A 72,089-nucleotide genomic window follows, 5' to 3' on the forward strand; every position below is an offset into this window, starting at 1 on the left:
ATGATGCAGCCACCACCATGCTTGAAAATATGTAGTCAGTGATGTGTTGAATTTTGCCCCAAACATAACGCTTTTGTATTCAGGATATAAAGTTAATTTCTTTGCCACATTGTTTTTCAGTATTACTTTAGTGCCTCATTGCAAACAGAATGAATGTTTTGGAATATTTGTATTCTGTACAGGCTTCCTTCTTTTCACTCTGTCATTTAGGTTAGTATTGTGGAGTAACTACAATGTTGTTGATCCATCCTCAGTTTTCTCCTATCACAACCATTAAACACTAACTATTTTAAAGTCACCATTGGCCTCATGGTGAAATCCCTGAGCGGTTTCCTTCCTCTCCAGCAACTGAGTTAGTGACTGGGTATATTGATACACCATCTAAAGTGTAATTAATAACTTCACCATGCTCAAAGGGATATTCAATGTCTGCTTTTTTTTACCCATTTACCAACACATGCACTTCTTTGTGAGGCGTTGGAAAACCTCCCTGGTCTTTGTGGTTGAATCTGTGTTTGAAATTCACTGCTCGACTGAGAGCCATTACAGCTGGGGGGCTAGGGTCAGTTGGTTATATCTGGAGTACTTATCCTGTCTTATCCAGTGTCCTGTGTGAATTTAAGTATGCTCTCTCTAATTCTCTCCTTCTCTCTTTCTTTCTCTCGGAGGACCTGAGCCCTAGGACCATATGTCAGGACTATCGGGCATGATGACTCCTTGCTGTCCCCAGTCCACCTGGCCTTGCTGCTGTTCCAGTTTCAACTGTTCTGCCTGCGGTTATGGAACCCCTACCTGTCCCAGACCTGCTGTTTTCAACTCTTAATGTTCGGCTATGAAAAGCCAACTGACATTTATTCGTGATTATTATTTGACTATGCTTGTCATTTATGAACATTTTGAACATCTTGGCTCTCTCTAATTCTCTCCTTCTCTCTTTCTTTCTCTCTCTCGGAGGACCTGAGCCCTAGGACCATACGTCAGGACTACCGGGCATGATGACTCCTTGCTGTCCCTAGTCCACCTGGCCTTGCTGCTGTTCCAGTTTCAACTGTTCTGCCTGCGGTTATGGAACCCCTACCTGTCCCAGACCTGCTGTTTTCAACTCTTAATGATCGGCTATGAAAAGCCAACTGACATTTATTCCTGATTATTATTTGACCATGCTTGTCATTTATGAACATTTTGAACATCTTGGCCATGTTCTGTTATAATCTCCACCCGGCACAGCCAGAAGAGGACTGGCCACCCCTCATAGCCTGGTTCCTCTCTAGGTTTCTTCCTAGGTTTTGGCCTTTCTAGGGAGTTTTTCCTAGCCACCGTGCTTCTACACCTGCATTGCTTGCTGTTTGGGGTTTTAGGCTGGGTTTCTGTACAGCACTTCGAGATATTAGCTGATGTACGAAGGGCTATATAAAATAAACTTGATTTGATTTGATACAGCTAATTGTATGTGTGGGGTACAGAGACGAGGTAGTCATTCAAAAATCATGTTAAACACTATTATTGCACACAGAGTGAGTCCCTGCAACTTATTATGTGACTTGTTAAGCAACATCTTTACTCCTGAACTTATTTAGGCTTTTAATTACATTTGTAAACATTTCCAAAAACATAATTCCACTTTGACATTGTGGAGTATTGAATCAATTTAACCCCAGTATCTCTACTTGCACATTCATCTTCTGCTATTCACATTCACATTCCCTACCATTCCAGTGTTTAATTGCTATATTGTAATTACTTCGCCACCATGGTCTATTTATTGCCTAACCTCTCTTATCCTACCTTATTTGCACATGCTGTATATAGATTTTTCTACTGTATAAATGATTGTATTTTTGTTTATTCCATGTGTAACTCTGTGTTGTTGTATGTGTCATTGCAAATGAGAACTTCTTCTCAACTAGTCTACCTGGTTAAATAAAGTTGAAATAGAAATACATTTTAAATTCAGGATGTAACACAACAACATGTGGGACCAGTCAAGGGGTGTGAATACTTTCTGAAGTCTCTGTATATATAAAACTCCCCCCACCCAGCAATCTAATAGCATCAGTAAAATCTGTTGAAATAAAACCACAGATAAATATACCTAACATAGTACAATCTAATAGCATCAGTCAAATCTGTTGAAATAAAACCACAGATAAATATACCTAACATAGTACAATCTAATAGCATCAGTCAAATCTGTTGAAATAAAACCACAGATAAATATACCTAACATAGTACATCTATTAAACAATACATCACAATACATCAGAAATAGTTACACATTATAGATCCATTCATGGATGTACAGGTCTGTTGGATAAACCTTCAGAAATAGTTACACATTATAGAGATCCATTCATGGATGTACAGGTCTGTTGGATAAACCTTCAGAAATGTCCGCTGCTGATTTCTTCCAGGTGTCCATAGCGGACACCCTGGTCCTGTGAATCCTGGCCGTGGACAAATTCTCAGTCAGAAACACAAGTCAGAACACAGCCTCTCTATTCTCTCATGTGTTTTCAGGTCCTCTGACTGGGAAAATGTCTTTTCACAATGAGAGCAGTGGTATGTCTTCTCCTCCTGTGTATTAGTATGTTGGAAAGGCTTCTCTCCTGTGTGTGTTCTCTCATGCGTTTTCAGACTCCCTGACCACCTAAAACTCATTTCACACTGGGAACAGTGGTAGGGCATTTCTCCTGTGTGTATTCTCTCATGCATTTTCAGACTCCCTGACAACCTAAAACTCTTTCCACAGTGAGAACAGTGGTAGGGCTTTTCTCCTGTATGTATTCTCTCATGCGTTTTCAGACTCCCTGACCACCTAAAACTCTTTCCACAGTGGGAGCAGTGGTGTTGGTTAGGCGTCTCTGGGTCTGTTTCCTCTGAGGAACTCTTCCCGCTGTCAGAGTCTGGTCTCTCTCCTGCCAAAAGACAAACAGATTATTTAGTTAAACAGAGAGACCTGAATGAAGCCTGTATTAAATAAAATTGTCTTCCTATGAGGTTTAATCTAGGCTAAATCCCTCAATAACCTGAGGTCAGTCTTCACAACATTACATCATTAAAAATAAACTTGGTGACGGTGAGATTTAAAAACGAATGATGTAGAGCTCCAAATCTAATCTATCAGGGAATGTCATGATGTCATAATAAGAGCTCTATAATAATAGATAATGTCATGGTTACAGGCTGAGCAGAGCTCTATAATAATAGATAATGTCATGGTTACAGGCTGAACAGAGCTCTGTAATAATAGATAATGTCATGTTTATAGGCTGAACAGAGCTCTATAATAATAGATAATGTCATGTTTATAGGCTGAGCAGAGCTCTATAATAATAGATAATGTCATGTTTATAGGCTGAACAGAGATTTATAATAATAGATAATGTCATGTTTACAGGCTGAGCAGAGCTCTATAATAAATAGATAATGTCATGTTTATAGGCTGAGCAGAGCTCTATAATAATAGATAATGTCATGTTTATAGGCTGAGCAGAGCTCTGTAATAATAGATAATGTCATGTTTATAGGCTGAACAGAGCTCTATAATAATAGATAATGTCATGTTTATAGGCTGAGCAGAGCTCTATAATAATAGATAATGTCATGTTTATAGGCTGAACAGAGATCTATAATAATAGATAATGTCATGTTTATAGGCTGAACAGAGCTCTATAATAATAGATAATGTCATGTTTTAGGCTGAACAGAGATCTATAATAATAGATGATGTCATGTTTTAGGCTGAACAGAGATGGTTGTTTGCCATTCTGTGAGACAATTAAGTTGTGATTTTGTGGTGGGGGGGGGGGACTCTGATGGTATACACATGTTACAGTTAAGCAATAAGACCCGAGGAAGTGTGGTATATGGCCAATATAGCATGGTTAAAGACTGTCCTTAAGCACGACGCAACGCAGAGTGCCTGGATACAGCCCTTAGCCGTGGTATATTGGCCATATATCACAAACCCCTGGGGTGGATTATTGCAATTATAAACTGGTTACCAACGTAATTAGAACAGTAAAAATACATGTTTTGTCATACCCATGGTATACGCCCTGATATACCACGGCTGTCAGCCAATCAGCATTCAGGGCTTTAATCACCCATTTTAAAATGTAGCTTTAACATTATATTATCACATAAATTCCTATAGTACAGAACAACATTTTCAAGTATAGAATTTCAGTAGCATGCTGCTTAAAAACCACACATTCATTAAAAACCTTTAGAGAGTTAGAGCCCGTTTTTAAGACAGTACTTACTGGTGGTAATCAGATCTCCTGACTCCTCTGTCAATATGACCGTTATCTCTCCCTCTTTCTCCTTCTTCACTCCAAAAACTGCATCCTCCTCTTTCTCTTCCTCCTCCTCTTCTTTTACTGTAACATCCTCCTCCTCTTTCACTCTGAACGAGTCTTCCTCTTCCTTCACTGTAACGTCTTTCTCTTCTTCTTTCACTGTAACAGCCTCACCCTCTACTTCTTGTTTTACTGTGACATCCTCTTCTTCCTTCTCCTCTTTCACGACAATGTTCAGCCCCAGAGCTTCTTTCTCCGTCCAGCAGACCTCTTCTTTAACAAGAGTGGGGATGTTTAGGGAGCTCATGGTCGGAGATGTTAGCTAGCTAGTTAGCATTAGCGACTAGCCTAGCGCTAGGCAAATTTAAGACGTCTGCCTGACTAACAACGTAAATATGAAAATAAATGGGGCAACTCGCTATAAAACAGAAGTATGTCTAAAATACATAGGCAAATATGCACTGAAACAGTCTAAAAAGCTTGAATGTTTAGGCCATGTCGCCTAGCAAGCTACTGAAGTGACTGACTCGCTGTTGTTGTTGAAGTGTCCCGTCCACTAGATTATACGTCACACTGGCAGCATCGTCATCAGCTGACTGGAGTGGGTAACGCAGTATAAGGAAATATTTATTTTATTTCCTGACAAACAATTGTATTTTAAAATGTATTTCATTAAATAATATTATATTGATACGTCCAAAGGAAAGCATGTGTTGATTGATTAGTGAAGATGTGTAATGAATGAGAATTTAAACTTTACATCTAACGCTGCATTTAAGGCATTTAATTTAATTTTTCTATCTATTCAATCTAATAGTATCAGTAAAATCTGTTGAAATAAAACCATTGATAAATATACCTAACATAGTACAATCTAATAGCATCAGTAAAATCTGTTGAAATAAAACCACAGATAAATATACCTAACATAGTACATCTATTAAACAATACATCACAATACAGCAGAAATAGTTACACATTATAGAGATCCATTCCTGGATGTACAGGTCTGTTGGATAAACCTTCAGAAATAGTTACACATTATAGAGATCCATTCCTGGATGTACAGGTCTGTTGGATAAACCTTCAGAAATAGTTACACATTATAGAGATCCATTCATGAATGTACAGGTCTGTTGGATAAACCTTCAGAAATAGTTACACATTATAGAGATCCATTCATGGATGTACAGGTCTGTTGGATAAACCATCAGAAATAGTTACACATTATAGATCCATTCATGGATGTACAGGTCTGTTGGATAAACCATCAGAAATAGTTACAGATTATAGAGATCCATTCATGGATGTACAGGTCTGTTGGATAAACCATCAGAAATAGTTACAGATTATAGAGATCCATTCATGGATGTACAGGTCTGTTGGATAAACCTTCAGAAATGTCCGCTGCTGATTTCTTCCAGGTGTCCATAGCGGACACCCTGGTCCTGTGAATCCTGGCCGTGGACAAATTCTCAGTCAGAAACACAAGTCAGAACACAGCCTCTCTATTCTCTCATGTGTTTTCAGGTCCTCTGACTGGGAAAATATCTTTTCACAATGAGAGCAGTGGTATGTCTTCTCCTCCTGTGTATTAGTATGTTGGAAAGGCTTTTCTCCTGTGTGTGTTCTCTCATGCGTTTTCAGACTCACTAACCACCTAAAACTCCTTCCACAGTGAGAACAGTGGTAGGGCTTTTCTCCTGTATGTATTCTCTCATGCGTTTTCAGGTTCCCTAACTACATAACACCTGTCCAGACCCACTAGAACACACCCCCATCGTCATTAACTACATCACACCTGCCCAGATCCACTAGAACACACCTCCAGCTCCATTAACTACATCACACCTGCCCAGACCCACTAGAACACACCTCCATCTCCATTAACTACATCACACCTGCCCAGACCCACTAGAACACACCTCCATCTCCATCAACTACATCACACCTGCCCAGACCCACTGGAACACACCTCCATCTCCATTAACTACATCACACCTGCCCAGACCCACTAGAACACACCTCCATCTCCATTAACTACATCACACCTGCCCAGACCCACTAGAACACACCTCCATCTCCATTAACTACATCCCACCTGCCCAGACCCACTAGAACACACCTCCATCTCCATTAACTACATCCCACCTGCCCAGACCCACTAGAACACACCTCCATCTCAATTAACTACATCACACCTCCATCTCCATTAACTACATCACACCTGCCCAGACCCACTAGAACACACCTCCATCTCCATTAACTACATCACACCTGTCCAGACCCACTAGAACACACCTCCATCTCCATTAACTACATCACACCTGTCGTCATTAACTACATCACACCTGCCCAGACCCACTAGAACACACCTCCATCTCCATTAACTACATCACACCTGCCCAGACCCACTAGAACACACCTCCATCTCCATTAACTACATCACACCTGCCCAGACCCACTAGAACACACCTCCATCTCCATTAACTACATCACACCTGCCCAGACCCACTAGAACACACCTCCATCTCCATTAACTACATCACACCTGCCCAGACCCACTAGAACACACCTCCATCTCCATTAACTACATCAAACCTGTCCAGACCCACTAGAACACACCTCCATCTCCATTAACTACATCACACCTGCCCAGACCCACTAGAACACACCTCCATTAACTACATCACACCTGCCAAGACCCACTAGAACACACCTCCATCTCCATTAACTACATCACACCTGCCCAGACCCACTTGAACACAACCCCATCTCCATTAACTACATCACACCTGCCCAGACCCACTAGAACACACCTCCATCTCCATTAACTACATCACACCTGCCCAGACCCACTAGAACACATCTCCATTAACTACATTACACCTGCCCAGACCCACTAGAACACACCATCTCCATTGACTACATCACACCTGCCCAGACCCACACCTCCATCTCCATTAACTACATCACACCTGCCCAGACCCACTAGAACACACCTCCATCTACATTAACTACATCACACCTGCCCAGACCCACTAGAACACAGCCAGCGCATTCATCAGCACCATTTATTTTCTCTCTGTCACTTTCAACTTTTAGATAATAAAGCATTTGACCTTTCTATTGAATTAACAACAGAGGATTGGTTGATTTCCAGGTTTAATTAAGTATAATATTTAAGATGAGTTATGAGAAAAGTATCGTCCAACTCTGAGGTATCTCACTTCACCCTCAAATGTCATGTTTGAAATATACAGACAGACAGATTAAAAGTAATTTTACATTGTATAACTGTACTTCTGACAGCCAACTTTCTAACTCCGCCCATAACTTTATGACATCATAACATTCCCAGAAGGATTATTGAGTCATTGTTAGTTTTACACTGAAGACATGACTCTGCCGTTGTGCTGTAGAATTTGTGAATTTTGTCTCGTGTATAATAAGGGACTATCATTTGTCCCAACATCACAGGCCACAGACTTTGATGCAGTTAAAGACTTCCAAAAGTGTCTCCACAATTTAAGATCAACTGAGTTTTTTTAATGGGGTTTCTCCCTGTGCACCTGCCAATGTGAATCCTTTGAACGAGACAAGTTACCAGACAGGACATATTGCTAATGTTCTTCCCATTAATAACCTCAATGACAATTAACTTGTGGGCGGTGGTGGTGATGACGTCCTATTCGATGACGTCGTCCATCGGGGTTCCCCAAAAAAGAAGACGCTCTGGATTGATCACTGTAGTCAGATGTGAAGGAGGAGGTTGATCATCAGGAGTAAGATGTGAAAGAGGAGGTTGATCATCAGGAGTCAGATGTGAAGGAGGAGGTTGACCATCAGGAGTCAGATGTGAAGGAGGAGGTTGATCATCAGGAGTCAGATGTGAAGGAGGAGGTTGATCATCAGGAGTCAGATGTGAAGGAGGAGGTTGATCATCAGGAGATGAGAAGGAGGAGGTTGATCATCAGGAGTCAGATGTGAAGGAGGTTGATCATCAGTAGTCAGATGTGAAGGAGGAGGTTGATCATCAGGAGTCAGATGTGAAGGAGGAGGTTGATCATCAGGAGTCAGATGTGAAGGAGGAGGTTGATCATCAGTGAACCTCTAGGATTATGGCTGGGCTGGCGTTTCCACTTCCAGCTTGGTCATATATTTTGACACATTGAATGTTGATATTGTGAACCTATGTTATATATTTGTACCTCCTGTTTCATGAAGTGATGTCACTAAGTACTGCCCCTGCCTTATTCTAAAATTGATTCAATCATTTTTTCCCCTCATCAATCTACACAATAACCAATAATGACATCACAATACCCCATAAGACATCACATTGCCCCATAATGACATCACAATACCACATAACTACAAAGCAAAAACAGGTAAATAAATGAAAAAAATTGATTTTCTTTAAAAAACAAGGACATTTCTAAGTGACCCCAAACTTTTGAATGGTAGTGTACATCTACATGATGTATTGTTACACCATGTAGGAGCAGTATAGACCTAGTCTGTTCATTATATACATCTATATGATGTATTGTTACACCATGTAGGAGCAGTATAGACCTAGTCTGTTCATTATGTACATCTACATGATGTATTGTTACACCGTGTAGGAGCAGTATAGACCTAGTCTGTTCATTATATACATCTACATGATGTATTGTTACACCATGTAGGAGCAGTATAGACCTAGTCTGTTCATTATATACATCTACATGATGTATTGTTACACCACGTAGGAGCAGTATAGACCTAGTCTGTTCATTATATACATCTACATGATGTATTGTTACACCATGTAGGAGCAGTATGGACCTAGTCTGTTCATTATATACATCTACATGATGTATTGTTACACCATGTAGGAGCAGTATAGACCTAGTCTGTTCATTATATACATCTACATGATGTATTGTTACTCCATGTAGGAGCAGTATAGACCTAGTCTGTTCATTATGTACATCTACATGATGTATTGTTACACCGTGTAGGAGCAGTATAGACCTAGTCTGTTCATTATATACATCTACATGATGTATTGTTACACCATGTAGGAGCAGTATAGACCTAGTCTGTTCATTATATACATCTACATGATGTATTGTTACACCATGTAGGAGCAGTATAGACCTAGTCTGTTCATTATATACATCTACATGATGTATTGTTACACCATGTAGGAGCAGTATAGACCTAGTCTGTTCATTATATACATCTACATGATGTATTGTTACACCATGTAGGAGCAGTATAGACCTAGTCTGTTCATTATATACATCTACATGATGTATTGTTACACCATGTAGGAGCAGTATAGACCAAGTCTGTTCATTATATACATCTACATGATGTATTGTTACACCATGTAGGAGCAGTATAGACCTAGTCTGTTCATTATATACATCTACATGATGTATTGTTACACCATGTAGGAGCAGTATAGACCTAGTCTGTTCATTATATACATCTACATGATGTATTGTTACACCATGTAGGAGCAGTATGGACCTAGTCTGTTCATTATATACATCTACATGATGTATTGTTACACCATGTAGGAGCAGTATAGACCTAGTCTGTTCATTATATACATCTACATGATGTATTGTTACACCATGTAGGAGCAGTATAGACCTAGTCTGTTCATTATATACATCTACATGATGTATTGTTACACCATGTAGGAGCAGTATAGACCTAGTCTGTTCATTATATACATCTACATGATGTATTGTTACACCATGTAGGAGCAGTATGGACCTAGTCTGTTCATTATATACATCTACATGATGTATTGTTACACCATGTAGGAGCAGTATAGACCTAGTCTGTTCATTATATACATCTACATGATGTATTGTTACACCATGTAGGAGCAGTATGGACCTAGTCTGTTCATTATATACATCTACATGATGTATTGTTACACCATGTAGGAGCAGTATAGACCTAGTCTGTTCATTATATACATCTACATGATGTATTGTTACACCACGTTGGAGCAGTATAGACCTAGTCTGTTCATTATATACATCTACATGATGTATTGTTACACCATGTAGGAGCAGTATAGACCTAGTCTGTTCATTATATACATCTACATGATATATTGTTACACCATGTAGGAGCAGTATAGATCTACAGTAGCTAGCTGCTAATTTAGATGTAGTATAACTTGATGAAACTGCCTTAAATGTGCTGTGGTAAACATTTTTTATTCGCACTAATCAATCAACACATTCCTGTCTTTGTATGTCTCAATATAATGGTATTATTTAATTAAATCCATTTACAATAATCTTTGTCTGAAAATAAAATATGATCCTCAACTGCGTTTCCCCTCCAGTCAGCAGACGGCGATGTGCGTCTTTCAGGCGACGCTGCCAGCGTGACGTATAATCTAGTGGACGGTTCTTCATAAACAGCGCGTCAACCACCTCGGTAGCTTGCTAGCCAACATAGCCGAAAGATTCAAGCTATTTATACGCTTTCGGTGTATATTACCTGCTGTGTTTTAGACACACTTTTGTCGTATCTAATATCATTTAATATTACGTTATTTTGTATTAGTCAGCTATAGTAGCTGACTGGTTAAATTAGCTCTAGCCTAGTCGCTAATGATAGCTAGCTAACATCCCCGAACATGAGCTCCCTAAACTACTCCCCTCTCGTTAAAGAAGAGCGGGTCTGCTGGACGGAGAAAGAAGCTCTGGGGCTAAACATTGTCGTGAAAGAGGAGAAGGAAGAAGAGGATATCACAGTAAAAATAGAAGTAGAGGATGAGGCTGTTACAGTGAAAGAAGAAGAGAAAGACGTTTCAGTGAAAGAAGAGGAAGACTCGTTCAGAGTGAAAGAGGAGGAGGATGTTTCAGTAAAAGACGAGGAGGAAGAGGAAGAGGAGGATGCCGTTTTTGAAGTGAAGAAGGAAGGGGAGATTACTGTCACATTGAAAGATGAAGAGGAGGAGATAGGAGATCTGAGTAACACCAGTAAGTACCGCCTTAAATTCGTTTTTTACTTTCGATATTCGGAGTTGGCTCGTCAATACCTCTTCAACGGAGGGCCCAGGATGATGACATATGTCTAGACTCAGACGACGTAGAGAACAAGCTACCCCTTGTTTTCTCTGTTCCGTTTCCAAAAAGTTACTTAACATATATATTTGAGAAGGGTCTATCTGCTGACCGCAGACTGGGGGGCACGGTAGCGATTTTAATGTAGTGATGTTTTACTACACACCGTGCCCCCCAATAGTGCCATGTGAGAGTTGGGTTGGCTACACCAAAGATTATGGATATACTGACAAGATGTCTCTCCGCCCTAACAAGGGGAGTTGTTGTCCACAAAGCGGCACTGCGGGTTGTCTAGCTCCCGCCTATCCTTTCTTTGGATTGGTGGATACATCTTATTATTGTAATCTATTGTTTATATTCTATGAGGGTTTTTGTCGTCAACCGCCTGTATTCAATGGAGAGAGATGCTAAGCTACTAGCATGAATATGCACCGCCTGTATTCAATGGAGAGAGATGCTAAGCTACTAGCATGAATATGCACCGCCTGTATTCAATGGAGAGAGATGCTAAGCTACTAGCATGAATATGCACCGCCTGTATTCAATGGAGAGAGATGCTAAGCTACTAGCATGAATATGCATAGCGATCTGGAGACAACTCCTATAGTGTTTTTATCAAAGTTGTCGGTATGTCACGCGTCCACATAACAACTTAAGCATTACGAAACTTCTGTTGGTTCAAGTAAACCTCACGTAGCAAATATGCCATTCATTTTGTTGTTGACCAAATTCGACACTTTCCACATTGGGTTGATAATGGTTTCCACTTGGATACAACCTACTGTAGCCTACTGGCATGACCTAGAGAGATACAACCTACTGTAGCCTACTGGCATGACCTAGAGAGATACAACCTACTGTAGCCTACTGGCATGACCTAGAGAGTTACAACCTACTGTAACCTACTGGCATGACCTAGAGAGATACAACCTACTGTAGCCTACTGGCATGACCTAGAGAGATACAACCTACTGTAGCCTACCCGCGGGCCAGAGTTTGACACCCATGCTCTAGGTCATGCCAGTAGGCTACAGTAGGTTGTATCTCTCTAGGTCATTAAATTTGGCCCGCGAGACAATACCAAATTACTACTAGAGCTGGCCCGCCGGTATTATACAGCGCATTCACCGCTAATACTACGAATCCCATAATGCTCTGCTGTTGTTTTCGCGCGCCAATCAGGACAGGACCCAGAAACGCCCTCTCCTCTGTGACAGTAGTCATAGCAACATAGACGCTACAACTGTCAGCGCGCTATCCCTTCCCAAAAATGGCGAAAAGAAAGGCAGAAAACAGGAGCTTTCTGGACAAGTGGGAGGCAGAATATCTGTTTACATATGTAAAAGACAAACCTGTTTGTCTTGTTTGTGGAGTCAACGTGGCTGTAAGTAAGGAGTACAACATTAAACGACACCATGAAACGAAACACAATGACAAATACAAGGACCTGGACATGACTCAAAGAAGCCAGAAAGGAGAGGAGATGAAAAGAAGTTTGGTTTCACAACAGAATATGTTCAAAAAAGCCACATCACAAAGTGAGGCTGCTGTAAAGGCTAGTTGTATAGTGGCAGCAGAGATCGCAAAATCAGCCCGGCCCTTTAATGAGGGAGAGTTCGTGAAAAAGTGCATGTTATTATTACTAGCTCCTTTGAACAGTCCTAATGAGATGTTCTATGTATTATAGTTTGTGACCTCGTATGCCCAGAGAAAAAGCAAGCATTTTCAAACGTGAGCCTGAGCAGGAACACAGTAGCTGATTGCACATGTGATCTTGCCACCAATCTGTATGACCAGTTGATGGAAAAGGGAAAAGATTTCGTTGCGTTCTCCCTCGCTGTGGATGAGAGCTGCGACGCATCTGATACTGCTCAGCTGTCAGTCTTCATCCGTGGAGTGGACTCAAATCTGTGTGTTACGGAGGAGCTATTGGGATTCAAATCAATGCATGGCACAACCACAGGAAAGGAAATCTTTGAGGAGGTTTCCAAATGTGTAACTGAAATAAAGCTGCCGTGGGATAAACTCGTTGGATTAACGACAGATGGTGCGCCAGCGATGTGCGGTAAAAAGAGTGGACTGGTGGGCATGGTTCGGGAGAAGATGCGGGAAGAGAACTGTGCAGGTGAGCTAACTGTTTACCACTGCATCATACATCAGGAATCACTGTGTGCCAAAGCCCTAAAGATGGAACATGTTATGACCACAGTAACACAGGTAGTTAACTTTATAAGAGCCAAAGGTCTGAATCACCGCCAGTTTAAATTTTTTCTAGAGGAGTGTGGTTCGGAATACGCAGACGTGCCGTATCACACAGAGGTGAGATGGCTAAGCAGAGGAAAAGTACTGAACAGATGTTTCGAGCTGCGTGAGGAAATATGTCAATTCCTGGAAACCAAAGGGAAGAATACAGCAGAGCTCCGGGAGCAAAATTTTCTGTGTGAGCTGGCCTTTCTCTGTGACATCTCGAGCCATCTCGATGCGCTGAACCTGCAGCTTCAGGGGCGTGGGCGCATCATCACAGACATGTACGCTGCAGTGAGGGCCTTTAAAACTAAACTGTGCCTGTGGGAGAATCAGATGCTGCAAGGAAACCCTTGCCATTTTCCCTGCTGCCAAACCATAAAAGCGCAGATCTCTACCGCCGTGTTCCCATGCGCACAGTTTGCTGAAAAACTCAGTGTTCTCGCCGCTGAGTTTAGCCGGCGATTTGCCGACTTCGATGTCCAAAAAATGTAGGTTTGAACTGCTTAGTAATCCCTTCGCAGTTGATGTGCAAAATGCACCAACCAACATCCAAATGGAGCTGATTGAACTCCAGTGCAACGACACGCTGAAGTCAAAGTATGATGCTGTGGGCGCCGCACAATTTCCACGATTCATCCCTGACACAATGCCTCAGCTCCGCACCCAAGCTGCTCAGATGCTCTCCATGTTCGGCAGCACTTATCTATGCGAGGAACTTATCTCCTCGATGAAGATGACCAAAACAACTCACAGGAGACGTCTGACTGATGAACACCTTCGCTCGATACTGAGGATTTCTTCAGCTCAGAGCCTGAGCCCAGACATTGATGAACTAGCATCCAAGAAGAGATACCAGGTATCTGGCTTGGGCCCATCAGATTAGATCAGTGTGCAATAATTAACGTTTTCTTTGTGCACTTTTTCTTGCTACAAGGCATGGGCTTGAATGGTTGATTAATTTATTATCATTTTATTTGTAAAATGATTAGCCAGTGGAAAAAGTTTATTTTGGTATTTAAATCAGAAGGCTGCAAATAGAAAAGAGGCATACGATTTTTATTTAAATTTTATTTATTTAATAAATGAATGACATTGATGTGTTTTTTTCATTTGAAATTCGATTTTGCATGTCTCCACTATTAAATTATATATTGTATGGTAATAAGTGATGCTTGTTCCATATTCAATGTTAAAGCAAAACTTGTTTGGGTCCATATTAAAAGGTTAATTTGTTCAATGTTGGCCCGCGAATTTGTTCAGGTTTTACATTTTGGCCCACTGGATATTTGAGTTTGACACCCCTGACCTAGAGAGATACAACCTACTGTAGCCTACTGGCATGACCTAGAGAGATACAACCTACTGTAGCCTACTGGCATGACCTAGAGAGATACAACCTACTGTAACCTACTGGCATGACCTAGAGAGATACAACCTACTGTAACCTACTGGCATGACCTAGAGAGATACAACCTACTGTAACCTACTGGCATGACCTAGAGAGATACACCCTACTGTAACCTACTGGCATGACCTAGAGAGATACAACCTACTGTAGCCTACTGGCATGACCTAGAGAGTTACAACCTACTGTAACCTACTGGCATGACCTAGAGAGATACAACCTACTGTAACCTACTGGCATGACCTAGAGAGTTACAACCTACTGTAACCTACTGGCATGACCTAGAGAGATGCAACCTACTGTAACCTACTGGCATGACCTAGAGGGATACAACCTACTGTAGCCTACTGGCATGACCTAGAGGGATACAACCTACTGTAGCCTACTGGCATGACCTAGAGGGATACAACCTACTGTAGCCTACTGGCATGACCTAGAGAGTTACAACCTACTGTAGCCTACTGGCATGACCTAGAGAGATACAACCTACTGTAACCTACTGGCATGACCTAGAGTTACAATCTACTGTAACCTACTGGCATGACCTAGAGAGTTACAACCTACTGTAACCTACTGGCATGACCTAGAGAGATACAACCTACTGTAGCCTACTGGCATGACCTAGAGAGATACAACCTACTGTAGTCTACTGGCATGACCTAGAGAGTTACAACCTACTGTAACCTACTGGCATGACCTAGAGAGATACAACCTACTGTAACCTACTGGCATGACCTAGAGAGTTACAACCTACTGTAACCTACTGGCATGACCTAGAGAGATGCAACCTACTGTAACCTACTGGCATGACCTAGAGGGATACAACCTACTGTAGCCTACTGGCATGACCTAGAGGGATACAACCTACTGTAGCCTACTGGCATGACCTAGAGAGTTACAACCTACTGTAGTCTACTGGCATGACCTAGAGGGATACAACCTACTGTAGCCTACTGGCATGACCTAGAGAGTTACAACCTACTGTAACCTACTGGCATGACCTAGAGAGATACAACCTACTGTAACCTACTGGCATGACCTAGAGAGTTACAACCTACTGTAACCTACTGGCATGACCTAGAGAGATGCAACCTACTGTAACCTACTGGCATGACCTAGAGAGATACAACCTACTGTAACCTACTGGCATGACTTAGAGAGATACACCCTACTGTAACCTACTGGCATGACCTAGAGAGATACAACCTACTGTAGCCTACTGGCATGACCTAGAGAGTTACAACCTACTGTAACCTACTGGCATGACCTAGAGAGATACAACCTACTGTAACCTACTGGCATGACCTAGAAAGCTAAAGTTGTTCAATTCCTGGATTTTAAATGAACATTATCCATAATAAAGATAATTTGTGTCTTCCTATCCACAAGTGGGATCCATCTCCTTTGTCGTTCCTTCTACACCAATAACAGACAACTACTATGGGATCCATCTCCTTTGTCGTTCCTTCTACACCAATAACAGACAACTACTGTGGGATCCATCTCCTTTGTCGTTCCCTCTACACCAATAACAGACAACTACTATGGGTCTCCCAATCACGGCCTGATGTGATGCAGCCTGGATTCGAACCAGGGACTGTAGTGACGCCTCTTGCACTGAGATACAGTGGCTTAGACCGCTGCATCCGTGTGTGTGTTTAACTTTTTAACTGTACTAGAATGCTTAAAAGGCCGCTAAAATTTTAAATATCGGTTATCGGTATCGTTTTTTGGGGCAAGGAAAATATTGGCCAAAAATGATATATCGGTGCATCCCATTCTAAAAATGTTTTTTTTTTTTTTTACCCTCATCAATCTACACACAATACCCCATAATGCCATCACAATACCCCATAATGCCATCACAATACCCCATAATGCCATCACAATACCCCATAATGCCAAATCAAAAACAGGTTTAGATTTTTTGCAAATGTATTAAAACGATTCCCCAGGATAACTAGTCTCAGAGTAATGTTAGATCCCAGGATAACTAGTCTCAGAGTAATGTAAGATGTAAGATCCCAGGATAACTAGTCTCAGAGTAATGTTAGATCCCAGGATAACTAGTCTCAGAGTAATGTAAGTCTCAGATAGTTTTAACCCATTACAGTCTAAGCCCTGTCTGAGGGGGAGGTTCTTCTAAGCTATATGGAAGTGTTTTAAGGTTTAAACAACATGAAGGGCTTCCCCTGTATTGTACTGTTTTATAAGGTTATACCAAGGATCATTTTGCTATTTGATTTTGAACTGTAAGACCCATGGAAGTATCAACAAAAAATATTTGTCCATACTGCTATAACCCATAGTAACACATTGGATAACATTCACAACATGGAACAACAGTAACCATAGTAACACATTGGATAACATTCACAACATGGAACAACAGTAACCATAGTAACACATTGGATAACATTCACAACATGGAACAACAGTAACCATAGTAACACATTGAATAACATTCACAACATGGAACAACAGTAACCATAGTAGTATTGTTTCTCCCAGAACATCTAAAGGAAGTTTGTTCTGAAGTGTCTGTCTTATATCTAAGAGATGTAAAAAATTATATCTATTTTTTTTACATGTCTTTAAGTCTTTAACCCCCTTTTTGTCACTTGTCTTTCCACATTTTGTTACGTTACAGCCTTATTCTACAATGGATTAAATAAATAAAAATCCTCATCAGTCTACACACAATACCCCGTAATGACAAAGAGAAAATAGGTTTGGAGAAAAAATGTCACATTTATTAAAAATAAAAAACAGAAATACCTTATTTACATAAGTATTCAGACCCTTTGCTATGAGACTTGAAATTGACCTCAGGTGCATACTGTTTCCATTGATCATTGTTGAGATGTTTCTACAACTTGATTGGAGTCCACCTGTGGTAAATTCAATTGATTGACATGATTTGGAAAGGCACGCACCTGTCTGGCTACCACAGCGTTCTGAAGCGATACGCCATCCCATCTGGTTTGGCTTAGTGGGACTATCATTTGTCAACAGGACAATGACCCAACACACCTCCAGGCTGTGTAAGGGCTATTTGACCAAAAAGGAGAGTGATGGAGTGCTGCACCAGTTGACCTGGCCTTCACAATCACCTGAACTCAACCCAATTGAGATGGTTTGGGCTGAGTTGGACCGCAGAGTGAAGGAAAAGCAGCCAACAAGTGCTCAGCATATTTGGGAACTCCTTCAAGACTGTTGGAAAAGCATTCCAGGTGAAGCTGGTTGAGAGAATGCCAAGTGTGCAAAGCTGTCATCAAGGCTAAGGGTGGCTACTTTGAAAAATATAAAATATATTTTGAATTGTTTACCACTTTTTGTTGGTTACTACATGATTCCATAGTTTTGATGTCTTCTCTTATTCTACAATGTAGATAAAATGTTAAAACAAATAATTATAACCCTTGAATGAGTAGGTGTGTCCACTCGTTTGACTGGTGATGTATATCTCATGAATGTCATGAATGTTTTTACATTCAGTTACATGAAGTCACTTTCCTACCACTTCTTCCATAGTCAAACATGTAAGGAAAGATTTTTTTAAATCAAAGGGGATGCTGTCAAAAATGTATTGAATTCAAATGGATTTACCCAGCCTACAAAGCACTACAGCCACTGTGATGACCAGTTCTGCTCTTTTATTGAGGGATCTAGTCTAGATTAAACTTCATAGGAAGACAGTTTTATCATGTGGAGGTTTCATTTAGGTCTGTGTTAAACGACATACTCTGTGTGTCTTTGCAAGGAGAGAAACCAGACTCTCACTCTGACAGCGGGAAGAGTCCTTCAGGGGAACCAGACCCAGAGACGCCCAAACCAGCGAGACAACACCACTGCTCCCACTGTGAAAATAGTTTTTGCTGGTTAGGGAGCCTAAAACTGCATGAGAGGACACACACAGTAGAAAAGCCTTTCCAATGCTCCCAGTGTAGAAAGAGTTTTGCTGTGTTAGCTAACCTGAAAAGGTACAAGAGAATACACACAGGAGAAAAGCCTTATCACTGTTCCCAATGTGGAATGAGTTTTAATCAGGATGGGGACCTAAAAGCTCATAATTGGAAACACACAGGAGAAAAGCCTTTCCAATGTTCCCAGTGTGAAAAGAGTTTTACCATGTTAACTAACCTGAAAAGGCATGAGAGAATACACACAGGAGAAAAGCATTTTCTGCTCCCAGTGTAAAAATAGATTTTCACAAATGGCGTACCTTAAAGCTCATGAGAGGATACAGAGGAGAAAAGCCTTTCCAATGCTCCCAGTCTGGAAAGGGTTTTACCTGGTCAAGTAGCCTGAAGGAGCATTAGAGGATAAACACGGTAAAAGTCCTACCACTGCTTTCTCTGTGGAAGAACATTCAGAGATCCTGAAATCAAATGAGAGAATAGAAAGGCTGTATTCTGACTTATATTTTTGACTGAGAATTTGTGTTTTTTGTTTGTGCCACATTAAATCATATTGTGTATGATTACACCTGTCTATATAATGTCCAACAGTTGACAATGCATGTCAGAGCAAACACCAAGCAATGAGGTCGAATAAATTGTCCTTAGAGCTCCGAGACAGGATTGTGTCGAGGCACAGATCTGGGGAATGGTACCAAAAAATGTCTGCAACATTGAAAGTCCCCAAGAACACAGTCATTTTTTAATGGAAGAAGTTTGGAAGACTCTTCCTAGAGCTGGCCACCCGGCCAAACTACGCAATCGGGGGAGAAGGGCCTTTGTCAGGGAGGTGACCAAGAACCCGATGGTTACTCTGACAGAGCTCTAGAGTTCCTCTGTTGAGATGGGAGAACCTTCCGGAAGGACAACCATCTCTGCAGCACTCCACCAATCAGACATTTGTGGTAGAGTGGCCAGACGGAAGCCACTCCTCAGTAAAAGGCACCTGACAGCCCGCTTGGAGTTTGCCAAAAAGGCACCTAAAGGACTCTCAGACCATGAGAAACAAGATTCTCTGGTCTGATGAAACCAAGATTGAACTCTTTGGCCTGAATGCCTTTTGGAAACCTCCAAGCTGGCTATCATGTGCCTTTTATTAAGGTATATACATATAGATATATATATATATATATATATAGTCTGTTCAACCTCTCTTTCGTATCGTCCGAGATTCCTAAATATTGTAAAGCTGCCATGGTCATCCCCCTCTTCAAAGGGGGAGACACTCCAGACCCAAACCTACAGACCTATATCCATCCTGCCCTGCCTTTCTAAGGTCTTCGAAAGCCAAGTTAACAAACAGATTACCGACCATTTCGAATCCCACCGTACCTTCTCCGCTATGCAATCTGGTTTCATAGCTGGTCATGGGTGCACGTCAGCCACGCTCAAGGTACTAAACGATATCATAACCGCCATCGATAAAAGACAGTACTGTGCAGCCGTCTTCATCGACCTGGCCAAGGCTTTCGACTCTGTCAATCACTGTATTCTTATCAGCAGACTCAACAGCCGATAAGAACAACCTATCAATCAACAACCGATCGCTGCCCACACCCGCCCGACTAGCATCACTACTCTGCACGGTTCTTTCTTAGAATATGTGGACAACTATAAATTTCTCGGTGTCTGGCTAGACTGTAAACTCTCCTTCCAGACTAATATTAAGCATTTCCAATCCAAAATTAAATCTAGAATTGGCTTCCTATTTCGCAACAAAGCCTCCTTCACTCACACTGCCAAACACACCCTCGTAAAACTGACTATCCTACCGATCCTTGACTTCGGCGATTTCATTTTCAAAATAGCCTCCAACACTCTACACAGCAAACTGGATGCAGTCTATCACAGTGCCACCCGTTTTGTCACCAAAGCCCCATATACCACTGCTCTCGTCGGCTGGCCCTCGCTACATATTCGTCGCCAAACCCACTGGCTCCAGGTCATCTATAAGTCTTTGCTAGGCTGCCTTAACTCAGATCACTGGTCACCATAGCAACACCCACCCATTGCACGCACTCCAGGAAGTATATCTCACTGATCATCCACAAAACCAACACCTACTTTGGCCACCTTTCCTTCCAGTTCTCTGCTGCCAATGACTGGAACGAAGTGCAAAAATTGCTGAAGTTGGAGACTTATATCTCCCTCACTAACTTTAAGCATCAGCTATCTGAGCAGCTTACCGATCGCTGCAGCTGTACACAGCCCATCTGTAAATAGCTCATACAACTGCCTACCTCATCCCCATGTTTTATTAACTTTTTTTGCTCTTTTGCACACCAGTAATTCTACTTGCACATCATCATCTGCACATCTATCACTCCAGTGTTAATTTACTAAATTGTAATTACTTTGCTACTAAGGCCTATTTATTGCCTTACCTCCTTACTCCATTTGCAAACACTGTATATAGATTTTTCTATTGTGTTATTGACTGTACGTTTGTTTATCCCACGTTTAACTCTGTTGTTTTTGTCTCACTGCTTTGCTTTATCTTGGTAGGTCACAGTTGTAAATGAGAAATTGTTCTCGACTGGCCGACCTGGTTAAATAAAGGTGAAATACAAAGAAATCTCAACTTTATTAGCAACACCCAAATGTATACTGTCATTAACGCGGTTCTTCAATAATTACACATAATTCTTAATACTGTAGCACACATTTATATTAAGCAGAACATTCAAACGAGCCTTACAATTATAATCCAAAGTAGTGTGAAATGTACTCATAAGCAACCTGGAAATAGAGGTTACTCCCCTGAGTTTTTCCCCATTCACATTCAGAATACATTGTGAAAAACTAAAAGCTTTGCTCACCATTTTTGCTCCAGGCAGATATACTACATCCATAACTTGTGGTTTCCTCATTACCAGATATACTACATCCATTACTATCGGTTTCCTCATTAGCAGAGAGATGTTTATGCAATCAAATTGTGTGCGCATCGCCCTCGTGCCGCAATTTTATTAAACACAGAAAGGGCCCTATATTGGACACCAAAAGTCGTCTGGCACACTGCTTAGAGTTTCAACAACATGAATAACTTATTTCTACTCTACAATCATCGATGTTACTACTAAAATATGACTAATCTTGCTCATTTTGAGACAATTGTCAAATAATTTTAACATTCATTACAGACGTCAATTGTTGTACAACATCATGGCTACGCTGTTGGCATCACCTTTTACAGTGGATTTCCACTGTTGTTGACCTTTAATCATCTGACTTTGTTGTTCGCACAGGAGAGATACGGGACTATCGTGGATCCTCTGGGGAGCCTCAACAACCTCATGATGCTGACGAGGCAGAGAAGAGTCTCTCCAGATCAGAACGCCTCAATAAACACCTGCAGAGATCCACAGGGAAGAGAACTCACTGCTGCTCTGACTGTGGGAAGAGTTTTTGTCAATCTAGTGATCTGACAGTGCACCAGAGAACACACACAGGAGAGAAATCTTATAGTTGTAGTCAATGTGGGAAGAGTTTTACTACATCTAGCAATCTGACTATACACCAGAGAACACACACAGGAGAGAAATCTTATAGCTGTGATGAATGTGGGAAGAGTTTTACTACTTCTGGCTATCTGACAGTGCACCAGAGAACACACACAGGAGAGAAACCATATAGCTGTGATCAATGTGGGAAGAGTTTTAGTCAATCTAGCAATCTGACTAAACACCAGAGAACACACACAGGAGAGACACCATATAGCTGTGATCAATGTGGGAAGAGTTTTAGTCAATCTGGAGAACTGACAGTGCACCAGAGAATACACACAGGAGAGAAACCGTTTAGCTGTGATCAATGTGGGAAGAGTTTTTCTTCTTCTGGCTATCTAACTATACACCAGAGAACACACACAGGAGAGAAACCTTATAGCTGTGGTCAATGTGGGAAGAGATTCGCCTCATCAGTAAAACTTAAAATACATCAAAGACATCACACAAGAGAGAAACCATATGGCTGTGCACAATGTGGAAAGAGTTTTTTTACATCTAGCCATCTGACTGCACATCAGAGAACACACACAGGAGAGAAACCATATAGCTGTGATCAATGTGGGAAGAGTTTTGTTCGATCTGACCAGCTCACAGTGCACCAGAGAATACACACAGGAGAGAAACCGTTTAGCTGTGATCAATGTGGGAAGAGTTTTACTACATCTGGCTCTCTGACTTTACACCAGAGAATACACACAGGAGAGAAATCTTATAGCTGTGGTCAATGTGGGAAGAGTTTTGTTCGATCTGGAGATCTGACAGTGCACCAGAGAATACACACAGGAGAGAAACAGTTTAGCTGTGATCAATGTGGGAAGAGTTTTGTTCGATCTGGCCATCTGACAGTGCACCAGAGAACACACACAGGAGAGAAGCCTCTTAGCTGTGACCAGAGATAATCTGATAAAAGATCTCTGATCAAATATCAGAAAATGTATATATGAAGGAGTTGTGTCATGATATCAATGAATTAATGTCACAATGTAGAATGTTTTAACATTGTAGTAGGAGTGTTTTAATGTCTCAATGTAGAATGTTTTAATATATAGTATATAAATATACTCTGCAGTCAGTCAGTCAGAATGTCACAATGTAGAACCCTAAACATTTGCCCCCTTATCAATTGATTTCAACATGATATGGATATTAGGCTCATTGGGGGAAATCCAGGCTCTGAATTGAAAGAGTACTATTTATGTGATTCAACACAGTGACTAACAAAAAAAGAGTTGTCCTCTAACCAGTGATGTACACATTATTCCCAGAATCAACTGATTTCAACATAATATCGATGAGTGATGACAAATAAGTGTTGTGTTCCTTTGTTTAGCGACCCCTAAATTTAAATGCATCACTCCAATATGTAGCTGACTGTCTTCTGCAGGTTGTCCTCTAACCAGTGAGCTAAAATATATCTCCCTTTTCCATGTTTTTTAGTTGTGTTAGTTTCAACAGCACATACAACCTGATTTCCCCCATAATCGATATCAGTGATTTATTGCTACTTGTCAAAACAACAGTGTTTCTAGTGCTTGTGCAGTTTATAAGGAGCTTGTTTTAAAAAAAGACAATTATTGTGGCAGATGTTTGTGTATATACCACATGTTAGGTTTTCAATTTATCCCAAACTGTTTCTGCATATTGGTTATTGATTTGGACACGTTAAAACTATGTTTTGACATTGGGCTATCCCACTTAGCAAAATGTAATTGAAAAGCCGTTGAAAATAATACTATGCAATCAAATATTTCATATAACATTTAGTAATGAAAATTATTCATGCAACCAACTGATAATTTTTTTGTACAATTATATTGACATTGTTGCCCTGTTTTTAGAAAATCAAGGGTCATTCTCACATGTGCCAAACCAAATGTACTAGAGCATGACATTGGGGACTGGGCCCCGATCCAACAACATGCCTATCGAGTGAACTCTGAAAAGAGAGAGAAGCTCCGCAGTGAGGTGGAAAGTTACTACGGATATTGCAGGAGTTTCCTCTTGAAATCAGACATGTCTGTGGTGAGAACAACCTGGGGCCTGTTGCACAAAAGTAGAATTAAGACATCCGGGATAAATGACTCAGCTGAGCTCAATGAAGCCAAAACATGTGCGTCCAGGCTTAATTGGTTGCACAAAGACCAAGCCAGGATGAGCAGACACGGATTCATTAAGCCAGGTGAAACCAATCCTGGATAGGTGCGCGCTCACGGCTCACTCAAATAGACCCCGCCACAGATCACAGATTAACTGATTTACCATGGCAACTAGAGCCGCGTACTTTTCCCCGTCGGAAGCACAAATCCTCATGGAGGCATACGAGGAGGTAAAAGATATAATTAAGAAGAAAGGCAACACCGCCACAGTGATAAAGCAAAGAGAAAAAGCGTGGCAAAGTATTGCAGACCGCCTGAATGCGTAAGTAGTGCACAATTACACAGTCACCGCTCCGCTGAAACATCACAATTACAATTCAAATATTTAATTCACATCTCCAAAAATGCAGTTGTACTGTAATTATGAAACGGTTAAATTTTTAATTGAAATGCACTGCAGATATGAGTGAAATTGTGTAAAGTAACTCCATCACACTGTATAAAGCTATGATACATTTTTTGATATTTTTACTGAAAACAAGACAAAAATACCAAGTAATTTTTTGCAGTGTGACTCCATTAAATGTGTGTGTGTGTGTAGATTAAACATGAACGGGCCAAAACGGACATGGCAGCAGGTCAAAATCAAATACAAGAACATTCTGCAGAATGGTATGGTCCCTGACTAATATTTAACAAAGCACAAGCATATATTGTACCCAGAAGGTGCCTGCTCACACATTGTCTGTACTGTTTTAGCAGTGAAAAAGAATACCCACAGACAAGGCACGGGTGGTGGGTCACCAAAGGCTGACCTTACCCCAGCAGAGGACATGGCCTTGGAGCTAAATAAAGGCAGGCCCGTCTTAGAGGGGATCCCTGGGGGGAAAGAGACGAGCATAGGTTCCTCCCAAGATGCCACCCGCTTCATTCAAGGTATGTCCTTCCATCTCTACATGGGATACAACCACATTCATATTGAATCAATTTGGACTGTCTGACTTTGGTTTACCTATTGCCTTGCAGTGTCTGGCAGCACTGTGTTCCTGTTAGAGCCACCAGCACAAGCACCAGACGATGCTGATCCAGTGAGTACTCCATCAAAGGCATACTGTAGGCCTGGCATGTCTTGTCTACTAGCTTCAATATGAATCCGATTAAATGTGATAGGGTGAAGGCCCCAGTGCAGCAGAAAAGCACATGATGAAGACGATGATGAGGAGGAGACCATCTCTCTGGATTCCAGAAGGCATGAGGTATCATGTTAAGACTGTGAAAGTACTATTTACTCTACAATGGTGAGGAGTCCTCATCAAAATCAAAAAATCGAATTTCTTTTACAGGACCCAGATGCTATACAGTGGGAAAACCAGCCTGGCAACATAGTGCGTATTAATAAAAGGACACCACATCCTGCCAAATTCCAGCTGCGCTAATTGTATTGTGTTCACAGAGCTCACAAGCTATCAGAAAGTTGTATGGCAACCACCTCCGGCGCCAAATAGAACTGGCAGACATAGACATTCAGTACAAGAAGAAAAAGATGGAAAATCTTGCACTGGAGTCCGAAATAAAAAAGAGGACAATTAGGAAACTGGACCTTGAAATAAAAAAACTTGAGAGGGAGGTGAGATATGCCTTCAATGTACACTGTATGCTAACTGTAACACAAATGTATTAATCATTATTTTTCTTTCCTCCCCCAGCTCCAAGAAGATGACACAGCTCAAAATAAAAATTAGGTATATTCTCGTAAAGTCAAGTGAGCCATGACATATGAGCTCTTATTGTGAGCACACAGGACGGTGGCATCTTTCTAAGGTTTTTTTTATTTTCCCAGCAATCAGTACAACCAAGTCATCGTTATAAGGCATCGCCCTCTTTTGCCCACCCCCCCAGCACCAGGTGTGGCCACTAGCCTATATGAAGGCCCAAAATTGTGTGTTCCTTTCTGCTCTGACAATGGCATGCCCATTCGTGCGAGATGTGGTGGATGAAGAAGCACTTGTGCTGAGGAGAGCCTTCAGGCGAGAAAGGGTCTTCAGGGACCGGTTGGACCCACTGGCCTTCCCTGATGACCATCTATATGAAAGATACAGGTTTTCTGCAGATGGCATCAGGTATCTATGCAGACTACTGGGTCCCAGGATTAAGCACCACACTGCACGGAGCCATGCACTGAGTGTGGAGCAAATGGTTTGTGTGGCCTTGCGCTTTTTTGCTAGTGGAGCCTTCCTGTACTCAGTGGGGGATGCAGAACAGCTGAACAAGGCCACAATTTGCCGCACAATAAGGAGTGTGTGTCTGGCTATCAAAGCATTAGCAGATGTCTTCATCTCCTTCCCTGGCCACAGAAGACTCTGTGACATCAAAGAGGAGTTCTATAGGATTGCAGGTAAGAGGATCTACAAATTACAGGACAACTGTTAACACATAGTAGGATACTCATTACTTTGTGTGACAGGTTTCCCCAATGTCATTGGTGCAGTGGACTGCACACACATAAGGATAAAAGCCCCCTCAGGTGCCCATGAGGCCGATTTTGTGAATAGGAAATCCTTTCACAGCATTAATGTTCAGGTGAACATAACTTTTTGATATTGTCCATTGACGAACACTCTGCATTGCCAGTGATGTGCATTGATTGGTGTAATATTCCTCATCTTATGATTTCAGATGGTCTGCAATGCTGACTGTGTGATCAGCAATGTTGTGGCAAAATGGCCTGGCTCAGTCCATGACTCCAGACTCTTTCGGGCCTCTGAAATCTATCAGTGCCTATCACAAGGTAAGCCACACAACCCCTATTTATAACCATCATGGCTGTGTCAAGAATATCACTGTGTTTATGAGGTAGTAATGATGAGATTTTGTGTTGACAGGTGAATTCTCTGGTGTGTTGCTGGGAGACAGGGGGTATGGCTGCCAGCCTTTTCTCCTGACACCTTTCACAGACCCCCAGGAAGCACAGCAGGCCTACAACCATGCCCATGCCAGGACCAGGGCCAGAGTTGAAATGACCTTTGGCCTCCTGAAGGCACGCTTTCACTGCCTTCACAAATTAAGGGTCAGCCCTGTTAGGGCATGTGATATTACTGTGGCTTGTGCTGTCCTCCACAATGTGGCCTGCCTGAGGAAGGAGAGGGCCCCCAGAGTGCCACCAGCCATGGACTGGGACAATCCGGCAATCTTCCCTGATGACGACAGTGGTCGGCTGCTGAGGGACCAATATGTGTTGAATTATTTTAGTTAGTATGTGTGCTTTCAATTTTGGTTAAATATGTCCTGCGGTGGCAGAGGAATTTGGTTTTTTTTGGGTTCGTTTTTTTACGAATTTGGCCTCTTATGATGTTTGTGCGGTATACTGTGTGTAATACAAGGCTGCAGGGAGGCTACTGCATCCATTCATTTGTCTGTTCAGTTGATGTGTATGGATTTGTCCTGCATTTATTTTAGTGTGCAGACATGCAGGGTGTGTTATATACAGACCTTTGAATGTGTATGTATCATTTTGTATAATATGCTTGGATTCTGTGCTTTCCATCTTGTAGAGTCACTGTGACTTCAGTTTCGAAAGGAGCTGATGGTTTACCTGCTTTGTTTTGTCCTTATTCAATAAAGGAACATAATGTTACACATTGTGTTTTTATATTCATATGGAATGTGTATTTGTTTATATGACAGAGTACTAGGGCCACACTGAAGAAAAAGGATAAAGTCATAAATTTATGAGGCTGGTTCTTTCTGCAGAAAAGCTACATATTGTTTTGATACTTATGACAATGTGATACTTAATATTCTGGCACATCAGCATGTCTTTGTTTATGAAACCATACTGAAGTACAATTTCACGAAATGCCCCACATCTGTCATTTTAACAACTGTCCTCCTTTAAAACAACTGGTTACAATATTATTACTTGTGTTTTTTTCCCCTCTGTGGCCCTAATATTCTATCATTTTATATATAGCCTTATAGTCTATGGGAAACTGTAAATTATCTAATGATAGCAACATCATCTAAAAATTATTTTTTATCCAAAATCATTGAAATTAATGATCACAAACGTTTAAATAATGACAGTGGGTCTACTTATATGTGATAACAATGTATAGTGAGCAGTGAAATAACTATTGGTTTCCATTTGTGGTGACTGCTGACTGACATTAGGGATGAGATTAAATAGATCCTGGAATTTAGCCTGGTCTGGAGCAGGCTAGCTCCACAGAATAAATCTCCATGGTAATTTATACCATAACATATCCTCCTGCCCCCTATCCATCTTTAGTGCAACCGGATTACGGATCAATTGAGCCAGGATCACCAAGATATCCTGGCTTAATCCCTTATCCTAGTTTTGTGCAACAGGCCCCTGGTTGCTGATTGTCTCAAGGGGGGCAGTCAAAATGTTTTGCGTTTTGCGTTTAGCCAGGGCATTGCCATGGATCACAGTTTATTTTTACTGCACGTTTTTACGTATTGGAGATGAGTTTTGTTTGGGCTCAGTTCCAAGGGGACGAGAGTTCTAGAAGCTGGTGAGTTCTAGAAGCTATAGAAAGAAAAATCTTTGTGGGAATAATAAAAAATAAATATTGTTTGTAATTGTTGTTGCCAGTAGACAGACACCATGTTTATATTGGTGAAGGTGAAGCATTGTAGTTGATTATAATGTGAAATGGAAGTTGTTTTCTGTTGTTAGTGAGCATTCTCTTAAGGTGTTAGTTAGTCTTTCGTTTTTCCATTTATGTTTTGAGGTTGGACTTTAGCACGTATAGCTAGTTAGCACGTAGGACGCACTGATTGGTTTCACCTTGTTAGTTAGTATGTGTTACACCTGTGCTGGCTTGTCCATCTCGTTAGTGGGAAGGTGTTTCACCTGAGCCGGTCCAGTTTCTATTTAAGAGTGTCTGGCCCAGTGCTCCAGTTGTCTTGATAGATGTGGAGAGTCAACACCTTTAGTTGCTCCACCTTTTTGGTTTGCGTCCTGTCTTTAAGTTTGGTGTGTGTTTTTCTTTTGTTTGCCTCTTCTTGGGCAGATTTAGTGGGTCTCATGGTGGGTGTCTTTTAGGTCCCAGTTGTTGTTACTAGTCAACTTTCAGTGGACACCCCCATAGTGTCTTTGAGAACCCCTCCTAAAAAACAAGCTTATATTTTGGGTTGGATATTGCATCCAATTAGTGTTTTAATCAATGGCATTTCCATAGAATGCTCATTTGTCTTTCAGTTGTTAATCTTCTGTTTTTTTATCCTGTTATGTTTGTGTACTAAATATTTCTGGTTATTTTCATTGTTTTCTCCTGTGAAGCCATTGTGTTGCATCCATGTCTGAAATGTGCTGTATAAATAAAGCTTGATTTGATTTTAACAAATGAACCCAATGACTGACCTATCAACAGACTCTTGATCCATCTTAGTATGAAAATCAGTATCAATCCCACTTTTCAAGCCTGCTGAAGGCGTGGTGGAGTGGTAAACACCACCCCCGGCTCTACCAGGGGCTTGAGGTGGTCTCCCACAGCTCTGCTTATGTCATGTTCTGTGGCCTTGCTGTTCCATTTCTTGCCTGCCCCTGTAACACAGAAAGAAACACATTTAATCATATTATATAAAACACTCAAAGTAATGGATATGGAGCATCTATGGCCTCAGTTACACCTGGCACCTAAATGTGACTTCTGTCATCTGATCACTCCAAGCTGCATTCGGTTCAGATCTACCAGGATGGGCCTTTGACATAGTCTGGATGCAGTCAGGCCACTGAATATAAATAAGCAATGTGAAGAGATGGGGTGAATGAGTGGGGAAAAGTACATTTGACACAAATTACCTTCATAATATCAAAGAACAAATGTGTGTGCCTGAGGGGAAATTAACTTTCATACAGCCAAAAGGGGTGAGAAATTACACCAATACAATTTGCACTAACGTAAATAAACATAGATGATGGAACATATTCCTTTTTGCTTATGTGATGAACCACTAAGGGGACAAAAATATTTACCATCTAAACCATGTGTGACCTCTCACCTCTCTGGCTGTAGAAGTGTTCTTCCTAACCAGTCCCTCAGCAGCTCTCTGACTGAGCTCCACCCTCACTGGGTCTTCAGAGGAGAGGAAGGCTGAGGAGGGATGGAAGGATGAATGGATCAGTCAGTCAATAAAGTGTAGAGCTGCTGTCTGTGCTCTGACAAAATCACTATTTTAGTAGTTCATTAAAGTAAATAAGGCTTTATGACTGATGTATACTAACTATCAATCACTTAGATCATGTATTTTCAGGTAGCGATACATATTTGGGACGTCCCTAGCCCGTTTAAGTTGACATTTAAAATGGTTAAGTTAGGGGTTAAGGTTAGGGTTTAGTGTAGGGATGTCTCAAGAATCCCTAGAGAATACCCTAGAGTTAACTTGTTGTCTGAAAATAAAATGTACATTTTCCTCACCTGCGTCCAGTCAGCAGATGGACTAGATGCCGCTTAGGCCGCTCATTGTGACTCCGTCAAGAATTCAGCAAGGCAAGTTTGTATGAAGGTCTGGTTATTAAATGGGTACATAGTTCAATAGTAATATCCTCTAAAACGCTCTGGGGACAAACTTTGCTGCCCTGTTTCCAGTTGTCCACATGGCTGGGAGAACCTGTTCAAGTAAGTAAATAGATTTTGGAAATGTAAAGAAACAACGATGTATTATTAGCTAACTAGCTACAGTGTAGGCTAACTCTAATGAGCTGCTAAATGAGCTAGCTAGTTGGCTAGCAAATACTGTATAGATAGATAGATAGCTAAGTGAATTAAATATCATCAGCTGTCTAACTTCATATTAGCTACCTATCTTGATGTATTTATCACTGTAAAAAACAAACTCCAAATGCATTTGTAGGTAGCTAGCTAACAGCCATGGAGGGTGAAAGGATAGCAGCCCCTACTGTCAGTGAGAGAGGAGGCTATTCTGGATAGGGCAGGTACTTTTGTGTAGTTCCTGTCCCTAGAAGTGAGGACGGAGATAATAGTAACATAATATTCAGTGTGGTGTAATTTGACTATAATGAAGTGTGTTTCTTGTGAGGTTTTCTGTCCTCAGATAAAGAGCGCTATGAAAGCCAGTCTACATATGAAGAGGTCCCAATGAAGAGCAGTGGTTCTCAGTCCTGGGGACTCAAAGAGGCACATTGTTGTTTTTGCCTCAGCACTGCACAGCTGATTCAAATGATCAACTCATCATCAAGCTTCAAGTGGTATTTATGTATTCATTTGTGATGCCATCCTTGATATGATCCTGTTAATTGTCACATGCTACACATGTACATATGTGTGCCCATGCATCTATCAATCCAATGTTATCATGATTTGTTATCAGGGATATTATACTTTAGTAATCCACAATGACCTGTTGATGTAAAAGTCTAATAATGACATTGTCTTCCATATTCCTACAGATACCTTGTAACTGGAGATTTCTTCAAAACGATTGCCTACAGTTACCGTGTAGGGCACAGCAAGGTTGGGTGACCAGGGTCATCTGGGACTGCCTCCTGGAGGAATTCAGATGTGTGAAGGCTACCTGTGTCCTGCGTAACTTCATGAGGATGGACACGAGGACCAGGAGGGGATCTGCAGCTCGCCCCCGGGGCCCAGAGGAGGAGTCTGCTGCTCTGCAGGATGTTTCAAGGATGGGGTCCAACAACGCAGCAAGAGAGGCAATCCGTGTGCAGGAGATCTTCACCTCCTACTTCTTCAAAGAGGGTGCTGTTCCCTGGCAACACCATAGACTACACTATGCTCAACCAAAGACTCTTTTAAGAGGGTGCTGTTCCTTGGCAACACCATAGACTACACTATGCACAACCAAAGGCTCTTTTAAGAGGGTGCTGTTCCTTGGCAACACCATAGACTACACTATGCACAACCAAAGGCTCTTTTAAGATCCATTCACATTGCAATAAGATTATTCTTCCATTTACTTAGCTATGTCAACTTCAGATATTCAATTCATAGTTTCTCTCCCTTTGATTTCTACTTCTCAGGTGAGGGTGCTGTTTAGGTAAGGGTGTGATGTCTGTGCAAAAACAAAACAGGCTGTTTTATATTACTAATATTGAAAAAATGTAGAACAATTAGACACCCTATAACCCACACCTACACACTCATGTATCAATCTGATTGATGGATTGTGTTGTGCAGTAAGCAGGCTCAGGTGTATAACTGTGGCTCCTTCCCCCTTCAAAGAATAGGCAAGAGGGCCAACCATGGAGAATAGTAAGACACTTCATTATTTCTATAACTACGCTATATTGTTTGTCCTTGTGTGTCCGTTCATGTTTTTCACCATAAAGTACTCTGCAGCCACTTAGTGTGGTGTGGACACCAGGTGAGGCCACACACAGATTCCTGTTGAACACTGTGGCTTTAACTACCTTATTTTCTCAATAACAGTCTCTCTCCTTCACTTCATCCCTCTCTCCCCTTCTCCCTAAATCCTCTAGGTTATATCAGCTGTGTCGGTGAACCACTCCTGCATCTGAACTGGCTACATCGAGGCACAGCATGGTCAGAGGTGAGAGGTCACTTGGTCGGGTCAACAGGAAGTATTATTAAAGAGATGCTTTACATTGAAATACAGAGAGATGCAGTAGTCCCAGAGTTAATGATCCCAGGTCAGTTTATATTATACAGGAAGTATTATTAAAGAGATGCTTTACATTGAAATACAGATAGATGCAGTAGTCCCAGAGTTAATGATCCCAGGTCAGTTTATATTATACAGGAAGTATTATTAAAGAGAGGCTTTACATTGAAATACAGACAGAGATGCAGTAGTCCCAGAGTTAATGATCCAAAGTCAGGTTTGCATTATCATCATCCTGATTGATGAATTACAATGTCAGAATAAAAAAATAAAAACACAAGGCTTAAACATGCTCTCTCTCTCCATCTGTCTCTCGTCTGCAGATATGTTTTGATGTGAGAGGATGCCAACCCCTAGTCCCATCATCGCCACCTCACCTGCGTTTAAGATAACCTTTGTGCCGACTAGAGACACTTATGTAATTGTGATGAACTGAGAGAATATTTATGTAGCACTGTGATTCATTAATCATGTGCTGCCTTCCCTGCTCCTATCTGCTTACCTCTTTCCCTTTCTGTCTTTTACACCTCTCTCGCCACCTCCTCTTTCTTCCTCTGTTTTTATAATGCACAACAGATGTGCATTGAAGTACAGATTGAACTTGTATTTACAACACTTGGATAATGAGCTTTTCAATCAAGCGTTTCACATTCTCTACTGGTTGAAATGAAGTGTAATTTGATGAAATACTCCACCTATCCTGCGTTTATCAGATCATGCAGATGAAGGGCATTAGATGTTGAGATGAACCGGTGTTGGAGTATTTACATGATGCATAGGAAGTGTAGTGTTCTGTTTTTAACATTATATTTCTGTATATATGAATTAACTAGTTAAATCCTGTTTCTAGTCTATTAGTTACAATGTGTAACCATTGATGTCCCAGGACCAAGATTGGTAAACATTGTTGAAGTGTATAATTGTAATACATCCATGCAGCCACAGCGTCTTTCAAAGACTGGAATTTGATTCTCCTGGTATTGGATATGACTCAAAAATAATCTCAAAGACATTCATACCTAAACTGCACCTTTATTTGCCAAGGTAGAGTACATGATCAGTGAATATATTAAATGTACAGGCTACAATGTGGGGATCTCATGCATGGTAATAACTACATGTATACAATAACTACTTGCATTCTTGGCACAACATGATATTATATTCTACTCAATCCATAGGCTTCATTAATGTCATTCAGACTGTTTTGAAGTTGATACAACTGGCTATGATAGCTGAGGTTCATAGCTAGGTTCTTAACTAATATGTATACCAAACGTTTGGGTCCATACACAGATCGGCTAGATAGCTAGCTACGCATCCATGGGCATACAGGGATTTTAATAATCCACTGCACAATAAGCAAGAACATAGCTAGCTACGTTATTTCATCTATCTGCATGGTAAATATCAGCAAGGAAAGCTTACAAAATTGTACATTACATTTGCAGTAAATTCTTCAGCTAGCTAGATTCTTTACATCCACTGTTACACAAAACGAAAGCCTGGTTTGATGGTTGTTTCAGGAGTCCCTAAAACAACCAGAATTACAATGTCATACTCATGTCACAACACCCATAAAGCTAGTCAGCTAGTTGGCTAAATCACGATTTTCGTAAATTAATTTTATGTTAAAAAAATGCATAATCGTTTGTCTCTACATGAACTAACATTCCTGTCAACTGTACATGTTTTTGCATAATTTTTTTATGACGTTATAATCCCTTACAGTTGCTTCCATCCTAGTATTTCTGTTCGCCATCTTTGATTCAGATCAGTTCTGTGTAGGGGTTCCCCTCTCTCCTAGTATTTCTGTCCGCCATCTTTGATTCAGTTTAGTTCTGTGTAGGGTTTCCCCTCTCTCCTAGTATTTCTATCCTCCATCTTTGATTCAGTTCAGTTCTGTGTAGACGTACCCCTCTCTCCTAGTATTTCTGTCCGCCATCTTTGCTGAAGAAAGTCGAACAGTCACTAGCGCAGCAGCAGCCGCCCCCGGTCCTAGTGCAGGCCGGTAAGATGTTTAAGATGCGATGGAATGGTTGACGAAATAAGAAATCACAGAAAAAATATATTGACTGATATTGATTTATTTAGGGGGGGCTAATTAATATTTTAGGACTAGCTAATTCCCTGAATCCTACCCTTTAATTTTTTGTCTGAAAATTAGATTTACATTTTACTCAACTGCGTTACCCACTCCAGTCAGCAGATTGCGGTCTGCGACTTTAAGGCAATGATGCTACTGTGACGTATAATCTAGTGGACGGAACGCTTCTTTCAGCAGCAGCAACAGTTCGTCAGACACCTCGGTAGCTTGCTAGCCAAAATATACGAACAAATAAAGCTCTTTAGACGCTTTAGTGTATATTAGCCACTGTATTTTAAACCCACTTCTGTCGTCTAGTTAGTTATCCGTTTTAATTTCATATTTACGGTATTGTTTTTATTATTCATCTAGTGGGCTGGTTAAGTTAGCATTAGCCTAGCTAGCTAACATCTCCAACCATGAGGTCACTAAGCTACTCTCTTGTTAATGAAGAGAAGGACTGCTGGACGGAGAAGGAAGCTCTTGTCAAAGAGGAGAAGGAAGAGAAGGATATCACAGTAAAACAAGAAGTAGAGGTTGAGGCTGTTACAGTGAAAGAAGAAGAGAAAGACGTTACAGTGAAAGAAGAGGAAGACGCGTTCAGATTGAAAGAGGAAGAGGATGTTACAGTAAAAGAAGAGGAGGAAGAGGATGTTACAGTAAAAGAAGAGGAGGAAGAGAAAGAGGAGGCTGGGGAGATGACTGTCACATTGGAAGAAGAGGAGGAGGAAACTGAATATCTGGGCTCGGTTTCCCAAACGCATCTTAAGGCATCCAATGGTTCTAACGATGAACGGGCCCTGATTAACACTAGTAAGTACTGCCTTAAAAACAGAGACACAAACTCTGCAGTTGTTGAACTGTTTTATTTTTTTATTTAACCAGGTGGCTGTGATGTCATAATGATAGTTTAACCAGGTAGGCCATGATGTCATAATGATAGTTTAACCAGGTGACCATGATGTCATAATGATAGTTTAACCAGGTGGCCATGATGTCATAATGATAGTTTAACCAGGTAGGCCAGTTGAGAACAAGTTCTCATTTACAACTGCGACCTGGCCAAGATAAAGCAAAGCAGTGTGACACAGACAACAACATAGAGTTACACATGGAATAACATGGAATAAACAATAAACAAGCCAATAACACAATAAACAAGTCAATGACACAGTAGAAAAAAATAAAGTCTATATATAGTGTGTGCAAAAGGCATGAGGTAGGCAATGAATAGTCCATAGTAGCGAAGAATTACAATTTAGCAGATTAACACTGGAGTGATAAATGAGCAGATGATGATGTGCAAGTAGAGATACTGGTGTGCAAAAGAGCAGAAAAGTACATGTACAGCTGCAGCGATCGATTAGCTGCTCAGATAGCTGATGTTTAAAGTTGGTGAGGGAAATATAAGTCTCCAGCTTCAGCGAATTTTGAAATTCGCTCCAGTCACTGGAAGGATGTGTGGTGTTAAAGGGGAAATCTGCAATTACCACATCCATATTTTGATTTTTAAATTATTTATTTATAGCCATTGATTCTTGAAGAATATAACATATGCCTCATGAGCTTAGTTCAACTGTTGTAGCCCATCAGAACACCGAATAAGCTTTTTTTACTTCAATGTATAGAAACAATGTAAATCAACACTGCTTTTATTTATTTACTTTTCTGCTCTTTTGCACACCAGTATCTCTTCTTGCACATGATCATCTGATGATTTATCACTCCAGTGTTAATCTGCTAAATTGTAATTATTCGATTTATTGCCTACCTCATGCCTTTTGCACACATTGTATATAGATTCTCTTTTTTCTACCATGTTATCGACTTGTTTATTGTTTACTCCATGTGTAACTCTGTGTTGTTGTCTGTTCACACTGCTATGCTTTATCTTGGCCAGGTCGCAGTTGCAAATGAGAACTTGTTCTCAACTAGCCTACCTGGTTAAATAAAGATGAAAAAAAATAAAAATAAGCCTCAAAACATAGTTAAAACTATAATGTTGATATCATGGATGGACAGTCCTTGCATCCATAGGTCTGTCTATGAATTTGAAAGTAGTTACATTTCTCCAGCCCCATCCATCATCTTATTAGCAAAATAGTGGTGGAATTACAGCTTTGTTAGTGGTTGATTGATTCTTGTGTGGCTTTTTTAAAGGGACAACCTAGTATTTAAACAGCAACAAAATGGCTGCCCAGAGACTTGGTTTGGTAAACAGCTTAGGGATGGGGGCTGGTATGGGGTCTGGAGAAATGTAACCACTCTCAAATTAATAGAGAAAGCTATTGTATCAACCGTAACCCAAAACCTAGCGACCTCGTCAAGAAGTTCAGACATCTTGGCATAACAGTTATAAGGTGTTGGCTTGACAGTCACTGGACCCAGGTTGGAGTTCAGCTCAGGGCTACCCCCTGAATTCACTACACTATGAGTACAAGGACTGGCCATCCATGATGTCATAATGATAGTTTAACCAGGTTTCTAGGATATATAGTATATTCTAGAATTCATCCATGATGTCATAATGATAGTTGAACCGGTTTCTAGGCTATATAGTATATTCTAGAATTGCCAGTGTAGATTTCCTGTGGGGGTCAAATTGTTAGAGCTGTTGATAAATCATTGTATAATATTCAGTGTTTATTTTCATGCCATTACATCAATGCAGCCCAACCAGAAGAGAAGAAACTCTTCCTGAACCACCTCCTCTTGCTGTCCTTCATACATTCTGACGTTGCTGGTAATCGGCTACACAAGCAGTCGGCAACCTACATTTGGAGTGCAAATGTATCTTACCATTTCTACTGATCTGGTGACAGTTATGATTTTCATATGTTCATTTTACTGGAACAGTTTCATTTAATTTATAATAGTATCTCAATCATTGTCTGTGATTAATCTACATTCTATCTAAATGGAAATTATACAAATCTAAAAGTAACTTTTATTGCCATTGCCACCTATGTAAAAAATAGCCTACATAAAGCCAACAAATAAAAACATTGCAAATAACTGTCCGATAAATCACATGGCCAGTCCATAACGAACTTGAAACATTGTATAAAATATTCTGGGCCCTCAGTTTCCCGTGCCAGTGAGTTCTCGACCGACACAGCTGTAGGCTATTTCTGAAAGGGATAAGAAGTAATCAGGTGTTTTGACATTTCCACTGGATCAGCGCATTACGTTTTTCCCTTTTGTGCCGAGTGGTTATCGAAAGGGTGAGAGCTGGAAATATTTTACAAATACTTTGAGGAGTTATTCTCATTTGTAATTGATTTTGATTAGACTTTGTTTACTTGCTGTTTGAGGTGAGAAAAAAATGTGCTTTGAGAAGCTCCACAACTCAGTGGTGGTGCAGCGTTAAGACAATCAGAAATACTATCAGACATCCCCAAATGGGCACATTTATAGATCTACATTAGTGCTCGGTCCTACTTCTATGTGTGTAACCAGGTAGACTAGTCCTACTTCTATATGCGTAACCAGGTAGACTAGTCCTACTTCTATATGCGTAACCAGGTAGACTAGTCCTACTTCTATATGCGTAACCAGGTAGACTAGTCCTACTTCTATATGCGTAACCAGGTAGACTAGTCCTACCTCTATATGCGTAATCAGGTGTGCGTCCTTACTCAACATTGACAGGAGGGTTTCAAGCAAAAGACAATTAATAAATTGACAAACCTGACACATTTTGCTGGGTCAGGTCAAATCAAATGTTAATGGTCACATACACATGGTTAGCAGATGTTAATGGTCACATACACATGGTTAGCGGATGTTAATGGTCACATACACAACTAAAAAACACATGGAAATGGGAGATATACACTGCTCAAAAAAATAAAGGGAACACTTAAACAACACAATGTAACTCCAAGTCAATCACACTTCTGTGAAATCAAACTGTCCACTTAGGAAGCAACACCGATTGACAATAAATTTCACATGCTGTTGTGCAAATGGAATAGACAACAGGTGGAAATTATAGGCAATTAGCAAGACACCCCAAATAAAGGAGTGGTTCTGCAGGTGGTGACCACAGACCACTTCTCAGTTCCTATGCTTCCTGGCGGATGTTTTGGTCACTTTTGAATGCTGGCGGTGCTCTCACACTAGTGGTAGCATGAGACGGAGTCTACAAACCACAAAAGTGGCTCAGGTAGTGCAGCTCATCCAGGATGGCACATCAATGCGAGCTGTGGCAAGAAGGTTTGCTGTGTCTGTCAGCGTAGTGTCCAGAGCATGGAGGCGCTACCAGGAGACAGGCCAGTACATCAGGAGACGTGGAAGAGGCCGTAGGAGTGCAACAACCCAGCAGCAGGACCGCTACCTCCGCCTTTGTGCAAGGAGGTGCACTGCCAGAGCCCTGCAAAATGACCTCCAGCAGGCCACAAATGTGCATGTGTCTGCTCAAACGGTCAGAAACAGACTCCATGAGGGTGGTATGAGGGCCCGACGTCCACAGGTGGGGGTTGTGCTCACAGCCCAACACCGTGCAGGACATTTGGCATTTGCCAGAGAACACCAAGATTGGCAAATTCGCCACTGGCGCCCTGTGCTCTTCACAGATGAAAGCAGGTTCACACTGAGCACATGTGACAGATGTGACAGTCTGGAGACGCCGTGGAGAACATTCTGCTGCCTGCAACATCCTCCAGCATGACCGGTTTGGCGATGGGTCAGTCATGGTGTCGGGTGGCATTTCTTTGGGGGGGCCGCACAGCCCTCCATGGGCTCGCCAGAGGTAGCCTGACTGCCATTAGGTACCGAGATGAGATCCTCAGACCCCTTGTGAGACCATATGCTGGTGCGGTTGGCCCTGGGTTCCTCCTAATTCAAGACAATGCTAGACCTCATGTGGCTGGAGTGTGTCAGCAGTTCCTGCAAGAGGAAGGCATTGATGCTATGGACTGGCCCGCCCGTTCCCCAGACCTGAATCCAATTGAGCACATCTGGGACATCATGTCTCGCTCCATCCACCAACGCCACGTTGCACCACAGACTGTCCAGGAGTTGGCGGATGCTTTAGTCCAGGTCTGGGAGGAGATCCCTCAGGAGACCATCCGCCACCTCATCAGGAGCATGCCCAGGCTATGTAGGGAGGTCATACAGGCACGTGGAGGCCACACACACTACTGAGCCTCATCTTGACTTGTTTTAAGGACATTTCATCAAAGTTGGATCAGCCTGTAGTGTGGTTTTCCACTTTAATTTTGAGTGTGACTCCAAATCCAGACCTCCATGGGTTGATCAATTTGATTTCCATTGATAATTTTTGTGTGATTTTGTTGTCAGCACATTCAACTATGTAAAGAAAAAAGTATTTAATAAGAATATTTCATTCATTCAGATCTAGGATGTGTTATTTTAGTGTTCCCTTTATTTTTTTATGCAGTGTAGTATATTCTAGAATTCATCCATGATGTCATAATGATAATTTAACCAGGTTTCTAGGCTATAGCAGTTTCATTTAATTTATAATAGTATCTCAAAATCATTGTCTGTGATTAATCTACATTCTATCTAAAAATTATACAAATCTAAATAACTTTTATTGCCATTATGACATCATGGATGAATTCTAGATGCCAACTATGTAAAAATAGTCGACATAAAGCCAACAAATAAAAACATTGCTAATAACTGTCCTATAAATCACATGGCCTGTCTAACGAACTTGAAACATTGTATAAAATATTCTGGGCCCTCAGTTTCCCGTGCCTGTGAGTTCTCGACCGACACAGCTGTAGGCTATTTGTGAAAGGGATAAGAAGTAATCAGGTGTTTTGACATTATATAGATCTACATTTGTGCTCAGGACAGGTAGACTAGTCCTACTTCTATATGTGTAACCAGGTAGACTAGTCCTACTTCTATATGTGTAACCAGGTAGACTAGTCCTACTTCTATATGTGTAACCAGGTAGACTAGTCCTACTTCTATATGTGTTGTCGGGTAGACTAGTACTACTTCTATATGTGTTGTCGGGTAGACTAGTCCTACTTCTATATGTGTTGTCGGGTAGACTAGTCCTACTTCTATATGTGTTGTCGGGTAGACTAGTCTACTTCTATATGTGTTGTCGGGTAGACTAGTCTACTTCTATATGTGTTGTCGGGTAGACTAGTCTACTTCTATATGTGTAACCAGGTAGACTAGTCTACTTCTATATGTGTAACCAGGTCGACTAGTCCTACTTCTATATGTGTAACCAGGTAGACTGGTCCTACTTCTATATGTGTTGTCGGGTAGACTAGTCCTACTTCTACAGGGGGGAGAACAAGTATCTGATACATTGCCGATTTTGCAGGTTTTCCTACTTACAAAGCATGTAGAGGTCTGTAATTTTTTATCATAGGTACACTTCAACTGTGAGAGACGGAATCTAAAACAAAAATCCAGAAAATCACATTGTATGATTTGTAAGTAATTAATTTGCATTTTATTGCATGACATAAGTATTTGATACATCAGAAAAGCAGAACTTAGTATTTGGTACAGAAACCTTTATTTGCAATTACAGAGATCATGTGTTTCCTGTAGTTCTTGACCAGGTTTGCACACACTGCAGCAGGGATTTTGGCCCACTCCTCCATACAGACCGTCTCCAGATCCTTCAGGTTTCAGGGCTGTCGCTGGGCAATACGGACTTTCAGCTCCCTCCAAAGATTTTCTATTGGGTTCAGGTCTGGAGACTGGCTAGGCCACTCCAGGACCTTGAGATGCTTCTTACGGAGCCACTCCTTAGTTGCCCTGACTGTGTGTTTCGGGTCGTTGTCATGCTGGAAGACCCAGCCACGACCCATCTTCAATGCTCTTACTGAGGGAAGGAGGTTGTTGGCCAAGATCTCGCGATACGTGGCCCCATCCATCCTCCCCTCAATACGGTGCAGTCGTCCTGTCCCCTTTGCAGAAAAGCATCGCCAAAGAATGATGTTTCCACCTCCATGCTTCACGGTTGGGATGGTGTTCTTGGGGTTGTACTCATCCTTCTTCTTCCTCCAAACACGGCGAGTGGAGTTTAGACCAAAAAGCTTTATTTTTGTCTCATCAGACCACATGACCTTCTCCCATTCCTCCTCTGGTTTATCCAGATGGTCATTGGCAAACTTCAGACAGGCCTGGACATGTGCTGGCTTGAGCAGGGGGACCTTGCGTGCGCTGCAGGATTTTAATCCATGACGGCGTAGTGTGTTACTAATGGTTTTCTTTGAGACTGTGGTCCCAGCTCTCTTCAGGTCATTGACTAGGTCCTGCCGTGTAGTTTTGGGCTGATCCCTCACCTTCCTCATGATCATTGATGCCTCACGAGGTGAGATTTTGCATGGAGCCCCAGACCAAGGGTGATTGACCGTCATCTTGAACTTCTTCCATTTTCTAATAATTGCGCCAACAGTTGTTGCCTTCTCACCAAACTGCTTGCCTATTGTCCTGTAGCCCATCCCAGCCTTGTGCAGGTCTACAATTTTATCTCTGGTCTTGGCCATTGTGGAGAGGTTGGAGTCTGTTTGATTGAGTGTGTGGACAGGTGTCTTTTATACAGGTAACGAGTTCAAACAGGTGCAGTTAATACAGGTAATGAGTGGAGAACAGGAGGGCTTCTTAAAGAAAAACTAACAGGTCTGTGGGAGCCGGAATTCTAACTGGTTGGTGGGTGATCAAATACTTATGTCATGCAATAAAATGCCCTTTCCTGGGTTGGTGAAGAGCGGTATTACATTTTAAGGAATAAATCCAAGCCTCACTCATCACCTGTGGACGGTGGTGCTTCCAGTGAGGCGTGGATTTAATAGTATGTTGTACCTAGTTTCCCTCCTTCAGGGAACAGTAGTTATAGTCATAACATTACGCTTGTCATATGATGAACTTGTAATCCAAGATGGCGTCGCATTAAGACATGTTTGTTGTAAATATTATGTTTTTTTTGTTGTTGTATATATTGCAATATATTTCAATCTTTTTCCATGTTTAAATTAAATATACCTTCCGGCAACCCGCCTCACCCAATGTGATACGGATCTGCTATTTTTTTTAGACCTTATAGCTAGAACCTCCATCAGAACCTAGCCGTCAGAAGCTAACCAGCTAATTAGCTACTAGCTATTTAGTCATTGTTAGCCACTGCTAGCGGCCTTTACCTTTTTAGCTCAGCTTATGAAAATTCATAAAACATACAGTGTCATACATCAGTTTAAAGATGAACTTCTTGTTCATCCAACCACGGTGTCAGATTTCAAATAGGCTTTATGGCGAAAGCATACCTTGCGATTATCTGAGAACAGCGCCCAGCAGACGAATCATTACAAACAGTTACCAGCCAAGTAGAGTTACACAAGTCAGAAATAGCAATAAAATGAATCACTTACCTTTGATGATCTTCATATTGTTGCACTCACAAGACTCCCATTTACTCATTAAATGTTAGTTTTGTTCGATAAAGTCTCTCTTTATATCCAAAAACCTCAGTTTTGTTCAATAATCCACAGGCTCAAAGGAAACCGGACAATAATAATAAACAATAATCGGTCGACCTTTACTCTGGACGGTTCTGACTTAGAATATGTGGACAACTATAAATACCAAGGTGTCTGGCTAGACTGTAAACTCTCCTTCCAGACTTATATTAAGCATTTCCAATCCAAAATTAAATCTAGAATCTGCTTCCTATTTCACGTCAAAGCCTCCGTCACTCACGCTGCCAAACATACCCTCGTAAAACTGACTATCCTACCGATCCTTGACTTTGGCGATGTTATTTTCAAAATAGCCTCCAACACTCTACTCAGCAAACTGGATGCACCAAAGCCCCATATACCACCCACCACTAAGACCTGTATGCTCTCGTCGGCTGGCCCTCGCTACATATTCGTCTCCAAACCCACTGTCTCCAGGTCATCTATAAGCCTTTGCTAGGCCGCCTTCACTCAGCTCACTGGTCACCATAGCAACACCCACCCGTAGCACGCGCTCCAGCAGGTATATCTCACTGGTCATCCCCAAAGCCAACACCTCCTTTGGCTGCCTTTTCCTTCCAGTTCTCTGCTGCCAATGACTGGAACGAATTGCAAAAATCGCTGAAGTTGGAGACTTATATCTCCCTCACTAACTTTAAGCATCAGCTATCTGAGCAGCTTACCGATCGCTGCAGCTGTACACAGCCCATCTGTAAATAGCCCATCCAACTGCCTACCTCATCCCCATATTTTTATTTACTTTTTTTGCTCTTTTGCACACCAGTATTTCTACTTGCACATCATCATCTGCACATCTGTCACTCCCGTGTTAATATGCTAAATTGTAGTTCATGAATCTGTAGTTCATTCAAACATTATATTAAACAGGACATTCAAATATGCCTTACAATTATAATCCAAAGTAGTGTGAAATGCACTAATAAGCACCTGTAAATGACATTGTGAAAAACTAAAATCTTTGTTCACCATATTTGCTCCAGGCAGATATACTACATCCATAACTAGTGGTTTCCTCATTACCAGATATACTACATCCATAACTAGTGGTTTCCTCATTACCAGATATACTACATCCACAACTAGTGGTTTCCTCATTAGCAGATAGTTCTACATCCATAACTAGTGGTTTCCTCATTAGCAGATAGTTCTACATCCATAACTAGTGGTTTCCTCATTACCAGATATACTACATCCATAACTAGTGGTTTCCTCATTAGAAGATGTACTACATCCATAACAAGTGGTTTCCTCATTACCAGATATACTACATCCATAACTAGTGGTTTCCTCATTACCAGATATACTACATCCATAACTAGTGGTTTCCTCATTACCAGATATACTACATCCATAACTAGTGGTTTCCTCATTACCAGATATACTACATCCATAACTAGTGGTTTCCTCATTACCAGATATACTACATCCATAACTAGTGGTTTCCTCATTACCAGATATACTACATCCATAACTAGTGGTTTCCTCATTACCAGATATACTACATCCATAACTAGTGGTTTCCTCATTACCAGATATACTACAGCCATAACTAGTGGTTTCCTCATTACCAGATATACTACAGCCAGAACTAGTGGTTTCCTCATTACCAGATATACTACATCCATAACTAGTGGTTTCCCCATTACCAGATATACTACATCCATAACTATCGGTTTCCTCATTAGCAGATATACTACATCCATAACTATCGGTTTCCTCATTAGCAGATGTACTAAATCCATAACTAGTGGTTTCCTCATTACCAGATATACTACATCCATAACTAGTGGTTTCCTCATTACCAGATATACTACATCCATAACTAGTGGTTTCCTCATTACCAGATATACTACATCCATAACTAGTGGTTTCCTCATTACCAGATATACCACATCCATAACTAGTGGTTTCCTCATTACCAGATATACTACATCCATAACTAGTGGTTTCCTCATTACCAGATATACTACATCCATAACTAGTGGTTTCCTCATTACCAGATATACTACATCCATAACTAGTGGTTTCCTCATTACCAGATATACTACATGCATAACTAGTGGTGTCCTCTACCAGATATACTACATCCATAACTAGTGGTGTCCTCATTACTAGATATACTACATCCATAACTAGTGGTTTCCACATTACCAGATATACTACATCCATAACTAGTAGTTTCCTCATTACCAGATATACTACATCCATAACTAGTGGTTTCCTCATTACCAGATATACTACATCCATGACTAGCGGTTTCCTCATTAGCAGGGAGGAGTTTCTACAATCAAATTGTGTCTGCATTGCCCTCGTGCCGGAGTTTTAGCAACACAGAAAGTCGCCTATATTGTAGACCAAAAGTCGTCTGGCACACTGCTTAGAGTTTCAACAACATGAATAACTTGTTTCTAGTCTACAATCTTAGATGTTACTACTAATGTGAAAACAAGACCAAATATGACTATTGTTGCTAACTTAACTGTCTTAATTGTCAAATTTAACAGACGTCAATTGTTGTACAACTTCATGGGTATGCTCTGGGCATCACCTTTTACATCAAATAAACAGTGGATTTCTGCTGTTGTGGGCATTTAACCATCTGTATGACTTTGTTGTTCACACAGGAGAGAGACGTGACTATCGTGGATCCTCTGGGGAGCCTCAACAATATCATGATGCTGAAGAGGCAGAGAAGAGTCTCTCCAGATCAGAACTCCACACAGGAGAGAAATCTCACTGCTGCTCTTACTGTGAGAAAAGATTCAACTCTTCACTAGACCTTAAAATACATAAAATAAATCACAGAGGAGAGAAACGTTATGGCTGTGATGAATGTGGGAAGCGTTTTGTTAGTTCTAGTAGTCTGAAATCACACCAGAGAACACACACAGGAGAGAAACCTTATTTCTGTCATCAATGTGGGAAGAGTTTTACTACATCTAGCACTCTGACTTTACACCAGAGAATACACACAGGAGAGAAACCGTATACCTGTAATCATTGTGGAAAGAGTTTTACTACATCTAGCTCTCTGACTTCACACCAGAGAATACACACAGGAGAGAAACCTTATACCTGTAATCATTGTGGAAAGAGTTTTACTCACCTAAAAAGCCTGATAGTACACCAGCGGACACACACAGGAGAGAAATCTTTTAGCTGTGGTCAATGTGGGAAGAGATTTAATAGATCTAGCTCTCTGACTTCACACCAGAGAACACACACAGGAGAGAAACCGTATAGGTGTAATCAATGTGGAGAGAGTTTTACTCAGCTAAACAGCCTGATAGTACACCAGTGGACACACACAGGAGAGAAACCTTTTAGCTGTGATCTATGTGGAAAGAGATTTACTACATCTAGCTCTCTTACTTCACACCAGAGAATACACACAGGAGAGAAACCTTATATCTGTGATCAATGTGGGATGAGATTTACCATATCTAGCTCTCTGACTTCACACCAGAGAATACACACAGGAGAGAAATCTTATAGCTGTGATCAATGTGGGAAGAGTTTTACTGGATCTAGCAATCTGATTCGACACAAGAGAACACACACAGGAGAGAAACCGTATAGCTGTGATCAATGTGGGAAGAGATTTACCACATCTACCTCTCTGACTTCACACCAGAGAATACACACAGGAGAGAAACCTTATAGCTGTGATCAATGTGGGAAGAGTTTTACTGAATCTAGCTCTCTGACTAAACACCAGCGAACACACACAGGAGAGAAACCTTTTAGCTGTGGTCAATGTGGGACGAGATTTACCAGATTTAGATATCTAACTATACACCAGAGAACACACACAGGAGATAAACTATATAGCTGTGATCAATGTGGGAAGAGTTTCAGTACATCTGGCTGTCTGACAGAACACCAGAGAACACACACAGGACAGAAACCTTATAGCTGTAATAAATTTGGGAAGATATAGCTGTGACCAGAGATAATCTGATTAAAGATCTCGGATTCCACATCAGAAAATACATGTTGTTTCATGATATCAATGAAATAATGTTTTTAATATTGTGGAAGTATTTTAGTAACGATGTCACAATGTAGAATGTTTTAACATTGTAGAAGGAGTATTTTAATGATGACCTTATCGTTTGCCCTGTTCAATTGATTGCAGCATGATATGGATATTAGCCTCAGGGGGAAATCCAGGCTCTGAATTAAAAGAGTACTATTTATGAGATTTAACAAAATGTGACTAACAAAAATAGAGTTGTGTTACACTTACCACTTTGGTGACCCACTTGAATCAAAATGCAACACTTCAAAATGTTTAGGTTTTCAATATATCCCAAACTGTTTCTGCATATTGGTTATTGATTTGGACACGTTAAAACTGTGTTTTGACATTGCGCTATTCCCACTTAGCAAAATGTCATTGAAAAGAAGACTATCCCCGACGTCCAATATATGTTCGGTTGTAGTTGAAAGTGAAAGTTAAAAATATGTATTTTCGGGTCGTTTTTTAAATTATTTGAAAACAAATTAATTTTAACGTACTTGCAGCCTAAACACATGGATGCAGTATAATACATTGGTCTATAATCAATTTTATGAACAATCCTACATCACTCCAGTATTTATTGAAAACATTCAAGTGCTAATTGTCTTTATTCCACTACTGAAGAAGCATGACTCAAATCACCTCATACTTCAAACATTCAGCCTGACAAAAGATACATGTTTTATTATTCCATGCCTCACCCTTAAGTGAAGTATTGCCAATATATATTAACAAAGGGGTGTACATTTGGTTTTGATTTTCATATTTACAATTTATGTAACATTTAGTCATAGTTATTTATGCAACCAGCTGACAATTTTTGGGTACTATTATATTGAAATTGTTATCCTGCTTTTAGAATATCAGGGATCATTCTCAGATGTACCAACCCACATGTACTAGAGCATGACATTGGGGACTGGGCCCCGATCCAACAACATGCCTATCGAGTGAACCCTGAAAAGAGAGAGAAGCTCGGGATATTGCAGGAGCTCTTGAAATCAGACATGACTAATACAATTTGATTTGAGTTTTGTCCAAGGCGATGAGAGTTTTAGGAGGACGAGAGTTCTAGAAGCTGGTGAGTTTTAGGATTCTATAGAAAGTAATTATATTTTTTTCATTTATGTTTTGAGGTTGGACTTTAGCACGTATAGCTCGTCAGCACGTCTAGCTCGTTAGCACCAATCAATGCGCCCTACGTGCTATCTCGTTAGTCAGTATGTGTTACACCTGTGCTGGCTTGTCCATCTCGTTAGTGGGAAGGTGTTTCACCTGAGCTGGTCCAGGTTCTATTTAAGAGTGTCTGGCCCAGTGCTCCAGTTGTCTTGATAGATGTGGAGAGTCAACACCTTTAGTTGCTCCACTTTTTTGGTTTGCTTCCTGTCTTTAAGTTTGCTGTGGGTTTTTATTTTGTTTGCTTCTTCTTGGACAGATTTAGTGGGTCTCATAGTTGGTGTCTTTTAGGTCCCAGTTGTTACGAGTCAACTTTCAGTCGACACCCCCATAGTGTCTTTGAGAACCCCTCCTAAAAAACAAGCTTATATTTTGGGTTGGATATTTCATCCAATTAGTGTTTTAATCAATGGCATTTCCTTAGAATGCTCATTGGTCTTTCAGTTGATAATTTTCTGTTTTTTTTATCCTCTTATTTTTGTGTACTAAGTATTTCAGTTTATTTTCATTGTTTTCTCCTGTGAAGCCATTGTGTTGTAACCATGTGTGAAATGTGCTGTATAAATAAAGCTTGATTTGATGTCAACAATTGAACCCAGTGACTGACCAATCAACAGACTGTTGGTCCATCTTAGTATGAAAATCAGTATCAATCCCTCTTTTCAAGCCTGCTGAAGGCGTGGTGGAGTGGTAAACACCACCCCTGGCTCTACCAGGGGCTTGAGGTGGTTTCCCACAGCTCTGCTTATGTCATGTTCTTTGGCCTTGTCGTTCCATTTCTTGACTGCCCCTGCAACACAGAAAGAAATACATTCAGTCATATTATATAAAACACTCAAAGTAGTGGATATGGAGCATCTATGGCCTCAGTTACACCTGGCACCTAAATGTGACTTCTGTCATCCGATCACTCCAAGCTGCATTAGGTTCAGATCTACCAGGATGGGCCTTTGACATAGTCTGGATGCAGTCAGGCCACTGAATATAAATACTCAATATAAAGAGATGGGGTGAATGAGTGGGGAAAAGTACATTTGATACAAATTACCTTCATAATATCAAAGAACAAATGTGTGTGCCTGAGGTGAAATTCCCTTTCATGCAGCCAAAAGGGGTGAGAAATTACACCAATACAATTTGCACTAATGTAAATAAACATAGATGATGGAACATATTCCCTTTTTCTGACGTGATGAACCGCTAAGGGGACATAAATATTTACCATCTAAACCATGTATGACCTCTCACCTCTGGCTGTAGAAGTGTTCTTCCTAACCAGTCCCTCAACAGCTCTCTGACTGAGCTCCACCCTCACTGGGTCTTCAGAGGAGAGGAAGGCTGAGGAGGGATGGAAGGATGACTGGATCAGTCAGTCAATAAAGTGTAGAGCTGCTGTCTATGCTGTCTGACAAAATCACTATTTTAGTAGAACATTAAAGTAAATAAGGCTTTATGACTGATGTATACCACAATACTATCAATCACTTAGATCACAGGTGTCAAACTCATTCCACGGGGGCCAAGCGTCTGCGGGTTTTCGCTCCTCCCTTGTACTTGATTGATGAATTAACATCACTAATTAGTTAGGAACTCCCCACACCTGGTTGTCTAGGGCTTTATTGAAAGGAAAAAACAAAAACCTGCAGACACTAGGCCCTCCGTGGAATGAGTTTGACACCCCTGACTTAGATCATGTATTTTCAGGTAGCGATACATCTTTGGGACGTCCCTAGCCCGTTGAAGTTGACATTTAAAATGGTTAAGTTAGGGGTTAAGGTTAGGGTTTAGGGTAGGGATGTCTCAAGAATCCCTAGAGAGTACCCTAGAGTTAACTTGTTGTCTGAAAATAAAATGTACATTTTCCTCACCTGCGTCCAGTCAGCAGATGGACTAGATGCTGCTTAGGCCTCCCGTTGTGACTCCGTCAAGAATTCAGCAGAGCAAGTTTGTATGAAGGTCTGTTTCGTAAATGGCTACATAGTTCAATATTAATATCCTCTAATGTGCTCTGGTTACAAACTTTTCTGCCCTGTTTCCAGTTGTCCACATGGCTGGGAGAACCTATTCAAGTAAGTAAATAGATTTTGTAAATGTAAAGAAACAACGATGTATTATTAGCTAACTAGCTACAGTGCAGGCTAACTCTAATGAGCTGCTAAATGAGCTAGCTAGTTGGCTAGCTAGCTATCTAACCAACTTCAAATACTATATAGATAGATAGATAGCTAAGTGAATTAAATATCATCAGCTGTCTAACTTCATATTAGCTACCTATCTTGATGTATTTATTACTGTAAAAAACAAACTCCAAAACCATTTGTAGGTAGCTAGCTATCAGCCATGTAGGAGGGTGAAAGGATAGCAGCCCCAACTGTCAGTGAGAGAGGAGGCTATTCTGGATAGGGAAGGTACTTTTGTGTAATTCCTGTCCCTAGAAGTGAGGACGGAGATAATAGTAACATAATATTCAGTGTGGTGTAATTTGACTATAATGAAGTGTGTTTCTTGTGAGGTTTTCTGTCCTCAGATAAAGAGCTCTATGGAAGCCAGTCTACATATGAAGAGGTCCCAATGAAGAGCAGTGGTTCTCAGTCCTGGGGACTCAAAGAGGCACATTGTTGTTTTTGCCTCAGCACTGCAGGGCTGATTCAAATGGTCAACTCATCATCAAGCTTCAAGTGGTATTTATGTATTCATTTGTGATGCTATCCTTGATATGATCCTGTTATTGTCACATGCTACCGATGTACATATGTGTGCCCATGCATCTATCAATCCAATGTTATCATGATTTGTTATCAGGGATATTATACTTTAGTAATCCACAATGAGCTGGTGATGTAAGTCTAATAATGACATTGTCTTCCATATTCCTACAGATACCTTGTAACTGGAGATTCCTTCAAAACGATTGCCTACAGTTACCGTGTAGGGCACTGCAAGGTTGGGTGACCAGGGTCATCTGGGACTGCCTCCTGGAGGAATTCAGGTGTGTGAAGGCTACCTGTGTCCTGCGTAACTTCATGAGGATGGACACGAGGACCAGGAGGGGATCTGCAGCTCGCCGCCGTGTCCCAGAGGAGGAGTCTGCTGCTCTGCAGGATGTTTCAAGGATGGGGTCCAACAACGCAGCAAGAGAGGCAATCCGTGTGCAGGAGATCTTCACCTCCTACTTCTTCAAAGAGGGTGCTGTTCCCTGGCAACACCATAGACTACACTATGCACAACCAAAGGCTCTTTTAAGAGGGTGCTGTTCCCTAGCAACACCATAGACTACACTATGCACAACCAAAGGCTCTTTTAAGAGCCATTCACATTGCAATAGGAGTATTCTTCCATTTACTTAGCTATGTCAACTGCAGTTATTCAATTCATAGTTTCTCTCCCTTTGATTTCTACTTCTCAGGTGAGGGTGTAATGTCTGTGCAAAAACAAAACAGGCTGTTTTAAATCACCCATATTGAAAAAATGTAGAACAATTAGACACCCTATAACCCACACCTACACACTCATGTATCAATCTGATTGATGGATTGTGTTGTGCAGTAAGCAGGCTCAGGTGTATAACTACGCTATATTGTTTGTCCTGCAGCCACTTAGTGTGGTGTGGACACCAGGTGAGGCCACACAGATTCCTGTTCTCCCAGATTCCCTTCTCCCTAAATCCTCTAGGTTATATCAGCTGTGTCGGTGAACCCCTCCTGCATCTGAACTGGCTGCATAGAGGGCACAGCATGGTCAGAGGTGAGAGGTCACTTGGTCAGGTCAACAGGAAGTATTATTAAAGATATGCTTTACATTGAAATACAGATAGATGCAGTAGTCCCAGAGTTAATGATCCCAGGTCAGTTTATATTATACAGGAAGTATTATTAAAGAGATGCTTAACATTGAAATACAGATAGATGCAGTAGTCCCAGAGTTAATGATCCCAGGTCAGTTTTGCATTTCACCTCCTGATTGATGACTAACAATGTTAGAATAAAAACTAAAAACACGAGGCTTAAACATGCTCTCGTTCTCCATCTGTCTCTTGTCTGCAGATATGTTTTGATGTGAGAGGATGCCAACCCCCAGTCCCATCATCGCCACCTCAGCTGCTTTAAAGATAACCTTTGGGCCGACTAGAGACACTGTTATGTAATTGTGATGAACTGAGAGAATATTTATGTAGCACTGTGATACATTAATCATGTGCTGCCTTCCCTGCTCCTATGTGCTTACCTCTTTCCCTTTCTGTCTTTTACACCTCTCTCTCCACCTCCTCTTTCTTCCTCTGTTTTTATAATTCACAACAGATGTGCATTGAAGGACAGATTGAACTTGTATTTATTACACTTGGATAATGAGTTTTTCAATACAGCGTTTCACATTCTCTACTGGTTGAAATGAAGTGTAATGTGATGAAATACTCCACCTATCCTGTGTTTATCAGATCAATGCAGATGAAGGGCATTAGATGTTGAGATGAACCGGTGTTGGAGTATTTACATGATGCATAGGAAGTGTAGTGTACTGTTTTTTAACATTATATTTCTGTATATATGAATTAACTAGTTAAATCCTGTTTCTAGTCTATTAGTTACAATGTGTAACCATTGATGTCCCAGGACCAAGATTGGTAAACACTGTTGAAGTGTAGAATTGTAATACATACATGAAGACACAGCGTCATTCAAAAACTGGAATTTGATTCTCCTGGTATTGGATATGACTGAAAAATAATCTCAAAGACATTCATTCCTAAACTGCACATTTATTTGCAAAGGTAGAGTACATGATCAGTGAATATATTAAATGTACAGGCTACAATGTGGGGATCTCATGCATGGTAATAACTACATGTATACACGACTTGCATCCTTGGCACAACATGATATTATATTCTACTCAATCCATAGGCTTCATTAATGTCATTCAGGCTGTTTTGAAGTTGATACAACTGGCTATGATAGCTGAGGTTCATAGCTAGGTTCTGAACTAATATGTATACCAAACGGCTGGGTCCATACACAGATCGGCTAGATAGCTAGCTACACATCCATGGGCATACAGGGATTTTAATCATCCACTGCACAATAAGCAGGAACATAGCTAGCTACGTGATTTCATCTATCTGCATGGCAAATATCAGCAAGGCAAGCTTACAAAATTGTACATTTAATTTGCAGTAAATTCTTCAGCTAGCTAGATTCTATACATCCACTGTTTCACAAAACGACAGCCTGGTTTGCTGGTTGTTTCAGGAGTCCCTAAAACAACCAGAATTACAATATCATACTCATGTCACAACACCCATAAAGCTAGTCAGCTAGCTAGTCAGCTAGCTGGCTAATGTTAGCTAGTCAGCTAGCTGGCCAATGTTAGCTAGTCAGCTAGCTTGCTAAATCACGATTTTTGGAAATGAACTTTATGATAAAAAAAATGCATAATCGTTTGTCTCTACATTAACTAACATTACTGTCAACTGTGCATGTTTTTGCATGATTCGTTTTGATGTTATAATCCCTTACATTTGCTTCCATCTTAGTACTGTTGTCCGCCATCTTTGATCCAATTCAGTTCTGTGTAGTGGTACCCCTCTCTCGAAGTATTTCTTTCAGCCATCTTTGCTGAAGAAAGTCTAACAATCACTAGTGCAGCAGCCTCCCCCGGTCCTAGTGCCGGCTAGGTAAGAATTTTAAGATGCGATGGAATGGTTGACGAAAAAAATAATTCACAGAAAAAATATATAGACTGATATTGATTTATTTAGGGGGGGGGGTAATTCATATTTTAGTTCTAGCGACGTCTCTGATTCCTACCCTTTAACTTTTTGTCTGAAAATTAAATATACATTTTACTCAACTACCCAATCCAGTCAGCAGTTGGCGGTGTGGGAATTTAAGGCGACGCTGTTGGTGTGACGTATAATCTAGTGGACGGAACGCTTCTTTCAGCAGCAGCAATAGTTAGTCAGACACCTCGGTAGCTTGCTAGCCAAAATAGCCGAACCAATAAAGCTCTTTAGATGCTTTCGTTTTTTTATTAGCCACTGTGTTTTAAACCCTCTTCTGTCGTCTAGTTAGTTATCTGATTTAATTTCATATTTACGGTATTGTTGTTATTAGTCAGCTGGCGGGCTGGTTAAGTTAGCATTAGCCTAGCTAGCTAACATCCCCGACCATGCGGTCACTTAGCTACTCTTCTCCTGCTAAAGATAATATCTGCTGGATGGAGAAAGAAGCTCTGATCTTTCTGGTGAAAGAGGAGAAGGAAGAGGAGGATATCACAGTAAAACAAGAAGTAGAGGATGAGGCTGTTACAGTGAAAGAGAAATACGTTTCAGTGAAGGAAGAGGAAGACTCGTTCAGAGTGAAAGAGGAAGAGGATGTTACAGTAAAAGAAGAGGAAGAGAAAGGGGATGATGCAGTATTTGGAGTGAAAGAGGAGGAAGGGGAGATGACTGTCACATCGAAAAAGGAGAACGAGGAGGAAACTGGATGTCTGAGGCCGGTTTCCCAAACGCATCTTAAGGCATCACACGATGAAATTAGCCGTAAGATGGTTTTGAGAAACAGCGTCCTGATTAATACTAGTAAGTACTGTCTTAAATACCAAACTCAGCAGTTGTTGAACTGATGTGTGGCGTTAAAGGGGAAATATGAAATTGCTACATCCATTTTTGGACTTTTAAATTATTTATATATAGCCATTGATTCTTGAAGAATATAACACATGCCTCATGAGCTTAGTTCAACTGTTGTACCCCATCAGAACACAAAATAAGCTTTTTTTTACTCCAATGTTTAGAAACAATGTAAACCAACACTGTATCGCCTCAAGGTTAAAACTATAATGTTGATATCATGGATGGTCTCTCTATGAATTTGAAAGTAGTTACATTTCTCTTATTACCAAAACAGTGGTGGAATGATTTTTTAAAACAGTAACAAAATGGCTGCTCAGAAACTTGGTTTGGTAAACAGCTGAGGGATGGGGGCTGGAGAAATGTAACCACTCTCAAATTCATAGAGAAAGCCGTTGTAGCAACCTTCAGGCTATCCCCTGAATTCACTACACTATGAATACAAAGACTGGCCATCCATGAGGTCAAAATTATTGTTTTAAACAGAATTCTAGGCTATATAGTATATTCTAGAATTCATCCATCATGTCATATTTATAGTTTAACCAGGTTTCTAGGCTCTATAGTATATTCTAGAATTACCAGTGTAGATTTCCTGTGGGGGTCAAATTATTAGAGCTGTTGATAAGTCATTGTATAATATTCAGCTATTTTTTTCCCATGCCCTTACTTTAAAGGCAAGACATATACCTAGATGTAATTACATTCATGAATTGGTTTGAAACCTTTGTTTTAAACCCTTCTCAAAGTTGTTGCTTTAAGTTGTCTGATGCTTGAAGCATGCTGTTTGATGAAATAATTACAGATACACAAGTTACTCGAGGGAGCCAGTCATCAATATAACCGAGAAAAACTCTTCCCTCCCGCTGCTACTGGACTTTGTAAATTCTGTCGTTATGCTCCTGAAGTTTTCAGTAATTAACTACACCAGCGGTCGTCAAACTTTTCCATTTAGAGACAATGTATCTGACCATTTCTACCAATCTGCGTGCCAGTTATGATTTTCATATGCACATTTTTGTGGAACAGTTTCATTTAATTTATAATACTATCTCAAAATCATTGTCTGTGATTAATCTACATTCTATCTAAATCTAAATGAAAATTATACAAATCTAAAAGTAACCTTTATTGCCATTGCCAACTATGTAAAAAAATTGCCTACATAACAAATAAAAACATTGCAGCCTGCAGGTAGAAAATATCCTGATAAAAATAAATATCCTAGAAATCACATTGGCTGCTCATGGCCTGTCTACAACAAACTTGAAACATTGTATCAACTATCAACTGGGTCCTCTGAAACTTGTGATAGCAAGCTTGCGACATTGTATAAAATATTCTGGGCCCTGAGAGTTTCCTGCGCCAGTGAGTTCGGGACAGACACAGCTGTCGGCTATTTGTGCAAAAGATAAGAAGTAATCAGGTATTTTATGACATTTCCACTGGATCAGAGAATTACATTTTTTCCTTTCATGCCGAGTGGAAATATTTTACGAAAATACTTTGAGGAACTATTGTCGTACGCAATTGATTTTGATTAGACTTAGTTTACTTGCTGTTTGAGGTGAAGAAAAAAATTACTCTGAGAAGCTCCACAACTCATTAGTGGTGGTGCGTTAAGACAATGAGAAATACTATCAGACATCCTCAAATGGGCACATTTATAGGCCTACATTTGCACACAGGCCAGGTAGACTAGTCCTACTTCTATATGCGTAGTTAGGTGTGCGTCCTTACTCAACATTGACAGGAGTGTTTCAAACAAAAGACAATGAGGTCTGGGTGGTCTGCCAGGGGCCGTTTAATTTAGTATCCGTTTGCGTCGGCATGGGGAATGATTGTCTTTTCCCATAGTATGTTGTACCGAAGTTGACCGACGAAGGGAATGTAACTTTATGACTGTTGGATTCTAAACTACATTGAGATATTAAAGACATGATAGATCAGACACAGAGTATATAAAGGAGTGAGATCTGTAGAAAGACAGAGTGGCTGTGGAATGTGCTGGTTGGACGGGAGGAGATCACAGGATTGCTATAGGGGAAGCGGGTGGACATCTGTGGATTAGGCGAAGGAGGGTTGAGGTCAGGTCAGATCCCCTGAAGGGAGTAATAAGGGTTTAGTATCCTGTTACCCTCTTCCTGTCGACCCAGAAGATGTAAGGATTGGAGAGAAGGAGTGTCCAAAGTGGGGTATATATACTTGTGATGGTGAGAACATGTTTTTTGTCTGAACTATGGCTGTAATGACCCTTTGGGAAGAATTCAACTTGGTTAAGCTTCTCTAGTGTCCGTGAGTTATTTACTCTGAAAAATTAGAACCGAACACTATAATTACTGTTCCCTGAGTGAGGGAAACGAGGTACAAAACCTGTTTGGCCCCACCCCTTCCTGGGTCGGTGAAGAGTGGTATTAAATTTAAGGAATAAACCCGAGCCTCATGCTCATCACAATTTAATAGTCACCTGTGGAAGGTGGGGCTTCCAGCGAGGCGTGAATTGAATAGTATGTTGTACCTAGTTTCCCTCCTTCAGGGAACAGTAGTTATAGTCATAACGTTACACTTGTCATATGATGAACTTCAACTTAAATAAGGGATCTTGCTGTCGGACAGTTTTCTTGTTTTCTGAAATGCACTGGAATTATGTATCATTTAGTGGCTCCTTATGTTATGTTGGGAAAACAGTTTTCATGGGCACAGAAACACTAAATAATTTCAGAGTTTGCTATATCCAATGTTTTTTATCTGAGTCATCTTGCAATCCAAGATGGCGTAGCAGTATGACCTGTTTGCTGTTGTAAATGTTTTTTTCTGTGATTTTTTGTATATATTGCAATATATTTAAATATTTTTCCATGTTTAAATTAAATATACCTTCCGGCAACCCGCCTCACCCAATGTGATACGGATCTGCTATTTTTTTTAGACCTAATAGCTAGAACCTCCATCAGCAACTAGCCATCAGAAAATAACCAGCTAATTAGCTACTAGTTATTTAGTCATTGTTAGCCACTGCTAGTGTCCTTTACCATTTTAGCTCAGACACCAGCCGCTTTTAGCCTGGATAATACCTGCCAGTCTGCACAGCGCGATATCAACCCTGAGCATATCGGACTGTTTTTCTACACTACATCACCGTATTCCTGCCGTAAGCTCTGAACCATTACACCGGATAATCGCAGCTAGCTAGCTGCCACCGAGTGGCCTAGCCAAGAAGCTAACCTTGAGCCAGGCCCATCTCCCGGCCTGCTCAGTGGACCCTATGATCACTCGGCTACACAGCTGATGTCTCCCAGACTCTTCACTAACACGACTAGAAGCCACTACATCACCGGATTCCTGCCGTAAGCTCTAGACCTTTGCACCGGACGCACTGGAGTGGCTATAGTGGCTAATGCCCTTGTCCCGACGCTAGCACCAGTTAGCCTCGAGCCAGGCGCATCTCCCGGCTAGCATAGTAATGACTACCTAACGGCTTCCCTAGTTCATATATTGCTGTTCACTGGACCCTATGATCACTTGGCTACATAGCTGATGCCTGCTGGACTGTTCATTAATCACGGTTCTCCATTTTGTTTATTTTGTTTATCTGTCGGCCCCAGCCTCGAACTCAGGCCCTGTGTGTAGTTAACTGACCCTCTCTGCCCATTCATTGCCATTTTACGTGTTGTTGTTGTCTTAGCTGATTATTTGTTGTCTTACCCGTTGTTGTCTTAGCTAGCTCTCCCAATCAACACCTGTGATTGCTTCATGCCTCGCATTATGTCTCTAATGTCAATATGCCTTGTATACTGTTGTTTAGGGTAGTTATCATTGTTTTATTTTACTGCGGAACCCCTAGTCCCACTCAACATGCCTCAGAGAACTCTTTTGTCCCACCACCCACACATGCGGTGACCTCACCTAGCATAACTAGTGCCTCCAGAGATGCAACCTCTCTTATCTGCCGTCATCCCCCTCTTCAAAGGGGGTGAAACTCTAGACCCAAACTGTTACATACCTATATCCATCCTGCCCTGCCTTTCTAAAGTCTTCAAAAGCCAAGTCAACAAACAGGTCACTGACCATTTTGAATCCCACCGTACCTTTTCCGCTGTGCAATCCGGTTTCCGAGCTGGTCACGGGTGCACCTCAGCCACGCTCAAGGTACTAAACGATATCATAACCACCATTGATAAAAGACAGTACTGTGCAGCCGTCTTCATCGACCTGGCCAAGGCTTTCGACTCTGTCAATCACCGTATTCTTATCGGCAGACTCAATAGCCTTCGTTTCTCCAACTACTTCTCAGATAGAGTTCAGTGTGTCAAATCGGAGGGCCTGTTGTATGGACTTCTGGCAGTCTCTATGGGGGTACCACAGGGTTCAATTCTCGGGCCAACTCTTTTCTCTGTATATACCAACGATGTTGCTCTTGCTGCGGGTGATTCCTTGATCCACCTTTACGCAGACGACACCATTCTGTATACATCTGGCCCTTTTTTGGACACTGTGTTTACAAACCTCCAAACAAGCTTCAATGCCATACAACACTCCTTCCGTGGCCTCCAACTGCTCTTAAGCGCTAGTAAAACTAAATGCATGCTCTTCAACCGATCGCTGCCCGCACCCACCCGTCCAGCATCACTACTCTGGACGGTTCTTTCTTAGAATATGTGGACAACTATAAATACCTAGGTGTCTGGCTAGACTGTAAACTCTCCTTCCAGACTCACATTAAGCATCTCCAATCCAAAATTAAATCTAGAATCGGCTTCCAATTTCGCAACAAAGCCTCCTTCACTCACCCTGCCAAACATACCCTCTTAAAACGGACTATTCTACCGATCCTTTACTTCGGCGATATCATTTTCAAAATAGCCTCAAACACTCTACTCAGCAAACCGGATGCAGTCTATCACAGTGCCATCCGTTTTGTCACTAAAGCCCCATATACCATCCACCACTGCGACCTGTATGCTCTCGTTGGCTGGTCCTCGCTACATATTCATCGCTAAACCACCTGGCTCCAGGTCATCTATAAGTCTTTGCTAGGCCGCCTTCACTCAGCTCACTGGTCACCATAGCAACACCCACCCATAGCACGCGCTGCAGGAGGTATATCTCACTGGTCATCCCCAAAGCCAACACCTACTTTGGCCGCATTTCTTTCCACTTCTCTGCTGCCAATGACTGGAACGAATTTCAAAAATCGTTGAAGTTGGAGACTTATATCTCCCTCACTAACTTTAAGCATCAGCTATCTGAGCAGCTTACCGATCGCTGCAGCTGTACACAGCCCATCTGTAAATAGCTCATCCAATGGTTACCTCATCCCCATGTTTTTATTACATTTTTTTTTGCTCTTTTGCACACCAGTTCCTGCCTATCCTTTCTTTGGATTGGTGGATTCATCTTACTATTGTAAACTATTGTTTATATTCTATGAGGGTTGTTGTCGTCAACCGCCTGGATTCAATGGAGAGAGATGCTAAGCTACTAGCATGAATATGCATAGCGATCTGGAGACAACTCCTATAGTGTTTTTATCAAAGTTGTCGGTATGTCACGTGTCCACATAATAACTTAAGCATTACGAAACTTCTGTTAGATCATGTAAACCTCACGTAGCAAATAAGCCTTTCATTTTGTTGTTGACCAAATTCGACACTTTCCACATTGGGTTGATAATTGTTTCCACTTGGATACAACCTACTGTATCCTACTGGCATGACCTAGAGAGATACAACCTACTGGCATGACCTAGAGAGATACAACCTACTGTAGCCTACTGGCATGACCTAGAGAGTTACAACCTACTGTAGCCTACTGGCATGACCTAGAGAGATACAACCTACTGTAGCCTACTGGCATGACCTAGAGAGTTACAACCTACTGTAACCTACTGGCATGACCTAGAGAGATACAACCTACTGTAACCTACTGGCATGACCTAGAGAGATACAACCTACTGTATCCTACTGGCATGACCTAGAGAGTTACAACCTACTGTAACCTACAGGCATGACCCAGAGAGATACAACCTACTGTAGCCTACTGGCATGACCTAGAGACATAAAAACCTACTGTAACCTACTGGCATGACCTAGAGAGTTACAATCTACTGTAACCTACTGGCATGACCTAGAGAGATACAACCTACTATGTAGCCTACTGGCATGACCTAGAGAGATACAACCTACTGGAACCTACTGGCATGACCTAGAGAGTTACAACCTACTCAATCAATCAAGTTTATTTTATATAGCCCTTCGTACATCAGCTAATATCTCGAAGTGCTGTACAGAGACCCAGCCTAAAACCCCAAACAGCTAGAATGCAGGTGTAGAAGCACGGTGGCTAGGAAAAACTCCCTAGAAAGGCCAAAACCTAGGAAGAAACCTAGAGAGGAACCAGGCTATGAGGGGTGGCCAGTCCTCTTCTGGCTGTGCCGGGTGGAGATTATAACAGAACTATGCCAAGATGTTCAAAAATGTTCATAAGTGACAAGCATGGTCAAATAATAATCATGAATAATATTCAGTTGGCTTTTCATAGAACTTAGAACTTGTTACCTACTGTAACCTACTGGCATGACCTAGAGAGTTACAACCTACTGTAGCCTACTGGATGACCTAGAGAGATACAACCTACTGTAACCTACTGGCATGACCTAGAGTGATACAACCTACTGTAGCCTACTGGCATGACCTAGAGAGATACAACCTACTGTAGCCTACTGGCATGACCTAGAGAGATACAACCTACTGTAACTAGACTCTGTACACAGCCCATCTGTAAATAGCCCATCTAACTACCTACCTCATCCCCATGTTTTTATTTACTTTTTTTGCTCTTTTGCACACCAGTATTTCTACTTGCACATCATCATCTACACATCTACCACTCCAGTGTTAATTTGTTAAATTGTAATTACTTTGCTACTATGGCCTATTTATTACCTTACCTCCGTACTCCATTTGCACACACTGTATATAGATTTTTCTATGGTGTTATTGACTGTATGTTTGTTTATCCCACGTGTAACTCTGTGTTGTTGTTTTTGTCGCACTGCTTTGCTTTATCTTGGCCAGGTCGCAGTTGTAAATGAGAACTTGTTCTCAACTGGCCGACCTGGTTAAACTATCATTATGGTAAATAATGATAAATAAATAATAAAGGTAAAATAAAAGAATAAAAGAATAATCGTAACTTTATTGACAACACCCAAATGAATACTGTCATTAACACGGTTCTTCAATAATTACACATTCTTAATACTGTAGCTGTTTAGTTAGTCACATGTTCAACTATCATCAGCTGATCCAGGAAATCATTTTCTGAATGCCAGTCACATGACAAACATCACGACATGCAACAACAACCAAAGTGCTTCTTCATTCATTACTCTGGTAAAGACAGTTATGCCGTGCTCCACGTTGGATCCAACATCCCTAACAAATTGATGTTTATAATGTTATTGTCTGCTTGATTTACTGTAGGGTCTCGTTAGTCTGTTTGCACACAGAGATACTTTGCTCATAATGTGTAGAGAACTGTTCCTTGATGGATATACTATTGAACAACACACATCTATTTTCCTATATTTGTTCTTAGGTGAAGTTATGGGTCCTACAGTAGGTCTATGTTGTTAGGTGAAGTTATGGGCCAATTTGGCAAACAGTGTACAAACCCTCATTGTCAGGCTGATGGAAAAGCCAAAAAGCATTTTACTGCTTGAAGTGTTTTTTAAGTACAAAGCGGTTGATTTGCGATGATCACACAAACATTATATAAAGCAGGACATTCAAACGAGCCTTACAATTATAATCCAAAGTAGTGTGAAATGCACTCATAAGCAACCTGGACATGGAGTTTACTCCCCTGAGTTTTTCCCTTTTCACATTGAGTACATTGTGAAAAACTAAAATCTTTGCTCACCATTTTTGCTCCTGGCAGATATACTACGTCCATAACTAGTGGTTTCCTCATTAGCAGATATACTACATCCATAACTAGTGGTTTCCTCATTACCAGATATACTACATCCATAACTAGTGGTTTCCTCATTACCAGATATACTACATCCATAACTTGTGGTTTCCTCATTACCAGATATATTACATCCATAACTAGTGGTTTCCTCATTACCAGATATATTACATCCATAACTAGTGGTTTCCTCATTACCAGATATACTACATCCATAACTAGTGGTTTCCTCGTTACCAGATATACTACATCCATAACTAGTGGTTTCCTCGTTAGCAGATATACTACATCCATGACTAGCGGTTTCCTCATTAGCAGGGAGGAGTTTCTACAACCAAATTGCATTTGCATCGCCCTCGTGCCGCAATTGTATTAAACACAGAAAGGGGCCTATATTGGAGACCAAAAGTCGTCTGGCACACTGCTTACAGTTTCAACAACATGAATAACTTATTTCAAGTCTACAAGCTTAGATGTTACTACTAATGTGAAAACAAGACAAAATATGACTGTTCTTGCTCATTTTAAGACAAATGTCAAATAATCATTACATTCATTACAGACGTCAATTGTTGTACAACTTCATGGTTACGCTGTTGGCATCACTTTTTACAGTGGATTTCCGCTGTTGTGGGCCTTTAACCATATGTCTGACTTTGTTGTTCACACAGGAGAGAGACGGGACTACCGTGGGTCCTCTGGGGAGCCTCAACAACCTCATGATGCTGTAGAGGCAGAGAAGAGTCTCTCCACATCAGAACACCTCAAGAAACACCAGCAGAGATCCACAGGGAAGAAACCTCACTGCTCTGACTGTGGGAAGAGATTCACCTCCTCAGCAGGCATTAAAATTCATCAGAGAATCCACACAGGAGAGAAACCTTATAGCTGTGGTCGATGTGGGAAGAGTTTTACTAGATCTGACTGTCTGACTTTACACCAGAGAATACACACAGGAGATAAACCTTATAGCTGTGATCAATGTGGGAAGAGTTTTAGTCAATCTGGAGAGCTGACAGTGCACCAGAGAACACACACAGGAGAGAAACCATATAGCTGTGGTCAATGTGGGAAGAGTTTTACTAGATCTGGCTGTCTGACAGTGCACCAGAGAATACACACAGGAGAGAAACCTTATAGCTGTGGTCAATGTGGGAAGAGTTTTACTAGATCTGGCTGTCTGACAGTGCACCAGAGAATACACACAGGAGATAAACCTTATAGCTGTGGTCAATGTGGGAAGAGTTTTAGTCAATCTGGAGATCTGACTCGACACCAGAGAACACACACAGGAGAGAAATCTCTTAGCTGTGACCAGAGATAATCTGATAAAAGATCTCTGATCAAATATCAGAAAATGTATATATGAAGGAGTTGTTTTATGATATCAATGAAATAATGTCACAATGTAGAATGTTTTAACATTGTAGTAGGAGTATTTTAATGTCTCAATGTAGAATGTTTTAATATATAGTATATTAATATACTCTGCAGTCAGTCAGTCAGAATGTCACAATGTAGAACCCTAAACATTTGCCCCCTTATCAATTGATTTCAACATGATATGGATATTAGGCTCATTGGGGGAAATCCAGGCTCTGAATTGGAAGAGTACTATTTATGTGATTTAACACAAAGTGACTAACAAAAAAAGAGTTGTCCTCTAACCAGTGATGTACACATTATTCCCAGAATCAACTGATTTCAACATAATATCGATGAGTTATGACAAATAAGTGTTGTGTTCCTTTGTTTAGCGACCCCTAAATTTAAATGCATCACTCCAATATGTAGCTGACTGTCTTCTGCAGGTTGTCCTCTAACCAGTGAGCTAAAATATATCTCCCATTTCCATGTTTTTCTTTTGTTGTTAGTTTCAACAGCACGTACAACCGGATCCCCCCTGATTGATATCAGTGATTTATTGCTACTTGTCAAAACAACAGGGTTTCTGGTGCTTGTGCAGTTTATAAGGAGCTTGTTTTACAATTATTGTGGCAGATGTTTGTGTATATACCACATGTTAGGTTTTCAATTTATCCCAAACTGTTTCTGCATATTGGTTATTGATTTGGACACGTTAAAACTGTGTTTTGACATTGGGCTATCCCACCTAGCAAAATGTAATTGAAAAGCCGTTGAAAATAATACTATGCAATCAAATATTTCATATAACATTTAGTAATGAAAATTATTCATGCAACCAACTGACAGTTTTTTGGGTACAATTATATTGACATTGTTGCCCTGTTTTTAGAATATCAGGGTTAATTCTCACATGTGCCAACCCAAATGTACTAGAGCATGACATTGGGGACTGGGGCCCGATCCAACAACATGCCTATCTAGTGAACCCTGAGAAGAGAGAGAAGCTCCACAGTGAGGTGGAAAGTTACTACGGATATTGCAGGCGTTTCCTCTTGAAATCAGACATGTCCGTGGTGAGAACAACCTGGTTGCTGATTGTCTCAAGGGGTGCAGTCAAAATGTTTTGTGTTTTGCATTTAGCCAGTGCATTGCCATGGATCACAGTTTATTTTTACTGCACGTTTTTCCGTATTGGAGATGAGTTTTGTTTGGTCTCGTTCCAAGGGGACGAGAGTTCTAGAAGCGAGTGAGTTTTAGGAAGACGAGTTCTAGAAGCTATAGAAAGAAAAATCTTTGTGGGAATAATAAAAAATAAATATTGTTTTTAATTGTTGTTTGCCAGTAGACAGACACCATGTTTATGTTGGTGACGGTGAAGCATTGTAGTTGATTATAATGTGAAATGGAAGTTGTTTTCTGTTGTTGGTGAGCAAACTCTTAAGGTGTTGGTTAGTCTTTGGTTTTTCCATTTATGTTTTGAGGTTGGACTTTAGCATGTATAGCTCGTTAGCACGTAGGACGCACTGATTGGTGTCACCTGTTAGTCAGTATGTGTTACACCTGTGCTGGCTTGTCCATCTCGTTAGTGGGAAGGTGTTTCACCTGAGCTGGTCCAGGTTCTATTTAAGAGTGTCTGGCCCAGTGCTCCAGTTGTCTTGATAGATGTGGAGAGTCAACACCTTTAGTTGCTCCACCTTTTTGGTGTGCTTCCTGTATTTAAATTTGGTGTGGGTTTTTCTTTTGTTTGCCTCTTCTTGGGCAGATTTAGTGGGTCTCATGGTTGGTGTCTTTTAGGTCCCAGTTGTTGTTACTAGTCAACTTTTAGTTGACACCCCCATAGTGTCTTTCAGAACCCCTCCTAAAAAACAAGCTTATATTTTGGGTTGGATATTGCATCCAATTAATATTTTAATAATATTTTAATCAATGGAATTTCCTTAAAATGTTCATTATTCTTCTGTTTGTGTACTAAATATTTGATTATTTTCATTGTCTTTTATTAGTTTTTTCCTGTTCCTGTAGCATCCATCCATCATGTCTGAAATGTGCTGTATAAATAAAGCTCGATTTGATTTCGACAACAAAATGTTATTTTTATTCAAAAGACTCTTAGTATGAAAATCAGTATCAATCCCATGTCAAATGATTCAACTACTGAAATCAGAAACAAACAAATGGATCAAACAGATCAATCCCACTTTTCCAGCCTGCTGAAGGAGTGGTGGAGTGGTAAACACCACCCCCGGCTCTACCAGGGGCTTGAGGTGGTCTCCCACAGCTCTGCTGGTGGAGTGGTAAACACCACCCCCGGCTCTACCGGGGGCTCGAGGTAGTCTCCCACAGCTCTGCTGGTGGAGTGGTTAACACCACCCCTGGCTCTACCAGGGGCTGGAGGTGGTCTCCCACAGCTCTGCTGGTGGAGTGGTAAACACCACCCCCGGCTCTACCAGGGGCTTGAGGTGGTCTCCCACAGCTCTGCTGGTGGAGTGGTAAACACCACCCCCGGCTCTACCAGGGGCTTGAGGTGGTCTCTCACAGATCTGCTTATGTCATGTTCTGTGGCCTTGCCGTTCCATCTCTTGACTGCCCCTGCAACACAGAAAGAAACACATTTAGTCATATTATATAAAACACTCTAAGTAATGGATTTGGAGCATCTATGGCCTCAGTTACACCTGGCACCTAAATGTGACTTCTGTCATCCGATCACTCTAAGCTCCATTAGGTTCAGATCTACCAGGATGGGCCTTTGACAGTCTGGATGCAGTCAGGCCACTGAATATAAATAAGCAATGTAAAAAGATGTGGTGAATGAGTGGGGAAAAGTACATTCTAAGATACAGTAGAATAAGATAGAATACAGTATATACATATGAGATGAGTAATACATAGACTAAGATACAGTAGAATAGGATAGAATACAGTATATACACATGAGATGAGTAATACATAGACTAAGATACAGTAGAATAGGATAGAATACAGTATATACATATGAGATGAGTAATACATAGACTAAGATACAGTAGAATAGGATAGAATACAGTATATACATATGAGATGAGTAATACATAGACTAAGATACAGTAGAGTAGGATAGAATACAGTATATACATATGAGGTCGGAAGTTTACATACATTTAGGTTGGAGTCATTAAAACTCGTTTTTCAACCACTCCACAAATTTCTTGTTAACAAACTATTGTTTCGGTTAGGACATCTACTTTGTGCATGACACATATCATTTTTCCAACCATTGTTTACAGACAGATTATTTCACTTATAATTCACTGTGTCACAATTCCAGTGGGTCAGAGGTTTACATACACTAAGTTGACTGTGCCTTTTAAACAGCTTGTAAAATTCCAGAAAATGATGTCATGGCTTTAGAAGCTTCTGATAGGCTAATTGACATCATTTGAGTCAATTGGAGGTGTACCTGTGGATGTATTTCAAGAACTACCTTCAAACTGATTTAGATGCACTGTTGTAAAGTGGCTGTTCCACTGGATGTCATAAGGTGAATGCACCAATTTGTAAGTCGCTCTGGATAAGAGCGTCTGCTAAATGACTTAAATGTAAATGTAAATGTAAACTCAGTGTCTCTTTGCTTGACATCATGGAAAAATCTAAATAAATAAGCCAAGACCTCAGAAAATAAATTGTAGACCTCCACAAGTATGGTTCATCCTTGAGAGCAATTTCCAAACGCCTGAAGGTACTACGTTCATCTGTACAAACAATAGTACAAACGCAAGTATAAACACCATGGGACCATGAAGCTGTCATACAGCTCAGGAAGGAGACATGTTCTGGTGAATGTACTTTGGTGCGAAAAGTGCAAATCAATCCCAGAACAACAGCAAAGGACCTTGTGAAGATGCTAGAAGAAACAGGTACAAAAGTATTTGTATCCACAGTAAAACAAGTCCTATATCGACATAACCTGAAAGGCAGCTCAGCAAGGAAGAAGCCACTGCTCCAAAACCGCCATAAAAAAAGCCAGACTATGGTTTGCAACTGCACATGGGGACAAAGATCGTACTTTTTGGAGAAATGTTCTCTGGTCTAATGAAACAAAAATAGAACTGTTTGGCCATAATGACCACCGTTATGTTTAGAGGAAAAAGGGGGAGGCTTGCAAGCTGAAGAACACTATCCCAACCGTGAAGCACGAGGGGGGCAGCATCATGTTGTGGGGGTGCTTTGCTGCAGGAGGGACTGGTGCACTTCACAAAAAAGATGGCATCACGAGGAAGGAAAATTATGTGGCTATATTAATGCAACATCTCAAGACATCAGTCAGGAAGTTAAAGCTTGGTTGCAAATGGGTCTTCCAAATGGACAATGGCCCCAAGCATGCTTCCAAAGTTGTGACAAAATGGCTTAAGGACAACAAAGTCAAGGTATTGGAGTGGCCATCACAAAGCCCTGGCCTCAATCCTATAGAACATTTGTGGGCAGAACTGAAAAAGCGTGTGCGAGCAAGGATGGCTACAAACCTGACTCAGATAAACCAGTTCTGTCAGGAGGAATGGGCCAAAGTTCACCCAACTTATTATGGGAAGCTTGTGAAAGGCTACCCGAAACATGTGACCCAAGTTAATCAATTTAAAGGCAATGCTACCAAATACTAATTGAGTGCAGGTAAACTTCTGACCCACTGGAAATGTGATGAAAGAAATAAAAGCTGAAATAAATAATTCTCCTATTATTATTCTGACTTTTCACATTCTTAAAATAAAGTGGTGATCCTAACTGACTTAAGACAGGGAATTTTTACCACGATTAAATGTCAAGAATTGTGAAAGACTGAGTTTGAATGTATTTGGCTAAGATGTATGTAAACTTCCGACTTCAACTGTACAAATGAGATGAGTAATGCCAGATATATATACATTATTAAAGTGACTAGTGTTCCATTCCTTAAAGTGGCCAACAATCTGGTGGCCTTGAGATTGAAAAACAGCTTCTGTCTCTCGGTTCCAGCTTTGATGCACCTGTACTGACCTTGCCTTCTGGATGATAGCGGGGTGAACAGGCAGTGGCTCGGGTAATAACAAAGAACAAATGTGTGTACCTGAGTGGAAATTAACTTTCATACAGCCAAAAGGGGTGAGAAATTAAACCAATATCAGTGGATAATTTGTACTAATGTAAATAAACATAGATGATGGAACATATTCCCTTTTTGTTTACGTGATGAACCACTAAGGGGACATAAATAAGCAGGTGATGGGTTCTGACTTCTGAACTTGAAAATATTAAATATCCTTATTATGTGAAATTGAATGAAACAATAATGTATGTTGATGCTAATATGATGTACAATATTCCATGATGTTTCTATATGATAACAATAGAGTAATATATTTAATATGGTGTACAATATTCCATGATGTTTCTATATGATAACAATAGAGTAATATATTTAATATGCCATATACTATTTTTTAACAGCTTCACTAATTCATTTTTATTAACTTGTTATGGCTGCAGCCCGACGCTGGTACACTTATGACAACAGCCACTTCAAGTGCAGGGCGCGAAATTCAAAAGATATTTTTTTTAAATATTTAACTTTCACACATTAACAAGTCCAATGCAGCATATGAAAGGTACACCTCTTGTGAATCAAGCCAACATATCCGATTTTTAAAATGTTTTACAGGGAAGACACAATATGTAAATCTATTAGCTAACCACGTTAGCAAAAGACACCACTATTCTTACTCCGTCAGTTATTTACTCCATCAGTAGCTATCACAAATTCGACCAAATAAAGATATAAATAGCCACTAACCAAGAAACAACCTCATCAGATGACAGTCTGATAACATATTTATTGTATAGCATATGTTTTTTTCAAAAAATGTGCATATTTCAGGTATAAATCATAGTTTACATTGCAGCTACATTCAGAAATTGCACCGAAAGCAGCCATAATATTTACAGACACCAACGTCAAATACCTAATTACTCATCATAAAACATTTCTGAAAAATACATAGTGTACAGCAATTGAAAGACAGGCATCTTGTGATTCCAGACAATATTTCCGATTTATTAAATGTTTTACAGCGAAAACAAAATGTAGCGCTATATTAGCGTAGCCACAACAGCCAGAAACACTTGGGCGCCGACGACCAGTTCACATGCACGACAGATATTAGGAATAGCATCATAAAATGTTTCTTACTTTTGGTGATCTTCCGTCAGAATGTTGAACAAGGTGTCCTTTGTCCAGAATAGTCGTTGTTTGGATTCAGAATGGCAACTTTCTCTCTTCATTTAGCAAGCGCGCTAGCCGAGTTGCACGGATCTCTCCATGTAAACAAACGGAAGAGAACGGAACACGGCAAAACTCCCGAATTTTTTTAAAATAATCTGATGAAACTATATTGAAAAAACATACTTTACGATGATATGGTGACATGTATCAAATAAAATCAAAGCCGGAAATAATACTCGCCTATAACGTCAGCAAAAGAAAAGGCAATCCCACTGTCCAAATGGCGCAATTCAGAGTACCGGAAATGGGGTACACGTCATTCCAAGAGGATATATTCCATCCCAGATCGAGATAATCAACTCCTTTCTTCTCTCACAGCCTTCTTGACACCCAGAGGAAGGTGTATGAAGTGTATGTAGACTCTTACATGTCATGCCCATGTATAGGCAGGAGGAGGAAGAGAGCATCGATTTCAGACTTTGAACTTCCGGCTCAGGAAAAGTGCTGCAGAATGAGTTCAGTTTCACTCAGAGAAATAATTCAAACGGTTTTAGAAACTAGAGAGTGTTTTCTATCCAATAGTAATAATAATATGCATATTGTACGAGCAAGAATTGAGTACGAGGCCGTTTGAAATGGACACATATTATCAGGCTACTCAATACCGCCCCTTGCAGCCATAACAGGTCTTCATTATTATTATGATTCAGCTGACTGCCCAGTTCAACGTCTCACCTCATACTGTATTGGAGCAGCAGCAGCTGGCTGCCCAGTTCAACATCAGTTCACCGTCTCACCTCATACTGTATTGGAGCAGCAGCAGCTGACTGCCCGGTTCAACATCAGTTCACCATCTCACCTCATACTGTATTGGAGCAGCAGCAGCTA

The 72,089-nt window shown here is 40.8% G+C and overlaps 1 protein-coding gene and 1 pseudogene across 1 annotated transcript; both read left to right on the plus strand.

The window, feature by feature from the left end:
• Window positions 1-12,659: 12,659 nt before the first annotated feature.
• On the plus strand, window positions 12,660-14,673 carry LOC120041264 (annotated as a pseudogene).
• An 11,894-nt stretch (window positions 14,674-26,567) lies between these two features.
• LOC120041265 (putative nuclease HARBI1) lies at window positions 26,568-28,141 on the plus strand. The gene is made up of 5 exons (XM_038986200.1): window positions 26,568-26,725; window positions 26,831-26,901; window positions 27,139-27,185; window positions 27,282-27,393; window positions 27,488-28,141. The coding sequence occupies exons 1-5, from the start codon at window positions 26,568-26,570 to the stop codon at window positions 27,856-27,858; spliced, it is 759 nt and encodes a 252-aa protein (XP_038842128.1). The 3' UTR covers window positions 27,859-28,141.
• Window positions 28,142-72,089: the final 43,948 nt, after the last annotated feature.

Source organism: Salvelinus namaycush, unplaced genomic scaffold (genome assembly GCF_016432855.1).
Source record: "Salvelinus namaycush isolate Seneca unplaced genomic scaffold, SaNama_1.0 Scaffold428, whole genome shotgun sequence".
Lineage (NCBI taxonomy): Eukaryota > Metazoa > Chordata > Actinopteri > Salmoniformes > Salmonidae > Salvelinus > Salvelinus namaycush.

Bases quoted from the DNA above. Each gene is read 5' to 3' on its own strand.
- LOC120041265 (XM_038986200.1), top strand. From the start codon at position 26,568: ATGGCATGCCCATTCGTGCGAGATGTGGTGGATGAAGAAGCACTTGTG. The intron at 27,186-27,281 runs GTGAACATAACT...TTATGATTTCAG, and splicing joins TTCACAGCATTAATGTTCAG to ATGGTCTGCAATGCTGACTG. The intron at 27,394-27,487 runs GTAAGCCACACA...TTGTGTTGACAG, and splicing joins CTATCAGTGCCTATCACAAG to GTGAATTCTCTGGTGTGTTG.